Genomic DNA, 72089 nt, shown 5'->3' on the forward strand with positions numbered 1-72089 from the left:
TCAATTTGGTCTTGGATAATGCCTATAAAATATTTCTGAAAGAAAACTCTTCGGATAATTTCCCTTCCAAACCACATCACAATTGAGCAATGAAAGGCAAATTATATCACAGGATATGGAAGTTTCAATAAACCCCATTATTAAAGACTTTACATCATTTCAATAAAATCATTGTGCAAGCCGTCTATTTCCTTAAAGATGTTCTAAAATTAAACATCTGTGGCGGCTCCCAAGGGTCGTGCCATCATAGTGTCAAACCCCTCGGCACAGGAGTGGTTTAGTCCGGAAGCGGCCCTTAGCTGGAGGCTTTAAAGGCAGGGGTTTGGGTGCCATCTTCCTCTCCGTACCCCGTACCCCACATCCAGGACTTCACGGCCCATTTGGCTGGGGCCACAATTTTTTCCAAAGTGGATCTGGTACGGGGTTATAATCAGATCCCGGTTCACCCGGATGACGTGCCGAAGACGGCGATCATCACGCCATTCGGGCTTTATGAGTTTACTCGGATGCTCGCAACAGGAACACTGCGCTCACCTTCGGCAGCTCTGTCAGCGGCTCAGCGAGCATGGTTTGGCCATCAACCTGGACAAGTGCCGTTTTGGGGTGAACGAAATTGACTTCCTCGGCCACCGCGTGACTGCGCAAGGCGCGGTTCCCCTGCCTGACAGGGTCGACGCCATCCGTCGGTTTCCCCGCCCATGCACGGTGCGTGGCCTGCAGGAATTTGTCGGCATGGTGGCATTCTACCATCGTTTCGTGCCATCCGCGGCCCACATCATGCGGCCCCTGTATCAACTTTTGGCGGGTGGGCAGCACAAGAGCATGGAGTGGACCCACGAGGCGGAGGCAGCTTTTGACGGCGCGAAGGAGGCCCTTGCTCGGGCCGTACTGCTGGTACACCCGCGGGGAGATGCCCCGACTGCTCTCACGGTGGACGCCTCGGAGTCGGCGGTTGGTGCTTTGCTGGAGCAGCTGACGGGCGGAGGTTGGCGGCCCCTGGCCTTCTTCCGTCGGCACCTCAACCGTGCGCAGACCAAATACAGCGCGTTCGATCGTGATCTCCTGGCTCTGTACCTGGCTGTGCGCCATTTTCGCTACTTCCTGGAGGGCTGCCCGTTCACCGCCTACACCGACCATAAGCCGCTCACTTTCGCCCTGCAGAAGGTTTCCGATCCCTGGTCCGCACATCAGCAGCGGCAATTGGCTTACATCTCGGAATACACCACAGCTATCCGCTACGTCGAGGGGAAAGAGAACCGGGTGGCCGACGCATTGTCCCGCCCCGCTATAAACGCCGTGTTCGAGGTGGCGCCCGGAATGGACTATTCTGCTCTGGCGGCGGCACAGCTCACGGACGATGAGGTGCCCGCCTACCGGACTGCCACCTCCGGCCTCCGCCTTGAGGATGTCCCTCTCGGTCCTGGGGGAGTGACAATCCTGTGCGATGTGTCGTCCGGTCAGCCGCGCCCCATCGTCCCTGCCACCTGGCGCCGGAGGGTGTTCGATGTGATCCATGGACTGGCTCACCCATCAATCCGGGCGACAACGGCACTAGTGGCCGCTCGTTTCATGTGGCACGGTCTGCGCAAGCAGGTTGGCCATTGGGCTCGCACCTGCATTCCGTGCCAGACGGCAAAAATCCAGCGCCATGTCCGTGCGCCTCTCCAGGAGTTTGGTCTACCTCACCGGCGGTTCGACCATCTCCACATAGACATTGTAGGGCCTCTCCCGCCGTCCCGGGGCATCACCCACCTTCTGACAATGGTGGACCGCTTCACGCGATGGCCGGAGGCCATTCCGTTGGCTGACACTTCAACGGCTACGTGTGCCCGTGCGTTGTCCGCGCACTGGATTGCTCGCTTCGGGGTGCCGGCGCACATCTCCTCAGACCGGGGGTAACAGTTCACCTCCGAGCTGTGGTCAGCCATGGCTCGCTTGCTGGGTGTGCGGCTGCACCACACCACGGCTTACCACCCGCAAGCTAACGGTCTGGTGGAGAGGTTCCACCGGCAGCTAAAGGCGGCATTGAAGGCACGACTCTCCGGCCCGGACTGGATGGACGAGTTGCCATGGGTCATGCTGGGCATCCGGACCGCTCCCAAAGAGGACTTGGCCTCATCATCGGCGGAGCTCGTCTACGGGTCGCCACTCACAGTGCCCGGGGAGTTCGTGCCGTTGGCGCCGGAGCAGCAGGGAACGCCCTCCTCCACCCTTCAACGCCTTCGCGAGCGAGTTGGCAAGCTCGCACCCGTCCCGACGTCCCGCCATGGGACATTTCGCCCACACGTGCCATTGGCCCTCACGGACTGCCCGTATGTTTTCCTGCGCCGTGATGCCCACCGGACGCCACTCCAGAGGCCATACGAGGGCCCGTTCCGGGTGCTGGAACACGGGCAGTCGACTTTTGTCCTGGACATGGGGGGCCGGCCGGAGGCCGTGTCGATTGACCGTTTGAAGCCGGCACACCTGGACATTGACCAGCCGGTGCTGGTTGCCCAACCTCGGCCTCAAGGGCGCCCCCCTTCACGGCTCCCTCCGCCTGTCACTCCATCTGTCCTCCCGCCGGTCCCTCGTCCTGTCCCTCCACCTATGCCTCCGCAAGCCCCACGAGCGGCTAACTTCCGCACGCGGGCCGGCCGGGTCGTGCGCCCGCCGGTGCATTTCGTGCCTCTGGTTCTGGGGGGGGGGGGTCCTGTGGCGGCTCCCAAGGGTCGTGCCATCATAGTGTCGAACCCCTCGGCACAGGAGTGGTTTAGTCCGGAGGCGGCCCTTAGCCGGAGGCTTTAAAGGCAGGGGTTTGGGTGCCATCTTCCTCTTGTTTGGTCTTCCCTACAACCGGGAGGAACATAATAAAAAGTGCCTCTCAAAACACGACTTCGTGCTTCATTCTGAGACCCACGCACTACACATCTGTCTTTTATTGAAAGGGAATAGAAGAAAATGTTTGGACGATAATTCACATTAAGGGTTAAAGTAATTTTAATTTCATCCATCCATGTTACTCCTAAAGCAAGCCAATTTTTAAGATTTGTTTACAATCTTACAAACAATATCTCATATTAATCTCACTAAATTACACAAATAAAAACTGATCGAGTGCGCACTAAACATGCTGCGCTCGAAAGTAAATTTCCCTTTGTTGACATTGACATGACTGCTCATCCAAATTCATTCAATTTACAATTTACATGAATACTAGGAATATGTTTTGTTTAAATGAAGATGTAATGAAACAATTTCTTCAAATCTGAAAGTAATAATGACGATTTATTACAAACCCCCAAGTTAGAAAGGTAAGATGTGAAGGACTGATCATGTAATTAATGCTTCAGCAATGTTATAATGAAAAAGCAAACAATTTACAACTTCTATCTCTGAAAACAGAAAACTTATTATAATTAAATTTATTATAATTTTGTGGTTTGCTTTACAGATCTTTCAAATAAACATTGAAATCAAATCTTTAATTTACTTGCTATGAAATTTGACCATGTTCACATGAAATTGCCCTTCCCACAACTTGAATGCAAAGGTTCACATATTAAAGTAATAGAGAAAGGAATTTCAGATTACTTAATATTGCGCAGCATGTACTGGCTCACTCAGCTGAACTAAACATCTTTATCCAGTGAGAATAATAATACATTATTGGAGGGTAAATAAGTAGGAAAATCTTTCACATGTGAAGGCCCCACTAATGCTTGTTGGTTACCTAACAATGGAGCATGTACTTTCTTACAAAATGTCTGCTGGAGGCTCTGGATAATGTACTGCATCTACAAGTGAAAGTATCTTGCTACGTTTCTAGAATGCCTTTGACAGTCAGTAATGCCCCATCTCCTGGCTCATTGGCATTCAGGAAACATTCAAGAACACTCAAGCACAACAAAATAATGAAAATACCAGTATGAAATTCAAATTCCAAAAACAAATATGTAAAAAAAATCAGAATAGACAATAGAAAATAGACAATAGACAATAGGTGCAGGAGTAGGCCATTCTGGCCTTCGAGCCAGCACCGCCATTCACTGTGATCATGGCTGATCATCCACACTCAGTACCCCGTTCCTGCCTTTTCCCCATATACCCTGACTCCACTATCTTTAAGAGCTCTATCCAACTCTTTCTTGAAAGCATACAGAGAATTGGCTTCCTTCTGAGGCAGAGAATTCCACAGATTCACAACCCTCTAGGTGAAAACGTTTATCCTCATCTCCGTTCTAAATGGCTTACCCCTTATTCTTAAAATGTGGCCCCTGGTTCTGGACTCCCCCAACATTGGGAACATATTCCCTGCATCTAGAGTGTCCATATACTTATAATAATCTTATATGTTTCAATAAGATCCCCTCTCATCCGTCTAAATCCGTATACAAGCCCAACCGCTCAATTCAATCAACATATGACAGTTCCGCCATCCTAGGAATTAACCTTGTGATTGTACGTCTGTGCTCCCTCAATAGCAAGAATGTCCTTCCTCAAATTTCGAGATCAATCCTGCACAAAATACTCCAGGTGTGGTCTCACTAGTGCCCTGTACAACAGCAGAAGGACCTATTTTCTCCTATACTAAACTCTTCTTGTCATGAAGGCCAACATGCCATTTGTTTTCTTCACTGCCTGCTGTACCTGCATGCTTACTTTCAGTGACTGATGAACAAGGACACCCAGATCTCGTTGTACTTCCCCTTTTCCCAACTTATAACCATATAACCATACAAACAATTACAGCATGGAAACAGGCCACCTCGGCCCTTTTAGTCCGTGCCGAACACTTACTCTCACCTCGTCCCATCTACCTGCACTCAGATCATGACCCTCCATTCCTTTCCTGTCCATGTACCTATCCAATTTATTTTTAAATGATAAAATCGAACCTGCCTTCACCACTTCCACTGGAAGCTCATTCCACACAGCTACCACTCTCTGAGTAAAGAAGTTCCCCCTCATGTTACCCCTAAACTTCTGTCCCTTAATTCTCAAATCACGTCCTCTTGTTTGAATCTTCCCTACTCTCAATGGAAAAAGCTTACCTACGTCAACTCTGTCTATCCCTCTCATCATTTTAAAGACCTCTATCAAGTCCCCCCTTAACCTTCTGCGCTCCAAAGAATAAAGACCTAACTTGTTCAACCTTTCTCTCTAATGTAGGTGCTGAAACCCAGGCAACATTCTAGTAAATCTCCTCTGTACTCTCTCTATTTTGTTGACATCTTTCCTATAATTTGGCGATCAAAATTGTACACCATACTCCAGAATTGGCCTCACCAATGCCTTGTACAATGTTAACATTACATCCCAACTTCTATACTCAATGCTCTGATTTATAAAGACCAGCACACCAAAAGCTTTCTTTACCATCCTATCTACATGAGATTCCACCTTCAGGGAACAATGCACAGCTATTCCTAGATCCCTCTGTTCAACTGCATTCCTCAATTCACTACCATTTACCATGTACGTCCTATTTTACTTCGGAGTCACGTGAGTGACTACGTGAAGAAGGGCCTTCCAACTCCAATGCGTGCGCATCATTACATCTGAAAGCTACGCGCAACGACCGACTGGCAGGGGTGCTGCATCCTCCCAGCGGTTAGGTTTAAAAAACGGCAGGTAACTTTTTAAAACTACTCTGCTGTCTTTTGCGGGTTCAGAAAATATTTGTATTTTCAGGAGTGGACCCAGCATGTCGAAAGTGAAGAGACGGTATGTGGGGAAGTCGGCTACCGAAGACCGCGGTAATCCGGGTAGCGGGTGACTGTCTGTTTCACCGACATTGCCGCCGGCAGCAGAGCCGGCAGGAGCAGACCTGGTGCATGAGCAAAGCACCGTGGCAATCCCGGCGGGACGCAAGGCCACACACAAGTCTGCCAGGCCCATTGACTCAGTTGAGTCATGGGAGGAGGGATTCCCTCCATCATCGGGAAGCGTCCATGGGCGACTTTCCCATATGGAGCAACTTATGGAGAAGGTGCTCCATAATGATCTGCTCCGTAGGAGGGAGCAGTATCAGCACGGGTCTCCACAGCAGGCCGTGCCAGCAGCCTCATACATGGGGCAGCAAAATGTCTTCTCCGGAGAAGGGGGAAGTACATTGGGACAACAGTATCCTGACTCTAAATACGGGAGCACAGTGGGGGAGCATTCCCAGGGACGCGGAGCGGAAGTACCGCTACAATCATCCAGGTTAGCTATAACGACACCATTGGGTGCACCCCTGGACGAAGACCTGGCCAGTAACATAAATTACTTGGCAGCTCACCAGTTGAAAGAACTGGCCATGGAGGAAACCATGAACAGGTACCCCCCTCCTGCAAACTGTGCCTCCCTCAACATTCAAGCTGTGAACCATACCATCTGGGGACAGATTGGACCAGCAGTCAGGACACAGGAGATGAAACTCCAGAAAGTCCTCAAATTAGTGGCTTCTGGCATCACGTCGATCGCAAGAGGAGTAGATGGAGGACTACTCAGCGACAGAGAACAAGACACCATGGCATTACTCTGTAATGCCCATTTTGAAATTAATTGCCTGCGTAAAAACGCAATAAGACCGGCAATTAATTCAAAATTTGCTGTGCTATGTAATGCCAGCAACGTCCAGCCAGCCAACTTTCTATTTGGCGAAGATCTGCCAAGGCAGGTACGGGATCTGGACGATGAGGCAAAGACCGTCCACCTCATAACTAAAGGCCAAACCACACAAAAGGGTTCATCGCTACGGTTGCACCCTTATAGCTCCAGATTCTACACCACCAAGGCCTAGGTACACACGGACATCTGGGATGTGAGCGTGGTGCTTACACTACTTCGACAGTGGGCACCACCTATGTCCTTACCTTTATCTAAGCTCACCCTGAAGGTGGTCATGCTAATGGCGCTGGTAACAGCACAAAGAGTCCAGACTCTGCACAAGTTGCGACTTGACTACATGACCACCAATGTCAACAATATAACTTTTGTCATCAAGGACTTGATGAAACAGAGCAGGCCAGGAGTGCCAGGGATCAAGATAGAGTTCTTGGCATATCCCGAGGACCAAGGTTGTATGTGGTAACACACTTACATCATTATCTAAGAGTCACGAGGGACCTCAGAGGCTCTGAGCAATCGGTCCTGATCAGTCACAAAAAAACCTCACCATAAGGTATCGACTCAAACCATCTCCAGATGGTTAAAGGATGTAATGGCAAAAGCGGGAGTGAACATTGACATTTTAAAATCTCACTCCACCAGGGCTGCATCTACATCGGCAGCAAGAGCTATGGACGTGCCCCTCGACGACATCCTAGCGGCTGCAGGATGGGCAAATGAACGAATGTTCCACCGGTTTTACAACAAACCTATAACCGGACCGGGGGTATTTGCACGTACCATTTTAAGTTCTGTTTCATAGTTTCCCCCCAGGATGGGAGGGGTTATTATTTTTTTTAAATTCCTTTTTACTTTAAAGCATCAGTGTCATTACTTAACTATGTTATGTCTGAATGCTTTAAGGACTACACTCATCCATGGTCAATCTATTCAGTGTGTGACGCCTGGATTCGTAACCGGCGTGACATCACAGAGCTTTGAAAACTTCACATAGTCACTCACGTGACTCCGAAGTAAAATAGTAAGATTAAACGAGAACTTACCAGTTTGAAGTTTGATATTGATTTTATGATGAGTTACGATGAGCGATTACATGCCCAACGCTCCCTCCCTCATATTATCAAGGTCATATGGAAGTTCTAGTTTCTTCACAATCTTACTATTCTCAGGTCTTCTTTTTTATCTGTGATTTTACACCGCTGCTTTGAAGATTGATGCGCACGCAGACGGACGGCCCTTCTTCACGTAATCGCTCATCGTAACTCCTCATAAAATCAAGATCAAACTTCAAACTGGTAAGTTCTCATTTAATCGTACCATTTTGATTTGTCCTGCCAAGATGTAGCACCTCACACTTATCAGCATTAAACTCCATCTGCCATCTTTCAGCCCACTCTTCCAAATGGCCTAAATCTCTCTGTAGACTTTGAAAATCTACTTCATTATCCACAACACCACCTATCTTATATTAATCTTCTGCATACTTACTAATCCAATTTACCACACCATCATCCAGATCATTGATGTATATGACAAACAACAGTGGACCCAACACAGATCCCTGAGGCACCCCACTAGTCACCGGCCTTCAACCTGACAAACAGCCATCCACCATTACTCTCTGGTATCTCCCATTTTGCCACTGTTGAATCCATCTTGCTACTGCACCATTAATACCCAACAATTGAACCTTCTTAACCAACCTTCCATGAGGAACCTTGTCCAAAGCCTTACTGAAGTCCATATAGACAACATCCACCACTTTACCCTCATCAATTTCCCTAGTAACCTCTTCAAAAAATTCAAGAAGATTAGTCAAACATGATCTTCCAGGCACAAATCCATGTTGACTGTTCCTAATCAGACCCTGTTTATCCAGATGATTATATATATTATCTCTAAATATCCTTTCCATTAATTTGCCCACCACTGATGTCAAACTAACAGGTCTATAATTGCTAGGTTTACTCTTAGAACCCTTTTTTAAACAATGGAACAACATGCGTAGTACGCCAATCCTCTGGCACCGTTCCCGTTTCTAATAACATTTGAAATATTTCTGTCATAGCCCGTGCTATTTCTACACTAACTTCCCTAAATGTCCTAGGGAATATCCTGTCAGGACCTGGAGACATCCACTTTTATATTTTTCAAAAGTGTCAGTACTTCCTCTTCTTTGATCCTCATAGTTCCCGTAGCTACTCTACTTGTTTCCCTTACCTCACATAATTCAATATCCTTCTCCTTGGTGAATACCGATGAAAAGAAATTGTTCAATATCTCCCCAATCTCTTTTGGCTCTGCAGATAGCTGTCCACTCTGACTCTCTAATGGACCAATTTTATCCCTCGTTATCCTTTTGCAATTAATATAGCTGTAGAAACCCTTTCCCTTTGGATTTACTTGGATTTACTTTCACCTTACTTGCCAAAGCAACCTCATATCTTCTTTTAGCTTTTCTAATTTCATTCTTAAGATTATTTTTACATTCTTTATACTCCTCAAGCACCCCATTTACTCCATGCTGCCTATAATTATTGTAGATCTCTCTCTTTTTCCGAACCAAGTGTCCAATTTCCCTTGAAAACCATGGCTCTTTCCAATTATTACTCTTTCCTTTCAACCAAACAGGGATATAAAGACTCTGTACTCTTAAAATGTCACCTTTAAATGTCCTCCATTTCTCTTCTACATCCTTCCCATAAAACAAAATGTCCCAATTCACTCCTTTTAAATCCTTTCGCATCTCCTCAAAGTTAGCCTTTCTCCAATCAAATTCTCAACCCTTGGTCCAGTTCTGACCTTTTCCATAATTATATTGCAACTAATGGTATTGTGATCACTGGACCCGAAATGCTCCCCAACACATACCTCCGCCACCTGACCTGTCTCATTTCCTAACAGGAGGTCCAGCACTGCCCCTTCTCCAGTAGGTATCTCTATGTATTGCTGCAAAAAAACTATCCTGCACACATTTTACAAACCATCCAGCCCTTTTACAGAATGTGTTTCCCAGTCTATGTGTGGAAAATTGAAATCTCCCACAATCACTTCCTTGTGCTTACTAATATCTGCTATCTCCTTACATATTTGTTTTTCCAATTCTCGCTCCCCATTAGGCGGTCTATAATACACCCCTATAAGTGTTGTTACACCTTTCCCATTTCTCAGTTCCAACCAAATAGCCTCCCTAGACAAGCCCTCTAATCTATCCTGCCAACGCACTGCTGTGATATCTTCCCTGACAAGCAATGCAACACCTCCACCTCTTGCCCCTCCAATTCTATCACACCTGAAGCAACGAAATCCTGGAATATTTAGTTTCCAATCACAGCCATCCTGCAACCATGTTTCACTAATCGCCACAACATCATACTTCCAGGTGTCAATCCAGGCTCTAAGCTCATCCACCTTTCTAACATTGCTCCTAGCATTAAAATATACACATTTAAGAAAGCCCCCACCTCTTATTCTCTGTATATTATCTTTTTCTTCTTTCTCCCCTACATGTTGGGTCTGAATGCTTCCCTTCTCTGCCTCCTGCCTCACACACTGTCTACTAGCTTTCTCTATTTGAGTCCCTCCCCCAAACCGTTCTAGTTTAAATTCTCCCCAGTAGCCTTTGCAAATCTCCCCGCCAGGATATTGGCTCCCCCTCGGGTTCAAGTGCAACCCGTCCTTTTTGTACAGGTCACACCTTCCCCAAAAGAGGTCCCAATGATCCAGAAACTTGAATCCCTGCCCTCTGCACCAGTCCCTCAGCCACGCATTTATCCTCCACCTCGCTCCATTCCTACTCTCACTGTCGCGTGGCACAGGCAGTAATCCTGAGATTGTTACTTTCGCGATCCTTCTCCTTAGCTCTCTTCCTAACTCCCTAAATTCTCCTTTCAGGACCTGTTCTCTTTTTCTACCTATGTCATTGGCACCTATATGTACCACAACCTCAGTCTCCTCTCCCTCCCATTTCAGGATATCTTGGACTCGTTCAGACACATCCCAGACCCTGGCACCAGGGAGGCAAACTACCATCCGGGTCTCCTGACTGCGTCCACAGAATCGCCTATCTGACCCCCTAACTATAGAGTCCCCTATTACTATTGCCCTCCTCTTCTTTTCCCTACCCTTCTGATCAACAGGGCCGGTCTCTGTGCTGGAGGCCCAGCCGCTGTCACTACCCAAGAGTAAAACAGGAGTACTTATTTACAAGGTGTACAGCCACTGGGGTACTCTCTAGTCCCTGCCTCTGCCCCTTGCCCCTCCTAACCGTGACCCACTTGTCTGCCTCCCGTGGTCTTGGAGTGACCACCTCTCTATAACCCCTCTCTATGACCTCCTCACTCTCACTGACCAGACAGAGGTCATCGAGCTGCTGCTCCAGGTTCCTAATACGGTCCCTTAGGAACCCCATCTCAACGCACCTGGCGCAGATGTGGACGTCTGGAAGGCTATGAGACTCCATGACTTCCCACATCTGACATCCAGAATAGTAAACTGCCCTGGCACTCATACTCCCCCCTTACCCAGGATACAATACAAACTGCTGGTAGAAATCAGCAGGGATCTGACCCAATCAGCTGCTTCCTCTAGTCCGCTTCCACCAATCAGCGGCTTCCTCAAGCCCAATTATTTTGACGTATGATGGAACGTTGCAGAGTGGGCGCTCCTGGGCCTCTGTGGAATAAAGCCCCGGCGCTCCGTTCTTAAGCTCACTGCCCGGACGCTGCTCCAACTGCTCCAACCGCTCCTGAGCCTCTGTGGAACAAAGCCCCACGCTCAACTTATATAATATAACCATATAACCATATAACAATTACAGCACGGAAACAGGCTATCTCGGCCCTACCAGTCCGTGCCGAACAACTTTACCGTGACCCACTTGTCTGCCTCCCGTGGTCTTGGAGTGACCACCTCTCTTGACACCATTCAGATAATAATCTGCCTTCCTATTTTTGCCACCAAAGTGGATAACCTCACATTTATCCACATTTGGTCCAACTTTGGTCTTAACTATTTTTTTCCTCTTCACATACCTAAAGAAGCTTTGACTCTCCTCTTTTATATTCTTGGCTAGCTTACCTTCGTACCTCATCTTTTCTCCCCGTATTGTCTTTTATGTTATCTTCTGTTGCTCTTTAAAAGTTGCCCAATCCTCTGGCTTCCTACTCATCTTTGCTATGTTATACTTCTCCTTTATTTTTATACTGTCCCTGACTTCCCTTGTCAGCCACAGTCGCCCCTTACTCCCCTTGGAATCTTTCTTCCTCTTTGGAATGAACTGATGCTGCACCTTCTGTATTATACCCAGAAATACCTGCCATTGTTGTTCCACTGTCATCCCTGCTGGGGTATCTTTCCAGTCAACTTTGGCCTGCTCCTCCCTCATGGCTCCATAGTCCCCTTTGTTCAACTGTAATACTGATACTTCAGATTCTCCCATCTCCCTCTCAAGAGAAAGCTAACTTGTCCTCACTCTTCCGTGGACAGTGTGTCTGCTTTTTTATTGATTTTGATGGGCCCAATGGGTATGCATGTGCTGGGATGTCTGAGAGTCTCTTCTGTCCCATTGGAGTCTATGAGAAGTCCGCCCACACATGATGAGAGTGATGGTCTGGATTTCAGCCTGTGCTCAGGAGTCCCAAGGTGCTGCTAAAAGCCTGTCAGATTTTAACATGAAAAGGAGATACAATGAGATACAGATCTAATACAATCTTCTTGATAAACCACAACACCAAATACATTTATTTTCACCGCTCACTGACCATGTTAGAAATAAATGTTATCTCATCTTTTATTTTAAGGCATTCACAAAAATCACCTGACTTTACACTCTGCTTTCCAAGAGACTGGATGTTTTACAACTGTACATTAAACAAATCATTCATTAATAAAATAAAACAGAAAAAGAAACTTACATTTGTAAAGCCATTTCACATAACATTCAGAACAAATTAGTGTATGGTTTGCATTGAATGAAGTATTTTAGAGGGAATTATATTATATTATATATTATATTTTATATTATATTATATTATATTATAAAAATAAAACAGTCAGTTTGCACACAGGAATTTCTCACAGTAGCATGCAAAAATCAGAGCAAAGCAATCTCACACACAATGGATCAGATCACCACTCTGAAGTCCTACAGTCTCAGGTGGTGGACAATTAAACAGTAGGTATGTTACAAAACTTAACTTCAGCGGCGCTGCAGTTCTGTCACTGGTCGTGTGCGCGACTTTGGCACCTTTGAGGGGGGTGCGGGATTAAAATGCCGTTTTCTCCTGCCTGTCCGAGATATATTTTCCCTGGCTACTACCTGATCCTGATAAATCGTTCCGACTGCCGTTCTCGGAAAAAAAATTAAAAAACCGCGGGACAATTTAATCCCTGGAGTAAAATTAAAATCTTCTTCTAACGCCGTCAACGCCGACAACGGGACGGATCTCACGTAGGGGACAGAACATAAGGTAAGTCGTGTATTTTACATATAAACTTGCTTCTTAGGATTAATTTAATCAAAATTTCATCGGCGAAAATGTGATTAAGGCACCATATGAACCGGCAGTGTTTTTCCTGCCGATATGGGGTTTAAATTCACCGCTACCGCAACGTTCCAAACGATCGCGTTCCACAAAATCTCACTGACAAGATGATTTAAATGGCCATTAATTTAAGGGAATTAAACACTAAATTCCTTCCATTTTGCCTATAAATTCATGACAATGAGATTTAAAAATCATGTTATATTGCGAATTCTTGTGTGAATGTTATTTGGACACTTAGGCTATCTAAAAATGTTAATCTTTTCTTAAGAAATGGATAGATGTCTAGATACATTATTAAAATTTTCAATTATCAATTACTTCTGCTTCTAGTGTTTTTATTTTTTATAGAAAGAAAGAGAAAGAGAGGGTAGAAAGTTACAAATTAAAAAAAACAGAAAAACAGAGGAGGTGGAATGGGTTACCTGTAATACGTCAATGGAGATAGGTTCGTAGATTATAAAGTATAGCTTTTCATCTGATCCTGAGTTCAAGTTTCAGTTGGGTCCTCGTGCTGTGCCAATCTATCCCTTCAGATAGTTAATGAATGGAGCCCAGATTTTATCGAAAATATCTTGTTTGTCCATTAAGACAAGTCTAATTCTTTCTAAGTATAGGGTCTCCGACATTTCCGTAATCCACATATTAATTGTGGGGGTTGTAGGGCCTTTCCAGAATTTTAATATTAATTTTTTCCCGATTATTATACTGTAGTCGAGGAAATTTCTTTGGTTTGTTGTGAGTGTTAAACTTTGTTCTGATATTCCAAGTATTATTAATTTTGTGTTTGGGTCCAGTTTTGTATTAATAACTTCTGAAGTTATTTCAAAAATATCAGTCCAGAAATGTTTAAGTTTTATACAGTTTGCAAACGTATGTGTTAAATTAGCCTCTAGATGTAGACATTTATCACAAATAGGAGAGATTTGTGGGAAGATTCTATTTAGTTTTATTTTAGAGTAGTGTAGTCTATGTAAGACCTTGAATTGTATTAAAGTATGTCTGGCATTTAATGAACATTGATGTATTTGTTGTAAACTTTCGTCCCACATATCTTTCGTTATAGGGTGACCTATTTCATTTTCCCATTTGTATCTATATGGTTCGGTCGGTGGTACCTCGTTGTTTAGTAGGGTGTTATAAATATAAGCTATTAGTTTTTCAGTATTAGGATGCTTGTTCAAACATTCATCAAAAATTTCTGATTCCCTACTCCTGTAGACTTGTGTATTAGATTTAACATAATCTCTAATTTGTAGATATCTGAAGAAATTATTTGAGTGCAGTTCATAATTCTGTTGTAACTCTTGAAATGAAAGAAAAGTGCCTTTCCCAAGAAAGTGTCCATAAAGGATGATTTGAATGAAGGATTATTTACAATGGGAAGGCATAGTGATATATTATTCAATTTTAAATCTTTTTTTATTTGTTTCCAAATTCGTATTCCGCTATGTATTATGGGGTTTTCTTTATAGGTGTTTTTGTGCAGTTTTGTGGGGGCAAATATGATCGGACCTATTTCAAAAGGTAGACAGTCTTCCTTTTCCATCATTAACCAATCTGGTTGTCGATCCATTTCTTCCAGCCAGAAATTCATGTTTTTAATATGGACTGCCCAAAAATAAAATAAGAAATTTGGCAAAGCTAAACCTCCATTTATCTTTGACTTACATAAATGTTTTTTACTTATTCTATGATTCTTATAATCCCAGACAAAACCTGTAACAATGGAGTCGACTTTTTTGAAAAAAGTTTTTGGAATATATATCAGAATGAATTGAAATAGGTACAGCAGTTGCGGTAAAAAAATCATTTTTATAGCATTAATTCTCCCAAGCATAGAAATAGGGAGTGTTTTCCAGTATTGAATATTCTTATGTAGTTTATTCAGTAAGGGTGGGAAATTTAGTTTAAATAAAGAGGTATATGTCTTAGTTACATAGATTCCTAAGTATTTAAATTTATCTTTAACTATTTTAAAAGGGGATTGTTGTATTGTATGTAAATTGAATTTTGTTATTGGCATGATTTCACTTTTATTCCAATTAATTCTATATCCCAAAAACTGACCAAATTGAGTTATTAGATTTAATAAGTTTGGAATACTAGTTTCTAACTTTGTAATATATATTGGTACATCATCTGCATATAAGGACATTTTATTCCTTGTGTTTCTAGTATTGTATCCATATATTCCTGGATGGTTTCTAACGCTTTCTGCTAGGGGTTCGATTGCAAGAGCAAATAATAGTGAGGATAGTGAACATCCTTGTCTACAGCCTCTAGAGAGATTAAATTTAGTTGATAACAGTTTGTTTGTTAATATTCTGGCTGTTGGATTAGAATATAACAATTTAACCCATGTACAGTACTTCTCTCCTAGTTGAAATTTTTCCATCACCAAAAATAAATATGGCCATTCTACCTGGTCAAATGCTTTTTCAGCATCTAACGAAATAATTGCTAGATCTGCATTAGGAATTCTATTGGAGTATATAATATTAAATAATCTTCTCAGATTATAAAATGAATAACGTTTTGGGATAAACCCTGTTTGGTCGGGTTGTATTAATTTACTGATCACTAAGCTCAATCTATTAGATTAAATTTTAGTTAATATTTTCTGATCAGTATTTAAGAGGGCTATAGCTCTGTATGAACCTGGGTCTTCAAGATCCTTGTCCGTTTTTGGTATGAGTATGATTGTAGATTCATTTAGAGTTTCTGGGAGTTTCTGTTGAGTGTAGGCGTATTTGTACATTGTCTGTAGGCGTGGGGAAAGCAAATCATAATTTATTTTATAAAATTCAGAATTTAGACCATCGGGGCCTGCAGCCTTTCCATTTTTAAAGATTTGATTGACTCTTCGATGTCTTTTATCGTAATTTCAGCCCCTAGTAATTCTCTCTCTTTCTGATCTAGACTCGCAAACTTACAATTCTGTAAAAATGTTTCCATTCCCGTTGATTGTTCTGTTATTTTAGATGAATACAATTTTGTATTTGGGATAGAAGCACCATTGTTTTACTGATTTTGCTTCCATTCAAGTTGAACTTAAAAATGCAATAAATTTTAAGTGCAATGATATAAAGAATTACAACGCAGAACGATTACTCATTTCCTCATTTATTTCAATGTTACACAATGCAGAGTTTAGGAATGGGAACATTTTGATTTTTATATCTTAATACTTTCCATTTTTTTTAAATTTAGAAGTGACCTAGAATTTTGCATTCTCCAACTGAAATTTATTTTTATGATTTACATAAATGATCCATAGACATAAGTTGTTATGCATTTCTCAGCATCTTTCATTTTGGATAATCATAATAAAGTGGGTCTGCTTTAATCTTGATTTTTTACATAACACCACTTTTAATTGTTGCTCTTAAAAGAAGCCCCCCCCCCGCCATCCTCCTTATATTGATGTAAATGAGTTTTGTTTTCCACCAGATTCTTCTGTTTCTCTGGACCAAATTAACAAAATATTATATGGATCTTAATGCTCAAGAAAGTCCTTTTGCACACATTTTGTAAATGTATAAGTTGTTTGTTATATAATTACAATTGTTAATTTGTTTTAAGCTCTTACCTCTCATCTTTAAATACTAACCTGAATTTCTATAATGAAACATGAAAGAATATAGTGCCAAACAATTAATGCATTATGTGCTGATTTTTCTAACAGTTCCTTCCTGTACTTTAGGCTTGCTAACGATATGTAGTTATTGCAAATAACTAGTCCAGAGTCCAGAAAATGAACTGTTAACTACAGGGTTTTGGCCCGAAACTTTGCCTATTTCCTTCGCTCCATAGATGCTGCTGCACCCGCTAAGTTTCGCCAGCATTTTTGTCCACCTGTTAACTACAGGCACCTGTTTGGGTGTCATTAACAACACTTCTAAATTTCAAGAATAAAAACTGCAAAATAAGTTGCAGAATACAATAGTTTTGCCATAAGACTAATCACAGATTTAAAAATAGTTGTCTAAATATAACTCAAAATGTCTGGTATATCTGTTTGTGAATTAGGCATGGAAACGAATGGCACCTATAACATGAACTGTAGATTCCTCCTGTAGATGGCAATAAAATACTGTTGTCTATTCAAGACAGCCTCTGATGAAAGCAACCGTGCATTTACTCCTGTTATTGTTTATCAGCAAAAGCTTTTCATGAATGCAACTGATTATGTTGTATCTGTACACATTGATAGCAAATGTAAACTACTTTAAATAAATTATCTTTTGCTGCTTTGATTCATCCTTGTAGTCATTATTGAACTCATTTTAATCAATTCTGTGATCACTCATTTTCTCATTAATTCTTCTCAAAGGCTTGCCTCAAAAGTATAAGAAAAGTTGATATTTATATATTTAATTATTGCAGATTTACAAGTGGCCGATTTAAACTGAGGGGTCAAGATTTCCGAGAACTCGGCCAGAATCAGAGCATACGCACCGTCCGCATCAGACACTGATCCGAGATGCGGGCCGAAGGAAACAGCGGGCCGCGGTGATGCGTGCTGGAGAGACTCCGGATGAACGAGGCACTGGCCCTGGACGTCAACCAGTTGGGAACATGCCCATAAGAAATCAGCGCCTAGCAATGGCTGGGATATGTCTGTGATAGTAAACGGCCATGTGTAATGGTGGGAGCCGAAAACTAAGGGAATGGTGTGAGTGCCATACGTGCGGATGAGGCTTCCGTTGACGGCAGTCAGGGTGGGGCCTTGCTTACCGGAACGGCTATCAACCCTGGACGGTGGTAAGATGCTGGGCTCGGCCCTGGTGTCCACTAGGAATATGAGCCCGGGATTGCGGTCCCAGACGTAGAGGCGATGTTTCTGGCCGACCGCGATAGCCTCTACTGACGATCGTCCGAGGCATTTCCCGGATGAGAGCAGGGAGTGGGGCATCGGCAGGCCTCCGCACTCCAGCATTGGTTGTAATAACACCACTGGTGCTTACTGTGATCTGCGGTGGTTGGTTGCGACGCGACACTGTCAGTCGATGGTGGAACGTACCGTCGAGGCCATTGGGGAGCCACGGACACCCGGCTAATGGAAGCACCGTCCTGCTGCTTGGCGAGCCACAGTTCATCCGCCCGCAGGGCAAGTTGCAGGGGGTCGGTGAAGTCACAACGGCGAGGAGCAGGCGGATGTCATCGGGCATCTGCTCCAGGAAAGCCTGCTCGTACAGGAGATAAGGCTGGTGACTGTCCATGAGCAACAGCATCTAGCTCATCAACTAAAATCTCGATCAAGTGAATTTTTTTAAAAAACTCATACATTAATACTACAGATGTTAACCTTTTCTTAAGAAATGGATAGATGTTTAGATCTAGTAATTTTGTAATCAGCTACAATTAGGTTAACTAATTATATGCTTTAATTTCAGGTCATCCAAGTAAGATTGTTTCATATTTCTTTCAGAATGCTTCAATCTATAATAACTGAAATTTTCATTCAGTTCTCTTAATTTTTAAGAAAGTTATGGGCTTTTGACTGTCCTCGATCACAGCTTTTGAGAAGTCAATGGAAAAGCAAAAGGTGCTAATTTCAGAGTATGAAAATGGCCATAACTTTTTTAATACTGAAGATATGAAAGCGAATTAGCTGTCAAATTAAACGTATTTTTAATTGCAGACTTGATTTTTAAAATCTCAAAATTTTGTAACATTGCTATAAACAGTTCACTGAAGAAGGAGGATGCAACAACATCCCCATCCTCGTGGATGATAAAGACAAGGCCAAAGCATTTGTACCCCTGCTTGGTCAAAATTATCTATCTCAGCTTTCTCCTGAGTTCCCCACCATCACAGAATTTAATCTTCAGCCAATTTAATTCAAGGGATTGAAGGGATCAAATAGGAATCGGCAAGTGCCAAAGTAATAAAGAAAAACTGGTTAGCATTAAAATAATATGCCATATGAAAAAATCATCATTCCTACAAAACTTAATTAGTCACTGGATCAATGTCATGCATACTGTAGTTCAAGCAATTTGCATTGAAGTGTGAAGTCAAATATGTAAATTATGAACATCAAACTCTTTAAAATTGTTTGCTGTTGAAAATGTGAGTGAAGTAATTGAGTAGCACACTGCATTGACTTAACTGGATGTGCACTAAAGGCTGTGGAGATGGAATACAAGCCCAGAACCACATGTAGCAAGTTTAAGCATTAAGAAATGAGCATCTGTATAAAACAAACACATATTAACACTTGTCAAAGAATGTAGTTCTGAGGTGGCATGTAACAACATGACACAGACACTTGGAAACAAATATCATTTTGATCTCGTGGGAAAATAAATTATTTTTCACAGTTATCTTTTATAGGATTTTCAAAAAAAGATGAGAGGAAATCATAGTGGCTGAGCAGTAAGCAAAAGGCAAAACTGTTCACGTCAAAGTAAATTGTGGCAGTGCTGAATGAAAGATAGCTGGAAACCTCCAGAAAGTGGCAGTTTGATCACAGTACTTCAGATTGAGCGTGAGCTATTAAAACCATTGGGAAACCATGAGAAGTGATTGGGACTTCAATAAAAATTCATGAAGGTTGATTCACAATTAAGCATCAAAAATATAAAACAGAATATTGATAAGTAGGAAGTTCCTGATTTTGATCCAATTATGGCAAAGGAATATACATATATATTAGGATGGTGTCCTACTTGGAAGGGAATTTGGTGGTATTTATGTTCTCATTCTTCTGATTCCCTTATCATTCTAGTTGGTGGCATCATAGGCTTGGAGCTGCTGTTGAAGAAGCCATGCTGAACTGATTTAATGCATCATGTCAGATGGTAGATACTGGAAGTACTGTGCAGCATGGGCAGAGTTGGAGGCATCTAGTCAAAGAAATCTCAGTACAGTGATATGCTCCTTGATAAAAAGGTAAAGATTGTGTGCTTGCCCATAAAATGTTACTTATAAAAATAAATGTTATTTGGAAAATATAGTTATCATCGGGTAAAGAAGCAAGGAAAGATCTTTCCATTATAAAGTTGCTAACTTGCTAACAGGATGCCCCAAAGTGCTGCATAGCTAATAGAGTAATTTTGAAATTTCATCATTGTTGCCTTGTAGGAAAAATGTTTAAAGTAAGGATTAAGCTACCCAGATCCCAAAACAACTAAACGCCACTGAGATGAGAAGCTTTCTAGAGATGGTCATGTGCAGCTTTATCCAAAGTTTTGCCAAGTTATAGGATTAATAGTGAAGGAGGTAAATTTCCAGTGAGAAATCAAACATGGTTAAAGAGTTTTTAGGGCTGGAAGAGGTCACATAAAGACCATAAAGGGATTTAAACATGAGGATGAGAATCTGAAAATGGAAGTGATGGATGATTTAGAGAAAGCCACGCATTGTGTGAACTGAAGTTTAATGAGGGTGAAGGATGGGAGGTTGCCCAAGAGAGCCTTGGAATGCACTTAGTATTTCCAGAAATTGAAGCTCTGAAAGTAACATCTGCTCGAGCTGTAGTACATTTACTGGATAAGATCTTTGTATCCAAGGAATTCCAAAAGCTGTCAGAGTTGATAAAATGCATTATTTAACTGAGCAGGATTCCAACAAGTATATCCTAAATTTTATCATTCAAGATAACAGCATATTGATGTCAATGGAGTGATAGAAAGATTCTACGAGGTATCCAAAAAAATGACTGTGATTAGACTCAAGTTAGAAGGAAAACATGCATTGTGGAAATTTATGAAGAATTACTGTGTCCAAACCTAGGGGTACAGATGAAGCACATATTAAAGCATTACCTAAACAAGAAGTTCCTCTTTTACTATTGACCAAAATAAACTACAGTAGAATGCCACAATTGTGAAACACAATAATTAATCGAAGGACATCTTGCAAGAATCTGGAAAGGGAGATCAAACAGAGTAAAAAGGAAAGCACTTCCTACAAATTTCAGTGTAATAATAACACAAATCTAAAATTGTGCTGATTTGTTCCTCGGTAACTTCCGTGTAACTAGAATAAATTGATTTTTATCCCAATTCATCGATATAGATGGATTTCTCTATATATTTGAGCCAGCCTTGTTAGGTCACCAAAAACCCATCTATTACAAGTCACATCACAACCCTCAAAAGACATTTGTTCTTTTCCCTCCATGGATACATTTTGTTCCAAATGGCTTTGACATTATGGCATCAAAGTATATTATAAAGTGACAAGTTACCACAGTCGCATCTTATTAATGTGTAGTACTTAGTATATTCAGACGCTCCCCAACTTATGTAAGGGTTACATCATGCGTAAGTTAGAGGTTACGAAAATCGTAAACAGAAATGCTATTGCACAAGTGTAAGTTTACTATTCGACATAGAAACCACTTGGGAGTTCGGATGCGGATACCACGTGGGAGGATCCATGAAAACTGTTGATTGTTTTGTATAAATGGCCGCATGCGACGGCAGTAGCGCACTGCTACTGAGACCGCAGAGACACGCAACTCATAAAAAAAGCAGTGAGCGTAAACAGTTGCTTACATAAGTTTGAGTTTACGTAAGTTACCTATCACGTAGGTCGGGGAGTGCCTGTACATTTAATTAAAACATTAGTTTATATAATATCAATAACATAAAAAATGACTTAAGAAATGGAATCCATGTGATCAACGGTCTTCGATTTGCTCTATGTCTCTTTGTACATTACTACATATTGAACCAGAATTTCCTGTCAAAGGCCACCCATCTATGTTCACTGCTGACGTATGAAAATAGTCTAAACTTACCTATCGAGTGCAGGCCTGGTTCACAATGGTAAAATCCTGGACAGCGGCAGAACCTTGTGAATATAAATGCTGTCATCTGGGGGAATTAGGAAGCCGTAAGAAACCCCACCCACAAAACAACTGAAAATAAGGTTGACAGCCTTACAAAACCAATGTGCCTAATGTAGACAATGGTGAAAACTTCCAACACTTCTGAATGTGTTTAAATATAAAAACTATAAAAATCAATTAAACAGTTTTAAAAACAATTAAAATATAATGCAAAACAGAAGCAAAAATACTGAGAGAACCTTGAAAGAATACTTAAAAACTTTTAACTAAAATCAATTTGAAATCATGTATAACTGATATTTTTCTCTCTATTTTCACTAATTTTCTATTTGGACCAACTGGGAGAACCTGGAAAGAGGAAACTCAACTGACATCTGGCAAATGGAAGGATCTCGGCTAAGTTTTGTCATCAGAGCCACTTATGATGTTCTATCAACACCCCAGAACCTGAAGCAGTGGTTCGGAGAAGACCCCGCTTGCTCCCTTTGCCAAGCACCTTCATCACTAAGGCACATTTTAACATGATGCTCTATGAGCCTCGGCCAAGGGTGTTACACATGGCGGCATAACCAAGTTCTCAGACAGCTGGCATCAATCCTGGAACAGAGGTGTAAGATCACAAATGCTTCCCCACAAACATCGGCCGGAAATGTCCACTTCACAACATTTGTACCAGCAGGCCAACCTCCAGAGCACCAGATAACATCAAAGGATGCAAGCATTCTGCAGCCTGCTCGGGATTGGAAAATGGAAGTGGTCTTAGAAAAAAAGCTTGTGTTTCCCCCAGACATTGTGGCTACAACACTCCGGCCAGACATGGTCCTGTGGTCCACATCAGCCAGGTTGGCATACGTTGTGGAATTGACAGTTTCATGGGAAGATGGTGTTGAAGAAGCTTATGAGAGGAAAAAGACCAAGTACTCTGAACTGGCAACTGAAGCTTCCCAGAATGGCTGGAAGACCAAGATTTTCCCTGTCAAGTGGGATGCAGGGGATTTGTTGCTACATCTACGACCAGGCTATTAAAGAAAATGGGGCCGAGGGGTCGCTCCTTCCAACAAGCAATCAATTCATTATCAAATTCTGCAGAAAAAAGCAGCAATTGGATATGGATCAAAAGGAGAGATGACAGTTGGGCTGCAAGATGAAGACAGGAGGGTATGGAATTGAGGGGGGTGTAACTGGGATGCCAGGTATCACCGTTGAGCCCTCTGGAGATGGTGTGGGCTTATCAATGAAACGTCAAAGAAGGAGCGTGCCCACCTGATGACCCCAATGACGTACCTACCCGACCTTTCACCACTCCAATCCCACTGCAAATAGCAAGGGTGCCGACTTATTACAGGGATTGAAATATCAAGTCCTATTAGCTCTACTATTCGTAAAAGCTGAAATTTATATCAAGCCAAATGGGCTGGATATGCACATTAAGCAATGAACACTGTAGAGAGGCTTTTAAATAGATTCAGATTAGATTGCAATTAGTTTAATGTTATGTACACCACAGCGTAATAAAATTATATTCACATGATAATAATAATAATAATGGATGGGATTTATATAGCACCGTTCTAATACTCAAGGCGCTTTACATCGCATTATTCATTCACTCCTCAGTCACACTCGGTGGTGGTAAGCTACTTCTGTAGCCACAGCTGCCCTGGGGCAGACTGACGGAAGCGTGGCTGCCAATCTGCGCCTATGGCCCCTCCGACCATCACCAATCACTCACACACATTCACACACATTCACACACAGGCAAAGGTGGGTGAAGTGCCTTGCCCAAGGACACAACAACAGTATGCACTCCAAGCGGGATTCGAACCGGCTACCTTCCGGTCGCCAGCCGAACACTTAGCCCATTGTGCCATCTGTCGTCCCAAATGATGCTCACAGAGTAAACAGCAGACATAAAATAAAGACATATAGAGTCATAGCGTGGAGACAGGCTCATTGGCTCAACTTGCCCACACCAACCAACATGTCCCATCTACACTAGTCCCACCTACCTGCATTTGGCCCACATGGATATCCTATCCATGTACCTGTCTAATTGTTTCTTAAACGTTGTGATAGTACCTGCCTCAACTATCCCCTCCGGCAGATTCCATATACCCTACAAATACATCAATAAAAGCAACAAATGCAAAAAAGCAGAATGATAAAAGATTGAAGTGCAATATGACGTTTTACACTACAAGTACAACAACAAAATAACTGAAGATTTATGACTAAAAGTACATGACAGCATCTCTGGGAAGGTGTGTGAAAGAAGTGATTGTTTCAGAAGTCTGATAGCAGTGGGGAAGTTGCTGTTCTTGTCTGAAAATTGGAGCTTTCAAGCTTCTGTATCTTCAAAAGGGAAAGAGAAAACACTAGTTTATATAATATCAATACCATAACAAAGGACTTAAGAAATGAAACCCAAGTGATCAAATGAACGTTAATTTGCTCTATGCCTAAAAGGGACAGAAAAAGGAAACACGCATCCTTGACAATATTTCCAGCTTTCCTGATATGACGCATCATGGATTATATGGAAATAAATAAAGAGCCTGTGATGGTCTAGGCTGCGTTCATCACTCTTTACAGGTTCAGGCAATCAAGAACAGAACAGCTACCATACCAGGCTGAGATCATCCTATCGCACAACTGTAGAAAATTAAGGGAATCATGTGGGACATGCCACATCTTCTAAGATGAGTAAGAAAATAAATACGTGATGCATTTTCTTGATTAGTGTGAAGGGACTAGATTTGATTGCTGGTGATATAGATGGCTAGGAACGTGAAGATGTTGACCATCTCTTCAACACCTCTGTTGATGAGGACATGATTGTGTTCACTCTCTCTCTTCTCCTAATCTGAGGAAAGACATTCTTGCCATAGAGGGAGTACAGAGAAGGTTCACCAGACTGATTCCTGGGATGGCATGACTTTCATATGAAGAAAGACTGGATAGACTCGGCCTGTACACGCTAGAATTTAGAAGATTGAGGGGGGATCTTATAGAAACTTACAAAATTCTTAAGGGGTTGGACAGGCTAGATGCAGGAAGATTATTCCCGATGTTGGGGAAGTCCAGAACTAGGGGTCACAGTTTTAGGACCGAGATGAGAAAATCATTTTTTACACAAAGAGTGGTGAATCTGTGGAATTCTCTGCCACAGAAAGTAGTTGAGGCCAGTTCATTGGCTATATTTAAGAGGGAGTTAGATGTGGCCCTTGTGGCTAAAGGGATCAGGGGGTATGGAGAGAAGGCAGGGATGGGATACTGAGTTGGATGATCAGCCATGATCATATCGAATGGCGGTGCAGGCTCGAAGGGCCGAATGGCCTACTCCTGCACCTATTTTCTATGTTTCTATGTTTCTTTAGGTCTACAACCAATTCTTCCGTCTTACTGGGGTTAAGGGCAAGGTTACTGCCCTGTCACCATGACTCAATCTCTTTCCTATACTTTGTTTCATCATTATTGTTGAACTGGGTGTAAACATTGGTCGTATCAGCAAACTCAAAGATCGAGTTGACGTTGTACTTGTCCACAGAGTGGGTATAAGAGACGGAGCACACAACCCTGAGGGGCACCAGTGCTGAGGGTCAATGTGAAGGAAGTGTTGGATCGAATTCTAGCTGACTGAGACCTGCCAGTCAGGAAATCCAGAAGTCAGTAGCAGATGGAGGCCACAAGGCCAAGGTCAGGAAGGTTAGGTATGAGTTTATTTGGTATTATGGTGCATGAGGCTGAGTTGGAGTCAATGAATAGTATCTGGACATAGGTGAATGTATTGTTAAGGAGATTTCGAGCTGAATGTAGCACGTGAGATGCTGTCCTCCATTTATCTATTTTTCTGTATACAAATCGCAAGGGATCTATGTTGTCCAAAAGAGTGCAAAGATATAGGCCATTACCAATAATTGGGCAGGGGCATAAATTAAGAACATAAGAAATGCAAGCAGGTGTAGGCTATTACCTGCTCAGCCATTCAGTATGATTGAAGCTTTACCCATCAGACTTGATTTCCTTACAAGCTATCAGTCTCAGTCCTAAATATATACTCAACAGCTCAGATTTCTTGGTTATCTTTGGGAGAGAATTCCAAGAATTCACTACTCTCTGATAATGAAATCTCTCATCGCTGTCCTGATTAAACCAACCCTTTCAATTGAGGATGTGAACCTTGGTTTTGGACACCTCGCCTGAGGGAAACATTAATTCTACATTTACTTTGCCACGCCTCGTAGGACTTCTTTAATTTAAAATAGAATCCCTTCTCTATGTTCTGAGCACAAAGGGGTTCAGTTCTGCTCACTTTCTCCTCATATGATAAACCTACCAACTCAGGTACCAATTTGCTATGTCTTTGCTGCATTCTCTCTGCCCAAATATTATCCTCCTTCGGTGTGAAGTCTAGACATGCCTACAATATTCCTATGGGTTGCTTCCATAATTGGAAAAAGACACACATTAATTCAATTAATCTTTAGCAAATTTTACATATCTACAGAAACTTTTGTAATCTAATTTTATGATTCTCGCAAGACTATGCTCATATTCTAGCTTTCACTTTCTTAACAATCTTATGGTCCTCCTTTGCAGCATTCTGAAATTGCCCAATTCCCATGCACTACTTTTTTGTATTTTTTTAGCCACATTATACATATTTATTTTGATCTTTAACTTACCTCGATAGTTATGATGGGGCCATTTTTCCTATATTGCTGATGCCTTAAAAGGATTTTCATTTCCCAAAAATATATAGCAACTTTTTGATGTCTCACTTTTTAATATAATTTTCCATAGCCAACTATTGCCATGCCATAATCTACCACAGCAAACTCAAGCCTCAGTCTTTGTAGTTTGCTTTATTCAGATTTAAGATTCCAGTATCGCATTGAACTGTCCCTTTGAATTTTTATGTAAAATTTTAATGTTATGATCACTGTTCTCCATAAGTCCCTTTTTCATTACATGATACTCATTCTAAAAAGCCTGTTCCCTATTTTTCCTTCAACATACTGATGGAGAAAACCATCACTTACATATATCTGGTGAATTCATCTACATTATTAATACTAATTTGTTTTCCCCAATCAATATATATAGGAGGGTAACCCCATGAATATATTACCCTTGTCACTTGAACACCTAATTTTCTGACCCCTGATTTTTCTCAGCTCCACTTAAAAATATTCTGTTTCTTGATTATCTGAGACAAGTTCCTTCCTTTCCACTACACCTATCTCATTCAATAAGTTCTGCCTCATTTCTTTTGTCTCCCATTTAAAAAAATTAAGTCCAGGGATATTCAAATCCAATTTTGGCTTCCTTGGAACCATAGCTTTGTAATGGCTATCAGATTATGCTTGTTTAGTTCTAATCGCACAATTAATTTACTCATTGTTATTTCTGTTGCATGCATTCACATAACAAACCTTCAGTTTGTCTTTTTATTTCATTTTTCCATACATTCAGTATGGTTTTGTGATTTTATGCACTATTGTTTCCTGACAAAGTCTGCCTATCATTGTCCATTTGTTATCCAGTACTATGGCTTTGTCCTTCAATCTTAAACTTCTAAATTTCCCCTATTCAGATGGAGGGCCGGAGCATTGATAAGGAAAATGAAAAATTAGAAAAAGCTAGCAAGAGTCATACAAACAAAATGTGATTCTATTGATATGTGAAAAGAAAGGCTAATCAAAGTAAATGTGGGTTACATTCATAAAAAGTTCTAAAATTGAAGGGGAATAAAATTGAGTTGCAGTAAAGTCAATACTTAACATGCCAACCAAAGCAACAATCACCAAGAAGAGTAGAATTTGAATTGTTTAGTCAAAACAATATAATGCTAACCAGAGGAAATTATAAATAAACAATGTTCCATCTCCAAAGCAAATCGCAGTAAAAGACAAAATCACGGAATCACAGAATGTTTACAGTGCAAAGAAAGGACATTAGGGTTATTGCCCGTAACAGGTCCACATGAGAGGAATCCCAATTACCCAGTCTTTCCCCATAACCCTATTATGTTGACTCTTGGATACTTATCCAGCTTGAATTTACTATGCCTGGCAGTCAGTCCAGACTTTAACCCTCATTGTGTAACAAAATTACTTCTCGTGTCATTTTGATTCTTTTGCCAAGTATCTTCACGGTGTCACCCAATTCTTGGGCGTCTTTGGACACCGGTCACTGAAAGTTGGCTTACAGGTACAACAGGCAGTGAAGAAAGCTAATGGAATGTTGGCCTTCATAACAAGAGGATTTCAGTATAGGAGTAAAGAGCTTCTTCTGCAATTGTATAGGGCTCTGGTGAGATATCTGGAGTATTGTGTACAGTTTTGGTCCCCTAATTTGAGGAAGGACATCCTTGTGATTGAGGCCGTGCAGCGTAGGTTCACGAGATAGATCCCTGGGATGGCGGGACTGTCATATGAGGAAAGATTGAAAAGACTAGGCTTGTATTCACTCGAGTTTAGAAGGATGAGGGGGATCTTATAGAAACATTATAAAAGGACTGGACAAGCTAGATGCAGGAAAAATGTTCCCAATGTTGGGTGAGTCCAGAACCAGGGGCCACAGTCTTAGAATAAAGGGGAGGTCTATTAAGACTGAGGTGAGAAAAAACTTTTTCACCCAGAGAGTTGTGAATTTATGGAATCCCCCTGTTCCTTGATCTTTCTGCCAAATTGAACAATTTATCTTGATCTACACTCTTTACAACCTTCAGATCTCTTCTCTGTCCCAACAATGAAAAATGCCGGCTTCTGCAGTCTATTCATATAACAAAGAACATATATCTCTAAAATATTTTGGTAAATCTCTTCTACTTCTTCAAGGCTTTACACTTTTCTTAAAGTATTATGCCTAGAGGTGAACATAATAGTGGTTAAACTATTTTTTGTAAATGTTTATCATAACTTAGTTGCACGTGAATTCCATGTCTCTAATTATAAAGTGCAGATACCATGTGCCTTTCTCAACTGATGTGCCACTTCATTGAACCATGTCATATCCCCCAGATGTCTCCGTTCCAGTACCCCTTTTAGAATAGTGCCCTCTAGGCTGGTGCCAAGTTTGGCACAGAAGATATGTTCTCAGGAACAAGATCCCTAATGGGAACTATGCAAACAGGCCATTTATAACATTATATATGGAGAGGTGCTATAGTGACAAAGCTGCCATGCCGGCAAAATGATGTGAATGCCTGCCTTCTTCTCTGCTGTGGGCTGTGGTTTTGGGATTGGAGTGAATCCAGCAATCAAGCGCCCCAGACTATCTGTGGACAGGCTGCAATGAGGATTGCTTTTGGACAGAGTGGGGCAAAAATTACAGCTGCTCAGTGCCATCATTTGAGCTCAGAGGTGAACCCCGGTGGGCAAAGGAGATTGCAGGCCATTGGCGTGAAGATGGCCTGCCCAGCTCCAATGGTCTCTCCTGTTGGAACCAATGTCAGTCCCCAGCGATGGCCCAGACTCACCGGACTGGTTAGAATGCAGGCATAAGGAGAGTCAATGAAGGACAGGGACTTGTGCCAGGTTCCTAGTAGCCAGCTTCCTGACACAGAGGCATACAGCCTGAGTGATTAGAAAAAATGTGTCTGTGTTTGTTTGGATTGGAGGAAAAAGGGCATTATTGCAAAACTCTGTGAGTTAGCAGTATGTGGGTGAGCAGTGTAGTTTATATTGCCTTTCTCATTCTTCTTTCTAACGTGTAACTGTTCGCATTTTATAACATTAAAATTAATCTGGCCACTGCTTGCAAAGGCAACGATTCTCCAAAATTCTCTACTCAGCAGATTTTTGAAGGCTAGATCAATAGAATTATTTTAAAAGATCATGTAAAACACTGCATAATTATGAGTTCATTTTTTAAACCTGTTATTAAATTTAAAATTTCCATGGACACCATCATAAATATTGTGAAAGTACATACATTTAGTCAAAAGGGAATGTGGATTCACAGAAATAAGCTATTTGATTCATTAATGCTGAATATTCCAATTATTCCCATTCTGTGCACTTCTTTCCCAATCAAGTCTCTATACAATTTGCATTGTAAGATTTTCCTTCACATCATAGTTCAATATCTTAAAGGTATGTTTTCTGATTATCTCCTCTCTCAGTGACAGAAACAATTCTCCATGCTCTAACCAAATCCTCTCATTTGTTGGGAACAACCCCATCATCTCCAATCTCTATAACTGTATTCCTCGCCCATGGAAATATTCTGGTGAATTGTTTCTGTACCCTCTCCAAAGCCTTCACACTTTGCCAAAGGCACTGTGCCTAAAATTGGAAACAGTACCCCAGCTGCTGATGAAAATTCATGAACTTGAAACATTTCACTCTCTTTAGCACGTGTCTGATCTGCTGAGCATTTCCAGCATTTCTGTGCGTTATTTCATCTGTCACTCTGGATAGAGACGACTTACTTCTACTCGCATTTTATGTTTCTTGCATGCCCAATGTGGGAACCCCATACTCTCCCACAAATGGGCAGATGGTTTCTGAAGTGGTGGACAGCTGAGTAATTTAGGAGGTGGCCCACTCCTTCTGCTGCTTACTAGGGCCTCTGTGTGTTTTCAATGTGAGGTTTTGGGGCTCTCAATACCACATGAGGCTGCTATCAGACACGTGATTGACATGGACTGCCCAATGCAGCTGATTAAATGGCTTTGGGGCCTCAATATGACTGGAGAAATCTTACACTCAGCATCCCAAAGATAGAGGACCTCTGGTCTACTGGCCTTGAAAATATAAATTCACAGTGAGTCCCTGGAAAAGATGGAGCATTTCCCATATATTAGAAGCTAACTTTCTGCAAAGGCAGTGCTTGGTCAAATGTGGAAAAGGACATTTGAAGATCAAGACCTCAAACCTGGCAGAATGCACTTGGTCCCAATGCAGTTATATTGTTCTAAGACCTCGACAATCTACAGCGACACTAGTTAAGATTTTATAGAAATTTCACACATATATGTACAAATTCTTTCCATTACATTAATTAGCAATATCCCTTTGTTTGATATGTTCCATCACAAGAACACAAGAAAATAGGAGCTGGGCTTGGCCTTCAGGCTCATCGAGTCTTCCCCGCCATTGAACATGATCATGGGTAATCTTTGATTGCTTCAATTTCTCTCGTGTGCTATTTATCCATATCCCTCTCTTCCTTGATCCATTAAATACTGATCCATCTTACTTTACATACTTTAAATGATTCAGCTTCAACCACCTCGTTGGGTAGATCATTCCAGAGATTTGCCACCCTCTGTGAAGAATGATGTACCTCTGTTTTAAAGGACCTGCCCTTTATCTTGTGGTTATCTCCCATTGTTCAAGACTCTCCCAGTAGTGAAGGTATCCCATTATACAGCATGCAACTCAAGGCTTAGGGAAAGTATCAAAAAAATCATCTGAATTCACTGAAAGAGTAATCAAAGCATTCTCAACCTCTTCCACCAGGCCAAGATACTATGTGTAGTACTGATGTTATGGCTTTGTCATAACCTCCTGGCTTTTGTACTTTATTTCTCAATTAACAAATGCCGGAATACCATGAGCTGTATTAACTGCTTTAATAACTTATCCTCCAAATAGATGTGCACAAACATGTGCATTTTCACCAAATTTGATATATTCAGCAAGTATTGGCTCTACTTTTACTTCTTACCTTAACAGCATCGCACATTTTAATGCATTGACTTTGGCTGCCATATGGTCACTTTCCAAATAGCATTACCGCTATTTTCATATTTTAATATACTTCCAAGTTTCCCATTGTCTGCAAATTTCAAAATTGTGCTCTGCACTGACAAGTCTATGACATGTATTAAAGACAGGAGTAACCTTTGTATTAAACTCCATGTCCAAGAATTAATACAATCATGCAAGAAATAGTTTCTATGAATGAATGAATGGAGAGCTATCTGCAGTTGAAAAAATAATTTGCTTGTCATCAAGCTCAAGGAGAGTATCGCACCAAGGATCTAGTATTCTCTGAAATGAATTTATAATTTCCCAATATTAATGTAATTCTGTATTAAACTACAAGGAAGCTCTGACTTCCAACAACAGTGACATCATCAAACTAGTTAAACAGCCAATCACATTTTAAACTCCCTCATAAAACAAACAACTAATTAAAAATCCACATTGTTTAATCATCTATTCATATATTTTAATTTAAAAAATAAACAATAATGAGGGATTCCACCAAATTATGTTGGAATAATTGAAATATCATAAACAAACTTTAAAATTATGTTTATAAAATAATTAATTTTAAGCTATTTATTTGGACAGCACTGGAGCATATATAGCTTTTCATTGCCAGAGCAATAATGGGTAGTAATTATGGATTTATGAACTAAAATATTTAATCTTGAATCAACAAAACTTAACTTTTTCAAAGATGTTTACACCAAAAATAAAATGTGAAGGTTTTGCAGATTCAGTAAGTTCAAAAAACATTTCCATCTGCAAGCACTTCAAAAGCACACCCTGTGAAGGGAGAGACTAAAGCTGAGTGCAGAGCCTGGATTGTTATACTTATCTTTGCAAATGTAAAGTCCAGACATTGCTGTCACTTTCAATGTAATGACATGAAAAGCCAAACATTAAAAAACCATTACAACCAGAAAATCTGGGCAAAAATGTGCAAATAGAATTAATATACAGGTATTGGAATGAATGTAGAAAATGTAGAAGTCAAAAGCTGAGCAATGGACATTTGATAATTTTATAGATCTGGAGGAATCCCTGCAGTCACCTAGAATTCATAGCCCTTTTCATAACATGAATTTTATTTCTCAGAATAGTTAAAATGCAACAAGGTCAAATTTTGCTTATGTATTAGATCTCTATTTTCCTATTGGCCTTATGTTTGCTATCATTCTCTCTCTCTGCCAACATGCCTAAATGTCAATTGTACACTTTTGTAGAATTCTTTAGTTTGTCAAACTATTTGCACTCCCTATTATCTAATTGGATTGAAGCAGTTCCATTGTTTTGATGCACTTTAATTTCAGCTATTTTTTCACCACCTTCAGATTTTCTGACTAGAGTTCATTCTTTGAAATATACATTTACTTGTACATCTTTTCTGTACATTTCTGAGTTGTTCACCATCGATGTTAAAAATTGATGTTCACCATCTACGTATATTAAAAATTCCCCTCAACAAATCAGTTTTCTTACCTGCCATTAGTAAATTTCACAAAGCTGATTTTATTTTTCAGCATTTATACTGACATTGCTATTTTGAGAACAAAATTATGAATTTGAAGATATGCAAGGATTAGCTTTTTTTAGTTACAGACCTTACAAACAATAAGGACATTTGAGGGGCGGGACATAGCCAAAAGGGTGGATTTTAGACAGGATTTCTCCTTGTTTTTCTTCAAATATTACTATGAAATCTTACGCAACTCCTGGTAGAGCAGGCAAAATTTTAGCTTAACTTCTTACAATGCTGCCCCTCCGCAGAGTTGCACTATCTTAAATTTCTGAAATAGAACTTGAATAAGTGGAAAGACAGTTGAGCACACAAAAGCACATTTTCCATTTATGTAACATTTCTGACACACAAAATAGCCAAGTCATTTCATAGGAGTATATTTCTTTAAAGGAAAGGTTGTTTCCAATGTACATCAAAAGATATTAAGCAGAAATTATGGTATTGTTTATCCAGGAGCCATTGTAGCCAGAAAATGATCGGTGAAGGGGCTTTGGGGCAAGTTATTAGTTCAGGTTTATGATGAGTAAATCAAGTGAGAATAGCGAAGAGTCTATTGGAAGCATCAAGTCTCCAGGTAGCATAGGCAGGAGATGAGCTAATGAGGCGATGTTGCTGGCACGGAAGCAAGCGGTTTTAGTGATAGACTTGGTTGGATGGTTGGATTCAGCTTCAAACACGTGTGATGGAGAGAATAAAGATTAGGGTACAAAGTTTGTAATGATGATTAAGCCTTAGTGTCACCCCTCCCTGCCCAATATTATGTTGGGGATATTTCTGGCCATACAGATATCAATGTCAATTAAAATGGTATAGAATATGGAGAGTGTCTGGAGAAGTGTTAGTTGGAGGGAAAGCTGATTGTTGTCAGCATTTGTGTGGTATCTGGTGCAATATTTCTGGTTGATAAGGGGAGATAAATAGAAAATGAAGCATCCAAGTAAAGAGTCTTGTGGGCACCAGAGGCATTGGTAAAGAAGCCCTTGCTGCTGACACACTGAGAACAGTGGGTATATGCTGTAATTAAACAACCAGCAAATTACATCTCAGAAATTGATCTTTTTTAAATTGTCTGCTCTTGATATTAACACTAATTACATTTTATATAAGCATGCATGATTTCATTTTTTTTAAAAGAGGAATGACGTGCTATGGAGAGCAGAAGAGTCTAGACAATACAAACCATATTTTGAAAGCATCGTGGACTAGAATCATAGGATTGGGGAAGAAACTGGAGACAGAATACAGACGTTATTTTAGGAATTTCAAAGCCAATTTTATTCTTGAAAAGAGGTTAACAGAAGTGACAACAAAATGACCTGGATAATCTTCAATGGTAAGCAGTGCCATAATTTTAAAATGACTCCATGCTTTTTTAGATGACTGATCTCGACCCGGGAGGCGCTTGTGGGTAGCACATATGGTTAACACTATTTTGCCAATGGGGTATTATATCCGGCAAGTACTTAGTCGAATTATACTCGCAATTAATCAGACTATTTGTTACTTTAAAAAAAATTTGGACAAACTCGAGCGCATTTAACAAAGAAATCATCACCTGACATTTTACTTCGTCCCTGAGCGGTGATCTATAGTAACTTCGGCAAAAACTGCAGATCCGAAGCATTCTGGAAGTAGTCCATTCCAACACCAATTCACGGTTCATCCAAAAACGTTTCCTAAATCCTAAAGATTTCACTAGTTACTGATATCTCCCCAAAACGTTCCTTAAGTCCCAAAGATTTCACTAGTTACTAATATTCTAGATATTCTAGTTGATATTACTGATATTCTAGTTTGATGAGTTGACACAAGAATATTAGATTAAATAATTGTGTAGTAGGATATATCCGTGCCCACCAAAAAGCATCGGAAATATCTCTGGAACAATTCTTGAATAAATATTTAGATATTTACAACTTCTGAGGAAAGACCGACATGTTGGAAATAAATATTATCTGCATCTTGACCGTGTTAAGTAATAATTTGATAAATAAGACCTAGTTTTATACTTCAATGTAGTTGTTGCGCCAAATGCATCATAACTCATTCGAAATCTATAGCGGTTCGCAGTGCATAAAATACCCTAAATCTGCAGATAGCGTTTTGAATCCGATTGCCTTTGGTGAGTCGATGTCCTGGCGCCAGCGCTGTCTCCGTTGCGCAGAAAGGAATACTTCAGTCAACTCCTTTAAACAATAAAAATAATAATATGAAACAGCGATTTCTTTTACGTTCTAGATGAAGCTGCCTGTTGCATTTTTTACAGCCGAAAAAGAATGACCTAATATATCAGTATCATACGGAGGAAACCCTTTTCTAATTTCCACATTTCCTGCAAACCGACCCAGACACTTCGGAATTCAGTCCACGAGTGAATCGCTTAATGATTCACACTTCATACATGCGCCTTATCAATCCAGTGTTTTTTAAGCATTGGAGGACAACTCTATTAATCGTGATCTTAATCGCGTAGAATATAAACTAATACAATGGCATTCTGCCTTTAAATGAAGTTTTTCGATCGCATCAGAAAGTCAGACACTCCAGCTAACACTAGCAAAGCCATGTATAACGTTCCTGTAAACGGTGGAGCTACTACCATGTGGGAATGATAAGTTAGCTCTTGGTGGTGGTGAGGGCGCGGAGAATGAGCGGAGTGGGGTAGGGAGGGGAGGAGGTATGAAAAACAGATTGCAAAATCCACAACAACAACAAAAATCGATGAAGGATTAATCTTCGAGAGGTCACGATTTAATACAGCTCTTCAAATATTGTCCTGCCTTCTCCAACATTCACATTCATTCTGTTCCGTTCCTTTAAACTATTACTAAGTCTAAATAATTAAATACAAATGCATCAAATAGATCCGTGCGCAAGCAGTGAAGACACCACGCATCGACATTAAAATGATGCAGATTTGTATGTGGAATGGTACTAAACAATCAAATTATCATTGTTCTTATACTTGAGTGTAGAAGAAGGAAAATTTAAAAAGATAATTACAATAACGGAATATTTTCACCTGCTTACTTCGTGTACCTACAGTTAGAACATATTAAAAGTTGTGAATATCAAAAGAGAAAGTTTGACTATGAATGTTTATTACTTAGACACCGCAGGCAGCTGGGTCTCTCCTCATGAAACGCATCGTTCAAGCGCAATGCGCGCCCCCTTAGGGTTTAGTTGTAGTACTACATTAATACTTTATCCGTGATTGTTGCTGGTTCATGTATATTACCGTGGTTTAATGGATATCTTCAATGTCTTGATGGCAACATTTACTTTGATTGCAAATGTATATAAATTGCCCCCATAAAATGTAGCTTAAATATCAGATGGCATATGACTGACGGCGCTATTTTACAGTTAAATAAATGCCTAATAAACATTTTTGCTCTGTTGCTAGGAAAGTTATTTATTTAATCCTCTAGAATGTTTTAAGGATCAAAATATATTGTCTTTTGTAAATAACTCCATACGTGGGAGAACTACTAAATTATTTCAAATCCCACAAATTGCAATTAAAAATAAAAATCGTCTGTTGATAATCCGCCACGAAATTGATATAATTTTATTTGTAGGCAAAGGTAGATGAAATGAGCCTTATTCTGCCAAAACATATTTACATTCTTTGCAACTTTTAATTGTTTTCAACAAGTTCTTACCACAATCACCTTCGAAAGTTTCGAAGAGCTCAGGAATTATTTGCAAAACTCTCGAGTAAAATTGCAGAACCACAGTGGGGTTTGTTGTGTTGAGAATTGTTTTCCTTTTTACACCAGAAGCTTCCCATATGCGCATAAGTGAACTGAATCGTTTACAGTGTATTTTCTCAGGACACCATTGACTTTGACCTCGTTGCTACACTGATGTAAATAAACAAAATGTCTTTCATGCTAACAGCGTTGACAGATGATTTGATTTAATTTATAATTACATCAGGATTACTTTGTCTTTGAATTGTTTGTTTAAATGTTGTAGTGAGATAGACCATAGATATGTAGGCAGATCCTGGCCCAACGCGTCCGTACTCAAAGTGGAAAACAAGCGATACGCAAATTACAACCACAAGATTGGAATAATTATTCCATCCACGTACAGATGTCATAATTGTGCAGGCATTTGAATGGATCAATGGTTTGTACTGCCAGAATTATGTTACATATTATATGTCCTTTATATATTCTGTCAAATAATAATTTTAAGTTATTTGAATAGGGTGTCTTAACGCAGACCAGAACAAATGCGCTAGGTGGCGCTTCCGGTCTTCAAGCCACAGGAGTGAGACGACTTGTTTCACCTAAATCAAAAATACACTTTGTTTCGGACTCCTAGTTGGCACATAGTTAAAATTGTTATAGAAAATACTGCGTCACATATTTTAGTTTTATTGTTATTATTAAACGACGCCAAACTTAAGTGGCTGATTTTCTCCACTAAAATGAGAAACATGCAAAGTCAGCATTAAACGAAATCATACATTGCAAGTACAATTTCACAAGAAAAAACTTTGAAAATTGAGAAACGTTTTCAAGGTTCCGCGCAATATTTCTATTCCGTTCAAATAAATCTGTCACTTTTTCACTGAATTAAACGTATTGTCACAATCTGCCTCAGGTGAAGTAAGGTAAAGAATGCTCTTTCTTAGCCTGCATTCGGAATTCCGTGTGCCTCGCTAAATACACAGCGAAGATGTTTTGATAAAAAGCCCTATTATTAAACATCAAAGTTTGAAAAAACTGATTGAAATGCTTTCCGATTGTAAATTATCGTATGTGGCAAATTGGATCTCAGTCTGACGCTTTTTTGTTCCTCGTTTACACCGAGCTGGTTATTTCGCTTAATTAATGCACTTACCTCGCAGGCACAAATCCCCGTCCTGTACATGGGTCTTGTGCATTGTTTGTTGCATCAACAGAAAATGAGAATGGTGACCTACAGCTATTTACGATTTTTGTTATGTACCAATAACTGGGATGATTAATTCCTTGAGCTACCACTGGGCCGCAGCAGAATTACATCATGAAAAAAATCCGCTCCGTCGCAGACTGTTTCATTCAACACAAATGGACTTTTGTTTCTAAAAAGTTATACATTTGTCCCAGTTTACAAAACTTTTTAGATTAGGTGGCATTGGAAGGGAGTATATTAGTTGGGCTGGAATATCGTTTTAGCAGTCTTAAATGCTACGCGTTGTAGATAATACATGTTACTCTCGTTCATTTGCTTTTGGGTTGCCTGGTAATTTTGGTTACAGCTGTGATAACGAATCAATTGTAAAACCTTCTAAAGTGCGTCGCAGGAACGATTAATGGATAAAACTGGAACTATCAAAGCAAAATGCAGACGCTTTACTCGTTAAGTTCACACAATAATTCAATGAATAAGCATCATCATAACATAATAATTTCTAAGCATTTGACATACTTATGGGTTTGATTTAAGAAAGCGAACACACATTTGGCATGGATTCAATAAGAACATATAGCAGCATCAAAACAAAGCGACTGTGGCAATCTGGACGTTGTAGATGGTCATGTAGTTGATGCGCGGATTGATGCCGGATTACGTTTGCTTGGGGTAATTTGGCGCTTTGGGGGGAGGGGTGGGGGCGTGTAAGTATTTAATTTATCTTATGGACTATGCTGCATGCTTATTTCCCTTTCATGATAATACATCAATGTAATGATGCGGCAGATATTCAAACTTGAAATAGGCCTGATAGATAAAAACAGGTCTAAAGCCACATCATTACTTACTAAGCTTTAACCTGTATTCAAGAGAGAGTTAGACATAGTTCTTAGGGCTAACGGAAGCAGGGGATATGGGGTTGGGGTGGGGGAAACAAGAACTGGGTACTAATTTTGGATGATCAGCCATGATCATATTGAATGGCGGTGCTGGGTCAAAGGGCCGAATGGCCTACTCATGCACCTATTTTCTATGTTTCTATGTGACCTGAACCATCGCATTTTCCTTGGGAGTATATTATTCACTGAAAACCTGGTGCCTGCGTAAGTTTGTATGTCAAGTATCTGGTTTGCCGGGCCTTAATGCCCGTCTGCTGTGTGCTTGGAGATACAACTGATCGTTAAACGATTAGCTGACTGCAGATTTTATTCAGAAGTGAAGGGAAGAAAACGCGAGCAACACGGTCACAAACCGTGGCACGTGACACTAGGATTCCCAAACAGATCACCGTGGACCCTCCGTTAAAGCTGCCCGGCTTCCACTGATGATTGTACTTCCAAACATATTTACAGCCAGGCTGCTTGTTTCTAGACTAAATAAAGGCTTGAGCGCACTCTGTGGACTGAAATTGAAATCGTTTTATTAAAATCATTCCACATGCCGATTTCCAAACCTTGATCAAATAATCACTGTAATGAGATTAAATCATTGCAAAGATATTTCTGTGCGAATCTGGAAGCAAAAATGGCGACTTGATTACTGCATTCCTAATATATTTAATATGCGCAAATATATCGCAACATTTGAGTAAATAATTGCAGTGCTGCATCTAATCGCATCACGATTGTCCAGTAAATGGGAATTCTATTTCCTCAAACGTGCTATGTAATTAGATTGCATGAACACGTTATTACACTTTCCTAAACTAATGGAGTATGCGAGGTTCCTTTACAAATTGGTACCAAATCATTTGATCCGAGCTGAATTAGTACAATGAAAGGATCGGCAGGTAATGACTTGCTGCCCCACACATTTCCGATGTCTAGCGTTAGGGACATAGAATGTGTACAGCTTGACCTTACAGCTCCTAATTAGAATGGTGCATTTGTGGAAAAAATCTATTCGCATTCAATTCAAACAAAACCTTTGGTCACCGATTCGCTGTAGGAGCGATGAAATCCATTGTATGGGAACAACTCATTTACGTCCTTCAAGGAGTAGCCGAAAGTGATTTGATCACGACCTTTAGATATGTGGACAGAGAAGTTATATATTTCGATGTCACAACAGACTGGTTAATAAGAAGAAAGCACTGGCGAGGTCGAATCAGAAAATTGATGAAAATGTTTGCACTTTTTAGAATTACTGATTTTAATAGTGATTTACTTTACGTGTCTTGCATAATCTATAGATTTTATTACAAAGTATGTTCTACTTTATCACACAAACAGTCGAACACTCACTTGGAACCTATAATTTAGATTTTGTATTTTTCATATTTAGGAGTAAATCAACTGACAAATCTCCCAGTCTTTATGTTATGATACACAACTAAAACGTTTTCCTTCTTAGGCGCCTCTGTGCATAAATTTCATCGGCTCGTGTTGCAGCTTCCTTAGCGCTAGAGTGTATATATAGGATTTGAAATGGGTGTGTGCATTATATTCAATAATAAAAGCTATACGCCACCAGTGCATTTATCATCCCATTACTGTAACAAATCAAAGCTCCAATACATGAAAGGTAAAATGAATTACCGACGTTAAGCCGTCAATAAAGTCATTTCTGTAAATGGTGTCTCAAAAGGCTGGGGCATTATTCAACCAGCTTTATCAGCAGCTTCTAAATTACGTTTAGGATCTCTCAGCGTGTAATATCGCCCTGCTTACTTTGATTAAGCGTCTTGCCAGGGAATACTGACAGTGCTTTTGACCAGATTTTATTCACTCACATGTGATGAACGCCAAGCTGATCAGGCGGAATGAAGAGTAATTAAAACCTATAAATTATCTTTTGCAGCTCTTCTCAAGGCGTCTCTTGCAGTCGAGATAAGCCACCGATACTCCATTTACTGCATGAAAAGGGCTGAATCCAACAATAGCTACGTAGCTAAATGGGATATTGATAGTGTCGTAATTAGAATTTAATTAAGTACCCAGGCTCGCTTTTGGGATAAAGATTTCAATTTTGCTAACTTAAATATAAATAAACCAAAGGAAGCTTGTTTTTTTTTGTGTAAGCGGCACCATATTTAATTGTTGTTTGTTGTTCGCCTACTTCGAAACACCAGTTTTCTTATTTTCTACTTTTTTAAAGAATAATGCACGATTGCGGTGGTTATTTGGTACCCAAACTTCTTCGAGAAAAAAAAGAAACTTTGAAGCGGCAGTAATGAATACTTTGCCGCTTACCTTTTTGTAAATATTATTTAGATTCACTGGCATTAGGGATTTATTTTCTTTACACTTCTTGGGTCGTGTAAGTATAGATTCATTCAAACGAAAGAATACCTGCTTAATTTATCATTGTTTCATAATTATTTTATCTGAATGTTCAAACGATTTAATCTATAGCTTTGTGCAAAAAAGTGATTGCTGCAATGTGAAATTGGATGGTTTTATTTCATTAAAAAAAATAATGAAAGAATACATTCGTTTTTTGCTGTCTTTTGTAACTAGTGTCCATTGCAATTTGGGTTACAAGCTATCATTTAGAGACTGTTATCACCCTTAATGTCACAAAACTTGCACAATGTTAATGGCAGATAATTGCTGCCATGTTCAACGGTAAACACATTTTGTTTTAATTTGGATCACTGTTTCCTAACTTATTTAAAATCATTTAAATACTATGACGCTGAGATTATTGTGGTAAAACAAGGAGATGAAGCACTAGATCAGTATTTAGGCACCGGTATTTCGTCAACCCAGAACAAACACGTTTTAATATGCATGAAGCATAGTTTTGAAGTTTAATATTTATGAAGTTAGATTGAAGAGTCTTGTTTACTTTTGTAATATCAGGCTTAACTTTAGTACAGGTTCAAGTGAACCTGAATACCCACATAAAAACAGTATCAATATATATTTTATGGGGAAAAAAGACTGTATCTATTAACAATATATTATTTTGTGGAAAAGAATATGTGTAGCTGTGCCATAACTGCAGGTTGGGAATATTAATGCCCCTGGCACCATAAAATGGCATCCTTTTCGCGGACGATGTTTGCTTAGTTTTGTTTCATAGCTATCGTGTGTGAATTTGCTATTTTCACTTCGACATCCATAAAATAGGCAACGTACATTTTTTCCGACAAGTCGAAGATAGATTTTACTCACAATTCCATAACAATTTTTCGATGAGGGACACCTCACTTGGAGTTTACAGGTAAGTATTATCGAAAACAGAACCCTATTTGACTTAAGTTACCAGTGCAGCAGAGCGCAGTGATACCTTCACCAATACGAAAACTGGAGGGCTGGATTTATAACGATGAGGTGGAAAGTTTCATCATCTGTGAAAGTAAAATTCAATTAACATTACCTTGTACGTCGCAACTACATTGGTCAACATATAGCTATAGACCTGTCGTCTCATCTTACGACGGTCGTCACATCACTAACGGAAGCATGAATTGTATCCACGAATTGAATCTGACAGTCTTTTTCCGCGATGAAGCTCACAGCAAATTTTGTACTCACTGTTTGTTAAAACAAAAGAAACAAAGATAGCTGCGTCTGTTCTGCAACACAAGTTAATGCACTGACACAATTCCAGCTATTGAAACATACGAACAGATCGAGCTTTCTTGAGAAACTCTTACAAAATGCAGTGACAGATCTTTAGGGGTTTCACAGAAAGTTTAGGTAAAATCGGAGTACAATTTTGGGGTAATCGTTTTTGCATGTTTGCTTATTGCAAAAAGTCTAGGAAATGGGTCTGCAAGACCCAGCGGTGAACCCCTGATTACGTTTCATCTCGTTTTATTTATTTAGGTGAAGCTGCGCTTGCCATTGGCCAGCCCGGCCGCTGTTACGAGGGGTCCACCCCGGGGGCTTGACGCTCGGCCCGCTGATTGGTGGAAAGCACGTGCCCTGCCATTCACGTGCTTCCGGTGGCTGGGAAAAGTGTCTGAGAGGCAGCGATTTAGGAGTTTGCAAAGCTCGCACTGTCAGAGAATCGCCACGGACTCCAAACAAAGATCAATGCAGTGCCAGCTTTGCATGGCACAGTAAGTATGAAAAGTGGAGGTGAATGCACCGAGACCCCCACCATGCCAAGTACATAGAGCAGCTGTCGTTCAAAAGTCAGGGAGAGCCGACTGCCAAAAGACATCGAATAAGGTGTTTGGCTTCCGTCCTCTTGGATACGTCGCCTATCAAGTGGGGCAAGGATCAAGTGGGTGCAATTGACAGCTCGAAATATGGAAGAGCAGAAAGATCAAAACATCCGCGTGGAGAGTAGAGAGCCGAGCGAGGCGGATCGCGTTTCTATCTCTCCTCCTTTCCAGTCGCCCCAAATACAGCCCCATCCAGCGGCGCAGCAGCCGCACAGAAACACTAACTTTTTTATTGATAATATTTTGAGGCCGGACTTTGGGTGCAAGAAGGAGAGAGATCGGGCGCAGACGTCTGGGAGAGAAAACGTCAACCCGCTCACAAGGCCGTCAAATGCATCAAGTCTCAGTCCGGATTCAGATTGTAGTGACAGTTCCTCGCAGCCATCTAAGCAGTCTCAACCAAAGCAAAACGAAGGCAATGGAACTAATTCGACAAAGTATGCAGAAAACACTGGCTCGGCGCTTATGCTTGTGGGGGCTAATGCAGAACCTATATCCAACAGTGATGGAAACAAATCGGCATCATCAGCGGCTTTAATGTGGCCTGCCTGGGTTTATTGCACTAGATATTCAGACAGACCGTCCTCTGGTAAGAAATTATAATACTTACAACGCAGGCAAAAAAACGTACAATTGATCGACACAAAATAACTTTATTTGCAAATCCATATCAGGCCAAATGGCTACTGAATATTCTTTAATTCTATGATACCTGAACGCATTGAGTGTAGTTTTCAATCTTATAGGGCATTTATCTAACGTTTTGTTTTATCTGAGAACGAGAACGCTGCATAGTAAAAGATCGAATAGTCGCGACCATAACACGACAGAGAAGATTATATCAGAAATTAAACTTCTAGATATTTCAGATCAATAGTGTTGAAATTATGTACTCCGAACAATTGACAAATGTAGCGGTGGAACAACGACACGGGACAAGACTTGAAGTTTTGGGCCTTGGTGTCGAATCTTTGCAGGCCGGGGACTGAGAGTACACAGGACTGTAATCGGTGCAGTTTACGCGCGTTCTTACCGATAGAACTAAAGGATCGAAATGTAAAGAGTTATGGCATTTTTACAAACTACAGCGCTTATTATTCGAACACATAACGGGCTGAATTAATTCAGTTCTGCACCGTAACAGGTTCAAAATCAACTATAATTTAGTAAACGTTTTGATTTGATTTAATGATCCGCTCCAGAAATGTATTTACCTATCAATTCTTGGCTTAATTTGATGGCAACATCAGTCAGTTAATGGTTATGTTGATGGTATTAGGACACAGAAAAGAAAAGGCAAATTCGACTGTCATTTATGCTGATTTAAAATCATTTTCGAGCTCATTAATTCTTATTCATGAATATATATCGTAATGGTCTGGTCGGGGTTCTCTCTGTGAAAGAAACATAGTGATTTTACCCAGAAATTGCACACTGATAAATCTCAAACTGTAAAATCAAAAGCAGAAAGCAAGCACCTCACTATATAAATAGCACAACCGAGACAGATCCTTCCGCTGAAACTTAGGAATCGGAAAGCATTGATTAAGGAAGCATTTGGTGTCTGCTTTCGTGTGTAGGTTTACTAAAGATCTAACCAGATGATTTATGCATTGGCTCCTGTGTGCGACGGCCTAGCGGGGTGGTTACGCTCGCGATTTACAGAGGACGGAGAGAAATGTCCTCTTAGTGAAAGCGATCCTGCAAACTTCTGCGTCCATGCAGTGTAGTTTGAGCTAATCATGGCGCCGAGCTCCACAAACTAAGAAAAGCCAGCTTGATTGACTAGCTGATTGATTGATTGAGCTGTCAGGCTAAACATTTAGCAAAACGTCACTTTTTTAGCTTTTCAATCAAGTAGTAAGATGATTTTATTAACATTTACCAACATTGTTTAGGCTCGGTTTTCAATGGCTGCGATATTTGTGGTATTCTTTTAAAAAAAGTTCATTTACAGTAGCCTTAAATACTGACAAGGGGAATTTTGACTACCGGTCAAATGCTGTCACAACGTTGAGGAGAAAGTAGGGTAGTTCCTACAGTGTTTATATCTTGTGCTTTTGGCTTTATCCTTTACACACATATCGCTGATTAGTATTATCTTACATCAGTAGCCTGTGTAATATAGAACAGGTCTTGACAGGAAGCTGTGAGATAAATGTTGTTGTTAATCAGCGATGCCATTGTCATTTAGTTTATCTGGATCTTGAAGGGAATGATTACAAACGAAACATCAGATTTCCCATTTTACGAAGGCACCGTGATATTTTCTTTAAAATTAATACCAAGACCGGTATTTTATCACACGCTACTTTGTTTTTTTTTAGTTTGGCAAAGCTCAGTCTGGTCTAAGTTTACAGGATTTTAAAAAAAGTAAAAAAATCTTGCATAATTTTAAAAGGGCGTCATATTGTCGACAACGCACCTAGAACTTGGAATGGAAAGAGCAGTAGCAGCAGTCTAAAAGTTGGACTCTCTCCTTTGGTCCTAAACCAAGCCCAGTGTAATCCACGATTTATACTTACTGTTCTTTTTTTTAAAAAAGGTACAATTTACATGTATAGGTGTGGGCTCGTTAGAAGAGCTAACAACTCGCTGTTGTCCACTGTAGGCCATATGTTTCCCGAAGTACTTGATACCAACTGGATTTTAAAAAAAGGTCAAATTTCTGCTCAAGGATGAAAATGATGATCCATGATCGAGGGTTTGAATTTTACTTTGTTTTACCTTTACGGAAAAATACATAAGCTGTACTTACGTATTTTTGCGGTGTCTTGAATAATGCGGAATTATGGCCTTCTTTGCATGCAGTTTTACATCTAGGAATCGTTGGCCAGTTATTTAGACACAATGTGCCAACCTTTATAATGTTAAGACACTTGTATATACTGGAAGACGCAAACGAAATAAAATTACACCCTGCAATTCCTGCTGTGCAAAGAATCAAACGTTGCTACACGTCTCGGTGCAAGTTTAAATATAAAATAAAATGCCGCTTCCCTGTGGCAGTGTTGTTATGTGGTGGGATATGTACTTTGCGCCATTTTGTTAATTTTAAAACCATAAATATGGCCGCCTATTTAAAGGGCGGCTGTTCACTTTGTTTTGTACATTTAACTGCACAGGTCTCTGAAAGCTTTGTCGCGGTCTGGTTTCAAGGAAGAATTTTTGAAAGCGTGACAATTTGCATGTTTTTTTCTTTGCTGTCTTTACCACAGGTCCCAGGACTAGAAAACTGAAGAAGAAGAAGAGTGAGAAAGAAGACAAGCGGCCACGGACTGCGTTCACGGCCGAGCAGCTGCAAAGACTCAAAGCAGAGTTCCAGACCAATCGTTACATCACCGAGCAGAGGCGGCAAACTTTAGCACAAGAACTAAATCTGAACGAATCCCAGATCAAAATCTGGTTCCAGAACAAGAGGGCCAAGATCAAGAAAGCCACTGGCCTGAAGAATGGCTTGGCTCTTCATCTAATGGCCCAGGGACTTTATAATCATTCCACAACAACAGTTCAAGGCGAAAAGGAGGAGAGTGACTGATGTTCCGTTTTATGCTGTTGAAATAAAGGACTGTGACAGGTGCTATTTAAATTGGATCTGCGTGTATCTATATGGACTGAATTATAATACAAGCATTTTAAAATTATATATAACCAAACACATTATGACGTTGTAAATATTTTATTTCAGGTAAGGAGATGTCTAGAGATCACTGCTTGACCGAGATTTTATCATTTCCGTTTTCAATGTTGTCGCTAATTGTTTTAGTCAATGTCAGATCTAGAGATTTTATGTGAATCCGGTCTTTTCTGAACTTATTCAGAAATATAAACTGACTACGTAATGAATCGCCGCTACATGCCAAAGATTTTACTATGTTGAGAAATGATGTAGCTTCAAATAAAGTGTAGATTGTGCTTGGAGCACATTCTGACTAATGGCTTGGTATCGTACTGTTCTTTCCGAGCGCCGTTTTTTTTTACTTCAAGGGCCCGAACAAAAGGATGCGTTCTGGAAAGTAAAAGATAGCCGTGATAATTAACGATAGCGGCAAAATTTAAACGCAGCAGCTAGTTTTCATGGTTTTCATGGCGAGCAAAAACCTGCTCGCTGTTAAAAGGAGAAAACGTTACCCCGTATAACGCAAAGCAGCTGGCATTTTAAGCATTTAATTCTCCAGAAGTGTGAAGCTTGTAAGCACAATGCATCACTTCTAACTCCAAATTGTTTTGTCATTTCCTTAAAATAGCCTTGGCATAATTTAAACCCGCGAAGCGCCGTTGGACATAACAGCAGAAAGAAAATCTTGTTTGAACAGTTTGTCACCGACATTTGGGTCTGGTTTGTACAGATTTCATGTACATAGAGTATCGCCATAGTGTGATTTGGGAGAAGCGGTTCTAGGTACATTACCCCGAAGGCAGTTTGGAGAACTTTTTTCAAGACTTAGTTTGGAACATATAAATGAGCAAATAAGAATGAGAAATATAAGAATGAGCAATATAAATGAGAAAATAAACAAAACACAAGATCATTGTAACGGCCATATGATTCTTGTAAAATTGATCTTTTTTTTGACAAATGCGGGTTGCTCTTTCAATCATTGTGTCATTCAACATACATACAAAATATCTGATAGCTTTCAGCCAGGAAAGCATCTTGTTGGCGATTTGTAGTTATCATCATTTCTGATATTTATTCCTTACCTGATAATGTGGTGATGTCTACATCGCTAGTTCTCAAATTACTAAAGTAGCAAAACGTTTACTCCCGACCAAGACATGTTAGGAAAATGCAATAAAAGAGGAAGATCTCTGTTAATTATTTCCAGCCGAAATTGACTTAAAATGTCATTAAATTTAGCGATCAGAGGACATACTGCAGCAACCGTAACCACGTGCCTGATAGACAGAAATCGGTGAAATCTAACTTACCTGAAGTCAGACAAAAGCAATAGCTTTGCTAATTAACAAGAGTAGAGGATGAAAATATATAAATAGGGAGACATATATTGAAAATATGTACAGCTGTTCGAAATGTTACTTGCCAGGACGATTGTCATGTCATAATACGATTCAGTGATAACTGCCTTTATAAATTGTAAGGTTATTGTTCGACGACTGAAACGCAAATAATGTTCACGTTATTTTACGTAGCCTATACCAGAAAGAAAATATTTTATGGGCAACAACATCTGGAATAAAAATGCAAATATGCATCACCATAGATTCCATGCTGTAATAACCATAGCAAAAAAAAGCTTTAAGATGCGAAAGAAAAACTTAAATAGTATAGTGTAAGAAGGAACTGCAGTTGCTGGTTTAAACCGAAGATAGGCACAAAAAACGAGAGTAACTCAGCGGGACAGGCAGCATCTCTGGAGAGAAAGAATGGATGATGTTTCAGGTCGAGACCCTTCTTCAGACTTTTCAATTGTACAGTTGCGTCTTATTTTTAAAATAATGGTACAAACAGCACGAATATCAGCCAAAGTGCAATTCAGTTAATCAGAAAATTGTTAATACAATTATATTTTCTGTAAAATTAGTTTCCTAAGATGAATGCCTGCAGCTGTAGAATTCTTTTCCATCGCCTCACCAGAAGGAATTTCTTAATTTGATGTACAATGACAAATAATGCTTGACTGAAATATATGTTTGAAATGTCCCCTTTCCTATATATTCGTTGATATTGGTAGAAAGCTAACTCTTCATTTCAATCAAAAGTCGTAACCTTCGTAGAACGTAAATGTACAGCGAGCGTGGGTGAATGTACAGTGCACTGGTGTCATGATAGCAGGTAACAGGGTTCTTTCGCAAACCAGCAACACGCGGAAATTGCAATTAGGAAACTGTTATAGTCCGACACCTGTGGAAGCCGTCTCTCCGAAGGGAACTTTCTTGTATTGTTGAGAGGAGTAATCGCATGCTTCAATACTTGCGACCGACAGTGAAAAGCGAAGGGGGAAAATCACTTGTATTAGATTTTGTTTGAAGATTTGCTTCGCAGAGATTATATAATACCAAAGAGACATTATTGTTTTGGGCAGTAAGCATAGCCTATATCTCGAAGAATAGTAAAACAAAGACATCCCTCATGTTTCGTGCATCTTTTCAGATTTGCAGGAATTGCTCCTTTGAAGCATTTCCAACCAGTCTGTGACGCATTGCTAAACATTCAATCTCCGCTGTTCCAGCTCAGTCTTTAAAAAACATGTTGCGAGGAATTGCCAAATCTAGGCAATAAACAGTTCAGTTCCGATATAAAAATAGTTCTATTTTCTAAAAAATAATAAGTCAAATGTTCTGTTAAGTTTTGGCCCAAAGCAAGATACTTTTTTTTTGCACGAATTCATATCTGCACATACACACGCGAGACAATTCAAATCAGCGCCCTCTAGCTTTGGTTGAAATCAAATTCTATGCAGCGAGTAGTGAAGCATATTTTCTCATTTACACTTAACTATGTACACCAATTTTACGTTGTTAAGTTGTAGAGAAAAACGAAATGTTCTATTGGTCGACCGTTTAGAAGAAAGTTTAGCATACAGTAAAGATGCTGAGGGTCATCTTGTTTTCTCGTTTGTTTTGGTCATTTGTTTTCTCTTTGTTAACCAAACGTTTACAAACTAATAAAACTAATGAACTAATGAATCTTTTTGCTAATGTGACCTTTAATATATTTTAGTGTATATTTTTAAAGAGGTTGATTGAGCTTCATATTTATTTCCTGAATACTGAAGATATTGTTGATATTTTCCAAAGAAGGAAATAAAACGTGCTAAAATACACGCCTCTTCCCTCGTGCAGGACACTTGACGATAGCTTCAGTTATTACATAACTGGTAATGTTTCACCAAAGGAGTAATGTATGGATGTATCTTGATTAGTTAATAACCTATATGTTTGAGCATTAAGTCAACCTGAAATGGAGAGGAAGAAATTAGTTTCAGCTAGGAAAGTCTACGATAAGGAATTTGTGAAATATGCTGATGTGAACTCTGCAGACTAACATTTAGACAATCCAATTATTTATATACGTCAGAAGTCATATTATCTTAGTTCACTTTTAATATTTGGCAACTGCTAATATTTCATAAGTTATCATCTTTTAAGACATTTCTTGTTACATAATATATTGTTTAAATAAAATATGCTTAAGTACAAAGACACTAACCGTTTGCTGGTCACAAAATGTGTTGAAGAAAGTAAAGTAAACCTGGGTTAATAAAGGAAAGTTTAGACCGAGACTCCTTCAGTTAGTTTGCTAATTAAGTACAATTTGTAGATTTACGAGGTGCACTACAGTGCGTTAAAAATATACAGTACTTATTTAATACCAGCTTGAAACAAATAATCGTATTGACAAATCGGTCGTAGCCACATCAACCAGTGAACTGTGGCATAAACCTTTATGGCAAACTACAATATGAAAATCATATTTTGGAACGTCTGAGTGAATTACAACGAAATGTGATACCGCCGTCGTTGCTCTATGATGTTCAATTGGGTGTAGCCCATATTTCGTCTCTATGTATATTATGAATAATATAAATACGTGCATTTATATGCAGAGGGAACACGAGGAAGTTAAAGGAGAAAATAGAGTTAGATGGGCCACGAAACGTTCCAGCAGCTTTCACAGTCATGAAAGATGTAACAATTTAATGACGTGTCGGAGACTTAGAGCTAGGAATACATCTGCACGGAAAGCTTTTGTTTATATCTATCATATAATACACATCTGTAACACATACGCTGATGTCGTACAGCGAGAAAACAAACAAATCACGACTAGCATCGTGCAAAATATTTAATTTAATTATTCGGTTAAGATGACGTTCATTGTTTACCATTTTGCCAATATATCCTATAGAATTATATGTACATATATATTTGTATGTACATATATATCTAATAAACAGTGTGCGTGTTTATTTCCGTCGCCAGGCAGGTATCTTTAGCATGACATGCCAGTTCTAATTTCATAAGACGCCCTGGAGGGTCCAATCTTATGTCTACTGTCAGTCACCTTGTAGTTTGTGGCCCTGTTCCGGAATAACACTAGACACAGGAGGAGGCGGGAAAGGCGGCTTTCCTTTTGGGGTCAAAGAGCATAATCTGGACAACGAGGATGAATTAAAAGAGCACACAATACCCGACGGTTATTAGCTTAATAAGAACATTGGACAGACAATTTAGTTGGTGGTGCCCCTTAAAAAACAGATGTGAGTTGATGGTGAGCAATGGAAAGCCGAGCAAGTTGCTGATTATTGGCTTCCATGTTTCATGCCTGTTTTATAGGAACAATGATAAGCTGATTGGACAGATGTGGACGGCAGCATGAATGTATATAGCCATATTAGCGTGAATGCCAACTTTTGTTTGTTTCTCACGCAATGAGCGTGTTCTTCGATATCCCTCCTAAAATTATTGCAAGGAAGTTTCCCATCTCCAAAAAATAGAGTACTTAATTTTAACGTAGGTTTTGTCTGTAACAATACGTATTCATAGTTTTATTTAAGCACGTCAAAACACGAATTCTGGCGGCTATTCAAGATATGCAAAATATTCAGGGCAGATCGAAGTTACCAACTTGTTATTTGTTTGTTCGTTGCAATAGAAGATCATTCAGAACCATGCGTTTACGTGCGAGGCAAAGCAACAACTAGTTTAGCAATCAGAAAGGAAGCGCGTGTTCCTGCATTGAATAGACGGTTTCACTTCCCATATTGTAAGCGACGGTTTCACTTCCCATATTGTAAGCGTTACACCTAATACCTAATAAGTAGAGCAGACTGTCAGATGCTTCTTTGCCAGCGCACTCTATATGAATACGGTCAAGCAAACTACACTTTCAATAACTTTGCTGCGTCCTTTAAAGTGTTATTTCACTGCCCTGAAAACCACATACTATTATTATACACCGAAACAATTGCAAACAAAATCATTGTTCCGACCTTATATCGAAATATAATCAGTTTCTGCTTCCCATTCCCTGATTTTCTCAGACTACACCCACTTTATTCGCGGCATATATCTTGCTTCGGACTGTATATGAAGAGGACGGCTTTATATTTTGCATTTCATTTTATTATTTCATTTCATGCAGTGACAGGGTCTTCATATACATTTGAGGTGGACATGTACATGTGCATCCTTTACTTCAACCCTTGCAGATCAACTGTTGCCTTGATTTATATCTGTATGGATATTTGGCATTATTATGGCGTTACGTTCATCGAATCAAAGGCTTAGCGTTTGTTTGCTTCACCTGATATCATAGACTTATTTAATCACTATTCTCTCCTGATGGCGACTGGCGTAAATGCAAACTACAAGGTAACATGACTGGCATCATGACATTTCCAAAACAGTTTCAAATTGGAGAATATATAATCTCTGCCTAATATATTTCAAAGTCAGTAATTCCAACATAAACGACTTCTGAGAGTGAAGAACCTTTGGAAGGGTATGTAACCTAAAAGGCGTACGTGAGTACAAGATCACCCAGCTCCAGTTTCTTAACGCCCATCTCTTAAGGTTTGCTACTCGGGGTTTCTTTTGAGATAAATTACACTGACATAATTTCGGACGGTGGCAGGTTATTCAGGTTTATTCCTGGAAATGAACAACTGTTAAGTTGATTGAAATAAAGTAGTTTTCGCCTGGGCCGTTCGTATTTGCTCGTTCTGCCCAGTGAACCAAAAAAAATAAGTCATTCCGTTCGGAATAGTGTTCCAATAATTTCCACTTGCGCAGCAGCAGCCGAAGAGGCGTACTCATGTTTATATGGTATCATTAGTCATCTAAAAGAACTACACGAATTAATGGTTCACATTACTTAGACATTTCAAATCATAAATGAGTGCGACAAAATGGAACAGATATAAGCGATTACTCCAATCTGCAGACATTTTACTTTTACTAAAGTATGTTAAAACACCATAAAGATGACGAGACAATTACAAAATAAGAAATTAATTGCTTCTTAACAGTTCAATGGTAGTTGAATTATATAATTTGATGATGTTCCTGTAATTTAGAGGAATCTAATATGCAAACTGTAATGCATTGGTGTTTATTCAAACATTTTTACTATTCAAATGCAATACTTACGAGAGAGAGAGAGAGAGAGAGGGAGAGAGAGAGAGAGAGAGGGAGAGGGAGAGGGAGAGGGAGAGGGAGAGGGAGAGGGAGAGGGAGAGGGAGAGGGAGAGGGAGAGGGAGAGGGAGAGGGAGAGGGAGAGGGAGAGGGAGAGGGAGAGGGAGAGGGAGAGGGAGAGGGAGAGGGAGAGGGAGAGGGAGAGGGAGAGGGAGAGGGAGAGGGAGAGGGAGAGGGAGAGGGAGAGGGAGAGGGAGAGGGAGAGGGAGAGGGAGAGGGAGAGGGAGAGGGAGAGAGAGAGAGTTTGATCGTTGGAAATGAAATTTTTATTTTTATTTGATATTTATGCAATCTCAGTGATTGTCACAAACTGAATAATTTACTGTTATGGAAGCGCTAGAAATAAATCCCGCGTCTTAACGATCATATTATCGACCTGAACTACAAATTAAATAATTCCATGCAAGTTCTTTATGTTTTCTTTAGCTATGGAGTCAGTTCAAAATGTGAGGTGAATTTTTCCGTTACATCAGATTCTGATTATGTTAACATTAAGAAATTTGCCTAATCTCACATTGTTTCCGCAAATGAGATTTTTAAATGTATTGTATTGCAAAAGCTTCCTTGAGGAAAAGCTACAATGATTTTTAAAAAAAATCAACATTACCTTGCATTGGCAGTACTTTCGGCATTGGAAGTTTCTCTTGAACATCTGATTGCAAACGGCAAACGAATAAGTGCAAGGTCTTGCTAAGAATTACTAGAAAATACATGAACTAATATTGGAAGGCAGTTACAGGACAGAGAATCAGACCAGCTATCGCAATAAAATTTAACTAGATGGGTGTTCAATTGTAACATAATAACTTTATAAAAAGCCATTGGTTACAATCCCAGCACAAATCACATGTTTACAAAACTTTAAAAATGCAAATCGGCGACAAAGATAAGAAACTTTTCCGTGGCAGAAATGGATCGAAGTAGAGATCACTATTCCATCGCAACAAGCAAGAACAGAAACGTGGGGAAAATCATTCAAATTCACCTCACCATTGCAGACTGGAAAAGAGTAATTACTGACCAGGACAAAGTGACCCATGAATATACATGCGCTTCTACACAAAGGGAAAAAAAGTATTACTAATAATTTTAACGACAGTTGTATATACTGACATGCCCCGAGGTGACCCGATGCTGGGCCACGTGAAATTTGCTACACAAATTAAGAAACATTTAAAAGTCAGATTTCAGAAACAATCGCAGAAATATATGTCATTATCATGCTACAGAATGCACTCTTATGTAGTCTATTGCAAGGGTCATAATAAGTTTGATCACTAAGAACTATATAATACACAGTTTGCAAACGGTTAGATTGTTTGAAGGACAGAACATCTGAAAAAAATCTGTATTTTTGTCTTCGTCCTATTATGCAACAAAAAAAAAACCCACATTAGAAAGCATTTTTTTTAACGAAATAAACAATTTAATTCCAAAATTTTATAGCATTCAAAATAAAGCGAAACTCATTATTTCTGTGCAAGTAGAATTTCTGTTTTTTCCAAAATTACATCAGAGAGAACACTTATTTTTGAATGAAGTCATTTCAACTTTAGGTGAATCACTGGCCTGCAACATAATCTATAATATTTCCCGTAGATATTTAAACAGGATACATTGTAAATAAAAGACAAACAACTCACAGACATTAAAATAATTTGCTTAAAAAACCCCGTTATCTTTGGAACAACCAGGCTAACAATGTAAATAATTGGCCATCAACTTATTTTCCAAACATTCAGTCTAGAACGTTGCATTGGACACGGTTGAATGCTAAATTGATATTGGTCTTTTCAATGACTAAGTATGAATACGACCTTCAACTGATAGACAAATCTTTGAGCATCCATGTATTGCGTTCCTTGTGTATTGAATAATATTCTTCCAACTTTATTGACCTATCAGAACATCACGTTTGACTATGTACTTGAAACACGGCACGCTCGAGAAATAAATAATTTGGTTTATTTCACTCAATAAATAACGCCAACTGGTGTTGAAGACCCGCGCATGGAGAAACTACAGAACATTCAAACAAAACACACAAATGTCACTAATTATATTTATAAGGATCCTTCTAAATGTATAACATTTCAACAATAATACACAGAAAATAATATCGATGGTCAATAGATTTTTGCATCATATGAGACTTTAATGCATTCCCCTAGCGTGCTTAGAATTTAGAGAAATATTGTCAACGTTAAAACTCAGCATTTACTGCATAATGGGGCCTCAATCATACTTGGTATTTTTGAAAGTCTAACAGCCTAGATTATACCCAAAAGAAATCATGAAATAACATAACAGGAAGAGTTGTACTAGAGCATACACAATATTAAATATCAACAAATCAATTATTGCATACAGCTGGCCTTTCAAGCATTTGATTCAGAATGGACATTTCGAAATTAATCAAGTTGAAAAATATAATTTATTGTGAATAGGTGGTTAAATATTGCTATTTCTATTTGTAGTTTGGATGAAATGGCTATTTTTAAAATTATTTCTAGTAAGGTAAACAGCAGTGAATCTACAGATTAGAATACGTGTATGTAGAAACTGTCAGTGCACCTACAAGGTCAAGGCAAAGAAATAACTTTGAAAAACAATTCCACAGAGTTTACTTGTCTTCTCGTTGGTACTTCAGTCATATTAAATCAAATTAGACTAATACGTATTAAATGCAGACATTTTATATTTGCAAGCCTTTAGCAATGCATTCATGAGAGTTTACATTCTATGCCTGCTCATGTGTTCACCGGTTCGGGCTACGCACCTGAAAGAGTAAACATTTGAATCCGTGCATATATGCTGATCCCCATTTATTAAGTGAGACCCGCGGAGAGATTAAACTTTCCCAGGGAAAAGTAATGAGATTCTGAATATAGCATATTAGATTTCAGATCGTGACCAGTATTTCACCACCGACCGCATGTTTTAGCATTAATTGTACTTCGGGCTTTAAAATAAAAGGCACGAACAGATAAAAGAATGACATGTTAAATGCGAACCAAACTAAAGTTTCCATTTTACTTTCCTGTTATTGCTAGAAATTGCAGTCTGGTAATTTCATCAACGATGGTGCTGTAAGTGGGATCCGCGACTGCACTATTTGATACATTTTTGTGTGTATAACATCCTAGTAATAAATAAAACCACAACGAATGTTAATAAAGAATAGGACAGATCCGATACAGAAATACACTTGGCATTGATCAAAGGCAGTTACAGAATTCAAATGGAAATGTTTCAGAGGTGGTTTAAGAAGGTTAAATGAGGATTCGCTTTCTTATTTCACCAGTTTCTTTGGGCATTTAGACTGCTCCAGAACAGTTGAGCCCGTTTGTGGTAGCAATGCATCACGTGAAAGCCATGTGTAGTGCACATGTGCACATACTTCTGATGTGACTCCAATGTTCAGTCTGCTTGAAGACATTTATTTATTAGATGTGAGAAACTAGACAATATATGAAGAAAATACTTTTAAATTCAAAGTCAACAATATTGAAAAGAATCCGCACATCCTCCTCTCCATCATTAATAATAAATCTGACAAAAATTCCAGAATACATGAAATGTGACATCAAATAAAAATGATTCTCTCCTCGCATTCTTCTTACAAGAATATGGTTTACAATTAGATTGAGGAGAAGAAAATCCTTTACTATCACTGTAAAATGTTTAGAATCAAACATACCATGCCGATATGAATGGCACAACATATTGCTTCTCTAATGGGTAACTGATTTGCTTGATTTCCCACAGAGAGTGACTGCACGAACATCTGGGGAGACACCAAGTGGAGCATTTTTTTCCTTCACCAGGGAAGACGAAAAGAAAGAAAGGCAATCTAGGCAAATACTTTGACTGATTCGAGGACTGCAATTGCACATAACTTAGGGTGGAGACTGGTTTGTTTTCTTTTATCAAGTCATATCATATAATTTCAAGTTAATGTGAAGCTGGATAAAACACAACCAACATAAGACTCTTTTAAAATGCACCTTTTAAGTTTTAAAGGAACACTTCAAAGCAATTATTTTCTTATGAATGTCACATCTAGTTGTCTTGTAATTATTTGAATACTAAAAGTCTACCCTATTCAAAAATACAGCTGGTAACTTTTCACTTCCAATTTTTTTTCTTTTTGGCACAAGCGTTGTTTGGAGACATTGGTCTCCTGCACATCAATCGTTCTGAAAGTATGTACACTTCCACCTTAATGTTGAACCAACAAATATCATCAATAATTACTGAATATAGCGTATTCCTCGTGGGAACCCAGTTATGTTTAAAAAAATGCTGTAATGGTGATACATGTTTCTTCTATACTGTGCAAATTTTACTAACTAGGTTGTAGATGACAATGAAATAGTACAAATTCATAAACAGTGACCACATTGAGCTGATTATTCAAATTTCATTAACATTATACATACTTAACAATACATGCTGATTCCAGTAATAGACATGGAGTCATATTTCCGAGTGACTGTAGCTTTTAACAAGGGAATCTGGTTAATATATTATTCTATGTAGTTTATGTAAAATGATACTCACATGTAAATTTATTCACATCTTTTTAACAAGGGAGTTTAAAAAGGTCGGTTGCATGGTGATATCACATCAAGTGACTGGACCATTTTCTGCTTTAGCAGTTTCTGTTATTACTCCCTTCTTCATCAATTTTGCAAAAACCCTAGTTATCCTACTTTTCAAGATTCTGCTGAAATTTCCACCGTAAAACCATGGAGTCATAGAGCTGTATATCACCGAAACATGTCCTTCGGTCCACCCTGTCCATGCCAACCACATTGGCATTCTGGACTAATCCCATTTGCCTGCATTTGGCCCATAGCCTCTAAATACTTCCTGCCCATATATCTGTCCGAATGTCTTTAAAAGTCAAGATTGCACGCATTTCTATAGCTTCCTCTGGATGCTTATTTCAAATTCATAATACCCTCAGAGTGACAAAGTTCAGAGGGGAATGATTTAAGAGGGACCTCAATACCCTTCCCTATAAAGGTAAGCATGCTTGTTCACCACACTGTCCACATGACTTGTCACGTTTTGGGAACTTGCACCTGTACAGCCAGGTTTCTCAGTTTTGCAGTACTTTCCAAGGTTCTACCAAGTCCTGCCCTGATTTGACATACTAAAGTGCAAAACCACACCTTTGTCTGAGTTAACTTTTATTTGATGTTCTTTGACCTGGTTTCCCAACTGTTCTAAATCTTGGTGTAAAGTAAGATATCCTTCCTCACTTTGTACCTACCACTAATTTTGATGTCACCTGCAAATTTAGTAACAATATTCACTACATTGTCATCCAAATCATTCATGTATATAACAAACAGCAGTAGGCCCAGCACTGAACCCTGCAGTACTATACTGGTCATAGACCTCCAGTATGAAAAGCAACAACAACTGCCCTTTGACTCGTTCCTCCATGCTAATATTGAATCCAAATGGCTAGCTCACCTTGAATTGCATACAATTCACCATTCTGTACTGCACTTTCTATGTCAATTTCCATATCTATCATGTTTTTCATGCTTATCAGTTGGATCTTTATTTGATATTCTATGCTTTTTCTTTACTTCCTGAATAATATTGCAATAAATCATGGTTGGTTCTCATACAATGATCATTGGATGCATACTGTTTTTGCACTAGTTTTAGCTTGCTTATGATTAGCATTTTTTTAAATTTTACCTGGGGCCTTAAAATACACAGAGACATATCAAAGATCTGGAACAACAGTCAATAATAAATGCTGATAAAAAGAAAATACAGGGAATGATTATATAAATTAAATAGCTAGAAGACTAATAAATTAAACAGAAATACATGCTATGTGAACAGAATCCTGAATGTAGAAAAGAGTAACGAATTTGATGGGATGACATGGACTTGGTGGGCTAACGGGCCTGTTTCTGATTCTGTGATTAATTGAATCACGTACAATGGGTTTTCTGATATGAAACATATAGCTCCAAATGGTTGAACCAAAGCTGACTTTGGTAAATGCTAGAAGCAGTTGACCTTTCAGCGTACCACTCCTAATGATGGACCCTAAAATCGAAGAGATACCATTAATAAGAAAAAATATATAAAAAGGGAGGAAGCAAAGAAAGCCAGAATAAAAGAATGAGAGAAAAGCATTGAACAGCAGAACATACAAATACATAGAAGTGCAAAAGTACAGGAACTTCAGCAGTGAAATAAAAAGAATAAAAAAACAAAAAAAAGAAACATTAATTTCCCCACAATATTTTGTTGGTGACTCCTTGTAAGACTTGATTTGTTGCATATAAGTACATATGTACTTGATTTTATATTCTTTGAAATTGACATTAATTTTTACAATATAACCATTAAGATTGTACGTTTCATTATTAGTAGTACACTTTTATACCTACATTTAGAGATAACAGTACAAAAGAATACAAGTTAGCGAAACAAGTCATGGTGAGAAACTACATTCAAGCAGTGAAGCAATTGATTATATTTTTTTATAAAATGTCATTTTAATATATTTTTTATTTGTTCTAATTTTCTTTTCATTATCTTTGCAGGCGTCAACATCTACAGTGCTTATGTATTGCATCTATAATTTAACCCAGTATCCATTTTTCATATATAACCCTCATTGTTAATGTCAGCAGAATATTCATTTGTGGACGTTAGTGTGGCAGTCCTCTACCCTGCCTCAACCTCTATGATCTTTGGCCTCAACCAAGATCTACACATGCATCCTTTTTCAATAGGAAATCACTGGACAGTGATAGTGTGTGGGTCTAACAATTTTTGTCCCATCTTTCAGCTGAAAATCTGAAGTCAAATCCAGTTCTTCAATTAATGGTGAACTAACTCTGTTAATAATAATAATCTAAGCCTAAATGTTTTTCTTCATGTGTTCTTGGAAAATAGTACACGATGCATAAAAGTTTTAGGCTTATTAACAGAGAAGCAATACATCTTACGGTGATTATGCAGTTTATGGTAATTTCTTGTTTTTGAGCTTGAATGGACCTAGTGAAGTGATCTTTTCAATTCAATGTGGTCATTTTTGAAGCTCTTAAAAGATTTTCATATAATTCAGTTTATTCAAGCATATCAATGGCAGTATTCTTGCATTTCTTTTTTAAAGAATGTCAGAAGCACTATGATACTTGATCATTTCATATATATTACGATGGATAAAATATTCCCATGGTTCAGTACATATTGTCTTTTTACCTTTGGGCCATGGATTTGATTGCAGACTCAAATGATGGAATGAAAATCTCTCCTCAAAGCTGGCTATAGGGTTCATATATAAAATGAATTCCCATCGACCCATGAACCCACTATAAAAACCTACTCACATTTATACATAAATTAGCAATCTCACAGGAATGGCACGTATAATAGCAGGAAATGAAATAAAAAAGAACATATGCGGGGGATGGAGTGTTCTTGTATGGTTGGGGAAGAAGACAAATGATTATGAGAAAAAACTTGATTTTATATTTGATATTTGCTTTGTCTGATGTGGATTTGCTTGGTTTCACGGCACAGCTAAAATTGTAGCACAGAATTAGTAGCTTGAACAATCCAAAATTTGGACAATTATCGCCAGCCTAATGCAGTCATAATGAAGCTATTGTAATATGCAGTGATAGAACATGAAAAATGAAATTTAATTATTGATGGTCCTCCATCTAATATAACATAATTTCATTTGTAGAAATTATCCATAAAATTTAAGGAACAAAATAAACAAAATCATCTAAGGTATTATAGGTATTTTAAATTATTGCTGTGTCAGTTGCTTTTTTTTAATACAAAGAGCCTTATAACCTATTTAAGGAATGCTTCAACTATAATAAATGAGTTACATTTTAATTAAATATAACTTAATAGCACTAAAACAAACTTTGCAAAAATACAACAACTTAACAGCATTTCATCTTGACATGTAAAACCAAGGACTAGAATTGATAACAGAAATAACCATACCACATTAATATTTTGCTTTTGTTTTACTTTTACAGAAAATATGTCCTATATTTTGAATTAATGGATTTAGTTTAATTTATTTTCCTACAAGGGAATATTTATGTTTATGTCTATATTTCATAAATTATATTTTTGTCTAGACATTTTGTGAGCATTGCAATTGTACTTCTGTTATTACAAGTCTGTAAAAAGTTCTGTCCATTATCTAAACAAGTGTGTTCACATATTTATTTAACATTTGCTGATTTCATCCATAAAGCAGCCGATACATGAAATTAATATGATTATGCCACCATATTAGCATTGATATTATAGGACAATAGCATTGACCGAAAAAATAGCAACACAGACCATTTGGCCCATCAAGTACATGCCAGGTTAATGCAACAGTGATTCAGCTTGATATTTTCTGCTGTGTTTTCCCCATCACCCTAAACATTTCCTTCCTTTCCAAGTACTGCAATTAATCTGTTTTACTTTCCACTATCCCCAAACCTGACAGTTAAGTGTTGCTCTCCCCATGGATATTGTCTACCCGGCTTAATGTATCCAGAATTTCTGTTTTTATTTCAGGTTTCTAGTATCTACAAATTTTTCATTGCTTGTTGTCCACCACCCAACTGGCTTTACTTTCTGAATCCTAGCCACTTGCACCACGAGGAAATTCTTTACCTGTGCTACATGTGGTTCTTTGGTCAGTTACCTTGATTCTGAGTCCTCTGATTCTTAAACGTCATCAATGGGAACTGATTTGCTCCATTCTGTCTGCCTTGACCCTGATTTAAGTATCAGATGCATAATCAACTGCCCCTGTTCCAAGGAGAGAGAAAGACATCATAATATCCAGTCAATCCACACAACTAACATCTTTCATCTCCTGATTTATTTGAATGAATCGCTTCTGCATCCTCTCTGAGGCCTTCAAATCTTTCCTGAAGCATGGTGTCCTGAATTGGAGCTGAACCAATGTTTTACAACGATTTTTCATGACTTCCTTGTCCTTATATTCTATAAATTGAATAAGCGCATCATTAAAATAATTTGATCCTGACCATGATTCAATGCATTAAGTGATTGCACTGAAATATGTCCAATTTTCCAACACTGCACGAATTACATCCAAACATTTTGGGATCCAACATTTTTCCTTTACAAACAACAGCTGCCTGGTTTCTATCTTATTTAATAATCTGGAGAATAAACCTTTTTATTAAGCGGCTCTAAAGTCTGCAGATACTTAGAATGAGCTTTTATTAACTATTTGTTAATAAGAAAAGGATAAGAAAAGAAAATCACCCCATACACTAGATCTATCCTACTACTAGGAAGTAGTTTTCATGAATTCTGAAGTGTACATAAGGGCAGCAAAATAACTTTCAACTTAAAGTTCCAAATCACTGAAAACATTTAAACTAAAAAGGTAAGAGATCTTAAACTTATTTTTCCATTGTGATTATAAAAGAATGCAGAAAAATGTTAACATTTGTTTGCAATTTGGTGAATCCAACAATATTTCCATAATTTCGTCGTAAAGTTTTCCTAGCTTCATGAGAAATTTGACCATTTTGAACAATATTTACTGAACTATTTTTAAAAAAGAAATTAATAATGGTAACATTGTATGTAATGTAAAGATATTTTCCCCTTGTAACATAAGGTAATCACTTTGGGATTGAATTACAGCTCATTAACAATCTCAAAAATTATCTATGCCTATATACTGTATACCATTATCTAATTAAATCTACTCAGCTATTGACATAATATAAGCATTTTTCAGAAGTACCTAATGAATTCTTTAAATTATATGTCTTATGATAATTATAATTTAGTTATCTGTACCAGATACATTGGCTTAACCTGTTAAATTCAATAAAATGTACCAAACCTATTAATTTTAGCTTTAAGCATTTGGATTTAAAATCTAAGAATCATATTTGCTAAACAGTTTCAGTTTAGTGATTTCCAAATGTAAGCAAGAAGCTACATAATACGAATGTATGGTACACCCCCGCTTTATAGCGGGGTTGTTTTCTTGGAAACCCGTCTGTATTGCGATTTTATGTAATACAAACTCTTCGGAAAAATTAACAACATTTGCTATTTCTTCTGTATTTTGTTTTGTGTTTCTTTAGGTTTTTTCTCTCACATAAATTTCATTTGGACACATTTTTATTTTGTACCTCATTTCTTTTGGTAGTGATTTGTGAATTCCTTAAGCATGAGTTTCCATCACCCAAACTGTTGTTTGGGTGCCTACACTGTATTTATAAACCTGAAGATTTTTTGAGTACATACTTCCCACAGTAGGTTTCCTCAGTAGGTTAACACTGAAAGTAATAGAACACTTTTGCATTTTTAGCTTCTATGTCATATTAGTTTTTTTTGGGGTTACAATGAGCAAATGTTTAAAAATACAGTTATTAAAAGGATAGTTAGAAAACAAACAAGCAAATAAATTGGTACAAATTTACTCTGGTTTCTCCACCCTTCCATTTAGCTGCTGCATGGAGCAATAAAACAAAGAACTCTGGTAAAGTCAATGTTTTTGTGCACAACTGCCTGGAAGCAACAATGCGCGTTTAATTTATATGCAAATGAATACATAAACGGGAGAATAAGCTCTAGAAATAGCATGACAAGATGTTAAAAAATGAAATACATTTCAAATTCCCTTTCTTAAAATATATACTGGCTGACTGGCAAGTGGCCATCTTCTGATGAGATCAAAAGTTACTTTCACAGAATGGGATGGGAACTGTAAGGGTGTTCTCTGAAAGTGGATGAAAGCTCCAACAAACATTTCTTGTGAGATCCAACATCAGGATAATTTCACAGTCTCACTTCTGACTGCTTCGTTCTGAGTTGACCAGCACCATGCAAGGCTGATCAAAGGCCATCGGAAACATCAAGTAAGAGTGAATGGGGTTAAAGTATGCTAATACAGGAGCTAAATTTACTTTAATCCTGTTATAATACAAGTTAATGCAGAAGTGGTGGAGGGGCTTTTTGCCTTTCCCCACTGATTCAGTAGGACCCCTGCAAATCATGAATAGAACCAGCTTCCTATTCTTTCTGCTGTTGGGCTTATACTTTTGCAGATGCACACACAAGTCCCTCCTTCTCCGTTTACTAAGTGTCAACAGTCGGATGAGCAAGACTTCACAGTTCCTTAGATCAGTACTCTGTGACCTTCCACATTTAAGTACAGGACATTAGACTAAGCTTTCCAGCTGTTGCATGAATTTGATTGTTTTTGGGGGAGGGTAATTCCAGATTGAAAAATACGTTACCAACAATTTAGTAACGTGTAGTTTAGGCTATTTAGCAGTTAATTTGTGTTTGTTGCCTTTGTCTACATCTTTGCAATTTGTCTTTATTTTAGTTAAATGTAAGACAATTTTCATTGTTTCTCACAGAATTATAATTGTAATTTTAACATCAAATTTATGAATGTTTCCAATATTTCCAGATAAATTAAGGAAAAAAATGCATCATTTTGTTTTTCCGACATAAAATAGGCATATATGATTATTTTGGTGAGCCAAGGTAGAACGATGGCTGAAGTATATTCATTAAGGTATTGACTTGGATACTACTCGGGTACTACGCAGGCATTCTTTATGACCACCTTAAACAGGCAATAAGACCCTTGCATATGTTAACATCAGATTACGGATAACTCCCTGAAATTGGTTAAAAAAAAAGCTAAGAAGAGCCCACACTGGACAAGCTCAACTAGTTTCTCAGGCACTGCAGTAGCCTAATCAATGGTGTTTGAATGAACCCCCAAAGACAGCCTGAGACATGGTAAGTAAAGTTTATTTTCATTAACATTAATATAGAACAAGGAGTATATGCGCTCTGCACAGAAATACTGCTGGCTACTGCCGACCCAGAATCAATCAGTTCAAAAACACCTGAATTTTACTGTCATCAGGATGCTTCATTGGCAGCCAGAGCTTACTGTTTTATGCTAATGATACCCAAGGACCAATATTAGGTAATTCTTGGGTAAATTTATCTAATTGGGCATTGCAATAAACAGGCACAAAAATGCTTTCACTCAAACTTATTAAACATAATTTTAGGTATACTTAAGTGGATTCAATCACATTGCAACGTGGAAAGTTTAGTTACGCCTGTGCTTTGATGAATATTGTATTTTCAGAATTGACAGAATTAGTGAAAATAAAAGCCTGTCAAACTTGATCGTTGAAGAACCAAATGAAGGACTTTGTGAAATAATATTGTTTTATCACATATATATATTTATTCTGAAAATTTCCCGTGTTGATAATGACCATACTGGGAAAATAAGATGTTCTACAAAATGTCTACATTATGTTCAATAGTAACTACAACTCCAGACCAATTTAGACTATATATTCACACAATGACAAAAAAAGAACTTGTCCTACTTGGGAGACAAAAAAAAAATCCTTAATTCTCTCTGCAAAAAATAATTTCCAGCTTTACTTTAAAATAAAATAATTTTAAAATAAAATACATCACCGATATTGCTTCAGCAGAAGACGTGGCTGCCTCTTAGTGGCATATGTTAATGTTGTTCAGAATTAATATACTTCACACTATAATATTGGTTACATTTTACATACTGGATTGAAGTTTATTGGTATTTATTTAAATGAAAATACATTTGGCAGCCTGATGTCGAATCTTTATTTGAATTTTCAACAGGTACGCGATTTTTGTGTTAGATTTTACAATACTGGAAGGTTTCATAAATCAAGATTATTACATACCATTTTTAGTAGTTAACATTCTGATAACTTGTAGAATTATGAGCCCACAAAATTATGAAAAAAAAGTGATGCATATTTTATTTGTAATGAGATTTGAAACTCTTCTCTGCTGTTGGGTGTGCCTTCATTACATATTGACCGCATTCTTATTCATAATTCTCAAGCTCTCGCAGTCTGTCTTCAATGCTACTTCTGTCCAATAATTAAACAACATTTAAAGATTGGATGCTATCGATTGGAGCCTGATGAAGTTTTTAATTAATGGCAATTGAATTTAGGCTTAACAATCTCACATACCCAAGGTAGTTGAGATGTAAATGATACGATATTTAAAAGACTTCTTAGATTGAAATCTTTGTAACTCAATATTTGATTGTGTAATCAAAAAGATCAAAATAGATGGAGGACTATTGTAACCTGCTGAAGTAACATACAGTATAATTTTTAACTTAAGCTTAATTAAAAACAATTAAACAAAATTAATCATTACCATTTTTTTTGCAGAGGAATTAATTACATGGCTTATTTATTTTAAAACAAATCTATCAGTTGTGCAGTCACAAATAAAATATGAAACATATAATGCAAATATATACTGTTAATTTAAATAATTTTAAATAAAACATAATAACTTAGTTGTGTACTAACCAACAGATGATTTGAGCATATTAAGTTCTGCTAATGTCAGGTTATGACTCAGGTTATGACTTTCAATTATTTACAAAATTACATGAAATACCTTAGAATTGTAAGGCTTACCTTATGTCAGGAAGCTAATTGTGTTTGAAGCTCAAATCCTTAGCTCTTTGTATATTAGGAAGAAAGAGAAAACATTTGTTTGTAGCGGCGCTTGCTAGCGCATGCAGAGATCGAACCCGGCGTTCGGAAGCCGCGATCACGTGACTCGGGAGGGGCTGCTTGTTTCGCGCGTTTTTTCACTTGCGCGCGTTAGTTCAGCCCTGACCACCGGTGTGGGCAGACGTGTCTGTAGAACCTGCATACTGGCAACCAAACTTGTGAATAAAGCTTTTTTGAAAACTCCAGTAGTCGTTTCTCAGACCACTAAATTGGTGACCCCGACCTGTCTAGCCGTCGTTAGACAAGAAGAATTATGCAGGAAGAGAGTGTTCCCGCAGAATCGGCCAGCACGAGGCAGGGCGCACTGGCCTTCAAACTGCCAACCTTTTGGCCCGATCAACGTCAGGTGCGGTTCACCCATGTTGAGGCACAGTTCCACCTACATCGCATCGACGCGGACGACACCATGTATTTCCATGTGGTGGGCGCATTGCCACAGGACTGTGCCTCGTGGCTGTTGCCCTATATCAGAGACCCTCCATCCAGCGCAAGTATGAAGGGTTGAAGGCCCTGTTATTCCACGCTTACAGCCTTACCCGCAGAGACAGGGCAGCAAGGCTGCTACATATGGACTGTATCGGCGACCGGCGGCCATCAACCATCATGGCAAAGATGTTGGCCCTGATGGATGGGCACCGCCCTTGCTTGCTTTTCGAACAGGCGTTCTTAGAGCAGATGCCCGACGAAGTACAGCTAATGCTCGCTGGAGCTGATTTCAGCGACCCTCAACGGCTCGCAGAGAGAGCTGATGAACTGTTGGCGCACAGGCGGCGGGACGTTTTCGGTTTCGCCCGCCCCCTGGTCACACAACGGGTGCAGCTAATCCGACATCGAGGAGAAGAAGAGGAAGCCCAGCCCAGCGCCGAAGAAGAATCGCCGCGGCCAGTGGTCTACAGTCAACACAGATGGTGCTACTACTACCAACGATACGGACCCGAAGCTCAAAGATGTCGCAGCCCCTGTTCATTTCAGGGAAACGCCCCAGCCGATCGTCCATAGAGGCGAACGCGATCGACCCCAATGAATGCCTCTTTGTCTGCGATCGCCATTCCGGCCACCGTTCCCTGGTGGACTCCGCTGCCCATGCCAGTATCCTGCCCCCAAGCGCTCAAGACATTTGGGCTGGCAAGGTAGGACCCGTCCTCTCGGCCGTTAACTAATCTAGATTTCGACTCCCGCCAGTACAGGTGAAAGATTATCATTGCTGACGTCGCCCAACCGATCCTGGGGGCCGATTTCTTGCATGCGTTCTCCCCGTTAGTCGATGGGCGAGGTGGACGCATGGTCCCTGTCGGACCCATGTCCAGCCAAGCCGCGCAACCCGTCAATGCACCTACAGCAACTCGATGAGGTAGCTGAGATCCAGCAACCTTTCGCAGCCCTGCTCGCCGACTTTCCAGGGTTGCTCACGCCCCAGTTCAACGGGGCCGCGCCCCATCATGGCGTGGTCCACCACATTCCCACCGAGGGACCACCGGTACACGTCCCCGCGCGCCATCTCCCGCCCGATAAACTGCGCATCACACGAGATGAGTTCCAACTTATGGAGGACCTAGGAATGATCCGGCGGTCGGATAGCCTCTGGGCTTCACCGTTACACATGGTGCCCAAAGTGTCTGCGGGTTGGAGACCTTGCGGTGATTACAGGCGTTTGAATGCAGTAACCACAGCTGATCGTTATTCAGTCCCAAACATCTAGGATTTCTCGGCCCATCTGGAGGGTGCGACTATCTTCTCGAAGGTCGATCTTATCCGCGGGTATAACCAAATCCCGGTCCACCCCGACGACGTCCCTAAAACGGCCACCATTACCCCTTTCGGCCTTTTCGAATGGCTCAGAATGCCTTTTGGCTTGAAGAACGCTGCTTGGACGTTCCAAAGGCTAATGGATCAGGTCGACCGGGGTTTGCCGTTCATTTTAATCTACCTGGATGATATTCTGGTAGCCAGCACCTCACAGACAGATCATGTCAAGCTCCTCCGCCTACTTTTTGAGCACGTCAAGCACCTCCGCCTACTTTTCGAACGGCTGCACAAACACGGGTTGGTGATCACCCCTGCGAAGTGCCAGTTCGGATTGCGCTCCATTTCTTTCTTAGGTCATAGCATCACCTCCCACGGTGCGCAGCCACGGCCTGAGAAAGTTGACGCTTTCCGTCTCTTCCCGAGGCCTCTATCGGTCAACGATCTGCAGGAGTTTTTCGGGATGATTAACTTCCACCACCGATTCGTCCCATCTGTAGCCCCCTTCATGCGGCCGTTATTCCAATGCCTGGCCGGTAAGCCCAAGGACCTGGTCTGGTCCAAAGAGGCACAGAAGGCATTCGAGGGGGCTAAGACCGCATTGACCAACGCCACTATGCTGGAACACCCTAGGGCGTCAGCCCAAATGGCCCTCACCGTGGACGCTTCCGACGTCACGTTAGGGGCCATCCTCGAGCAGTGGGTAGGTAGTCGCTGGGTGCCGCTGACATTTTTCAGCAGGCAACTGCGAGCCCCCGAAGTTAAATACAGCGCTTTCGACAGGGAGCTCCTCGCACTTTACCTAGCAATCCGGCATTTTCATTATTTCCTGGAGGGGCGCGCCTTCACCGCATTTATCGACCACAAGCCGCTAACGTTCGCTTTGACCAAGGTGTCTGACCCTTGGTCTGCCAGACAGCAACGGCACCTCACCTACATTTCCGAATTCACGTCTGATATTCGGCATGTGGCAGGGAAGCTGAACGTTGTGGCTGACGCGTTGTCCCGTCCAGCACTGCCCGAAATCTCAGCATTTTGCCTAAGCGTTGATTATGAGGATCTGGCCGCTGCCCAACACGCAGATGCCGGTATGGAGGTTTACCGCAATGCTGAATCAGGACTAAAGCTGGTTAAAGTGCCCTGTGGCGCCTCTGACGTACGAGTCCTTTGCGATATCTCCACAGGCAAAGCCCGTCCCATTGTCCCAGTCGCTTGGCGGCGTCGAGTTTTCGACACCATCCACAGCCTGGTGCACCCGTCCATTCGCGCCACCACTGCCTTGGTCGCGGCGAAGTTCGTCTGGCACAGGTTAAGGAAGAAAGTCGCTGCATGGGCTCGTTCCTGCATCCCCTACCAGACCTCCAAAGTGCAGAGACATGTGCGCCTGCCTGTGCAGGATTTCGCCGTCCCAGACGGCAGGTTCCTACACATCCCTGTCGACCTGGTAGGTCCCTTGCCTTGTTCGCGCGGGGCTACCCACTTACTGACCATCGTGGACAGGTTTACCAGGTGGGCAGAGGCAATTCCATTAACGGATACCTCCGCTGAAGCATGCCCGAGGGCCATTGTCTTCAATTGGATCACTCGTTTCGGGGTCCCCTCTGATATTACTACCGATCGTGGGGCCCAGTTCAAGTCCTCCCTGTGGTGTGGTATGGTGCAGCTGTATGGCGCGAAGCTGCATCAGACTACCGCTTATCACCCAGAGTCCAACCTTAAGTCGGCGTTAAAATCTGGACTCACCAGCCCTGATTGGATCGACCAGTTACCTTGTGTCCTCCTAAGCATCAAAGCAACGCCTAAGGAGGACCTGAAAGCCTCCTCAGCCGAGTTGCTTTATGGCTCGGTTTTGAGAGTTCCCAGGGATTTCTTGCCTGTCCCCCAGGACCAAGAGATTCCAACCTCAGCGTTGTTAGCGGACCTTCACGAGTGGGCGCGCGCTTTGGTCCCGGTTCCCACTTCCCGGCATGGTTCGTCTTCGGTGCATGTGCCTACTATGTTACGGGATTGTGCTTATGTTTTTCTCTATAGAGACGCTCATCGCTCGCCGTTGCAGCGGGTGTACGAGGGTCCGTACAAGGTGCTCAGTACTGGTGTCTCGACGTTCACGTTGGACATGGGCGGCAAGGAGGAGTTCATCTCCTTGAGCCGCCATAAGCCAGTACACGTCGACGAGGAAAGCCCAGTGACAGTGGCTACTCCACGGCGTAGAGGACGACCACCAGCCGTTTTGCCGCCATCTGCACCTGTTACCCCCAGTCGCGTTTCTCCGGTCCCCTTTGTTACGCCCCTCGTTCGTGTTTTTTGCGCCCCTCCGGTCCTGTTTTACCGGTCCCTAATGTTACGCTCGCCCCGCGACCTCGGACTACGCTTTCCGGTCGAACCATCCGATTACCCGTGCGTTTCCGTACCGCGGATTCTGTGGGGGGCCATGTAGCGGCCCTTGCTAGCGCATGCAGAGATCGAACCCGGCGTTCGGAAGCCGCGGTCACGTGACTCGGGAGGGGCTGCTTGTTTCGCGAGGTTTTTCACTTGCGCGCGTTAGTTCAGCGATGACCACCGTTGTGGGCAGACGTGTCTGTAGAACCTGCATACTGGCAACCGAACTTGTGAATATAGCTTTGTTGAAAACTCCAGTAGGCGTTTCTCAGACCACTAAATTATCATGGTTTCTATATTCAAATAATCATTTTGATCATGTCATAAATCAATTAAAAATATGGCAAATGTAAAGCTGTGGAGATTGTGCTTTTAACAGTACATCTAATCTCATCACAATTACTTTTAATCTCTTTTTTATTCTTCTGTTTTGGGTTTAGCGATATGAACCTTATCATTTATTTTCGACTTCATCAGCTATCATTAGCATCAACTAATCCTGAATTACATGTTACACAGGCACACGCTCAGTAGAGATTTCTCAATCCTGGAAATAATAAATAAACAGTATTTGACTTACACCAAGCCTTATCACATTGAAACACTACAAAGCCTTTCATATAATGAATTATGGCCAATAATTAATCCCACTAATGAGTCTTAACACCAACTTCAGAAATGCACCCCTGCTGTACCTGTGTGAATTTTCCTATTTCCAATGTTAGCCATTCTAATGACTCTGGATGTGAGTGCCAATTTAATGGCAATTTATGTTTGAACTCACAAGAAACTTGATTGTGAAAGCCCAAAGGCATTTCACATCAAACCCATACTGCTAGGAAGGAAAATAGATTTTTCATCCCATCTGTCTGCACTGGATTCAACTCTGTGTCCCAGGTCAGTATGCTAACACAATGTATCATGCACTGCCCCCTGTTAATCTATTTATTTA

At 39.8% G+C, this 72089-nt stretch overlaps 1 protein-coding gene across 1 annotated transcript; it reads left to right on the forward strand.

The window, feature by feature from the left end:
• The first annotated feature begins 43006 nt into the window (after nt 1–43006).
• On the forward strand, nt 43007–47170 carry en1 (engrailed homeobox 1). The gene is made up of 2 exons (XM_033024620.1): nt 43007–43808; nt 46438–47170. The coding sequence occupies exons 1-2, from the start codon at nt 43304–43306 to the stop codon at nt 46755–46757; spliced, it is 825 nt and encodes a 274-aa protein (XP_032880511.1). The 5' UTR covers nt 43007–43303; the 3' UTR covers nt 46758–47170.
• The last annotated feature ends 24919 nt before the right edge of the window (nt 47171–72089 follow it).

Source organism: Amblyraja radiata, chromosome 7 (assembly GCF_010909765.2).
Source record: "Amblyraja radiata isolate CabotCenter1 chromosome 7, sAmbRad1.1.pri, whole genome shotgun sequence".
Lineage (NCBI taxonomy): Eukaryota > Metazoa > Chordata > Chondrichthyes > Rajiformes > Rajidae > Amblyraja > Amblyraja radiata.

Bases quoted from the DNA above. Each gene is read 5' to 3' on its own strand.
- en1 (XM_033024620.1), top strand. From the start codon at position 43,304: ATGGAAGAGCAGAAAGATCAAAACATCCGCGTGGAGAGTAGAGAGCCG. The intron at 43,809-46,437 runs GTAAGAAATTAT...TCTTTACCACAG, and splicing joins TTCAGACAGACCGTCCTCTG to GTCCCAGGACTAGAAAACTG.